The 72,089-nt window shown below is 43.9% G+C and overlaps 2 protein-coding genes and 1 pseudogene across 2 annotated transcripts; all 3 read left to right on the top strand.

Moving 5' to 3' along the window:
- Positions 1–14,565: 14,565 nt before the first annotated feature.
- Positions 14,566–48,293, top strand: LOC123348332 (cytosolic phospholipase A2 gamma-like). Its single transcript, XM_044985847.1, has 14 exons — positions 14,566–14,589; positions 14,908–15,024; positions 16,882–17,024; positions 18,652–18,850; positions 21,589–21,706; positions 22,734–22,871; positions 26,353–26,406; positions 28,021–28,071; positions 31,926–32,048; positions 32,444–32,569; positions 36,279–36,374; positions 38,025–38,179; positions 39,230–39,398; positions 48,012–48,293. The coding sequence occupies exons 1-14, from the start codon at positions 14,566–14,568 to the stop codon at positions 48,176–48,178; spliced, it is 1,680 nt and encodes a 559-aa protein (XP_044841782.1). The 3' UTR covers positions 48,179–48,293.
- An 8,858-nt stretch (positions 48,294–57,151) lies between these two features.
- Positions 57,152–58,216, top strand: LOC123348050 (annotated as a pseudogene).
- Positions 58,217–59,839: 1,623 nt separating this feature from the next.
- Positions 59,840–68,943, top strand: LOC123348331 (olfactory receptor 10A4-like). Its single transcript, XM_044985846.1, has 2 exons — positions 59,840–60,040; positions 68,002–68,943. Exons 1-2 carry the CDS (start codon positions 59,840–59,842, stop codon positions 68,941–68,943), a joined length of 1,143 nt encoding a protein of 380 aa, XP_044841781.1.
- Positions 68,944–72,089: the final 3,146 nt, after the last annotated feature.

The following is a 72,089-nucleotide window of genomic DNA, read 5'->3' as shown; positions in this document are numbered from 1 at the left end:
ACTTCCAGGCTTGGTAGAAACCCAGCCTGGCCCAGCCTGTTTCCAATAACTCACTGTGCGAGTATTAGAGTATTATTGATACTACAGCAGAGGTCAGGGCCCCACTCTGCCAGGTCCTTTACACAGACAGTAAGAAACAGCTCCTGCTCTAGAGTAGTTTATAATCTAAACAGGCAGGAGGTGGGGGACTAAACAGAGGCAAAGGAGCCATTAGAACCCAGGTCTCCTGACGTGCACTCCAGTGCTCTATTCACTCACTCTCACTGCCTCACAAATTATTAATGTGAATAATGGCTCTCTGGCTGGAATAAGGGCATGACAGCCTTGTGCTTAGCTTGTTTCTTCATGTGGCATGGTTCTCCTGACTGGTTTGTGCATTCCCCACATTAACTGACCAGGATGCCTGTTAGCAATCCCGAGGGAGGCATGCCACCTCATTCAAAAGGGGCTGTTTGAATGAGGTGGCATTGGAATGGTTTAATTCAGGGATCGGCAACATTTCAGATGTGGCTCACCAGGGTAAGCACCCTGACGGGACGGGCCAGTTTGTTTACCTGCCACGTCCGCAGGTTCCCACTGGCGGCGGTTCAGTGATACAGGCCAATGAGGGCAGCGGGAAGCGGCGGCCAGCACATCCCTCGTACCGCGCCACTTCCCAAGACCCCATTGGCCTGCAGCAGTGAACTGTGGCCAGTGGGAGCCATGATTGGCCGAAGCTGCCGATACAGCAGGTAAAGAAATCAGCCCGGCCCGCCAGGGTGCTTACCCTGGTGAGCTGTGTGCCAAAGGTTGCCCATTCCTTGGTTTAATTCCTTTAAATCCTTTGCCCTTTCCAGAAAGTTTGCCCTGCGGAAGGGGCTCAGGTTTTCTTACAGGTGAAAGCATTCTATTATCAGCATTTGGGACTGTGCTGAAAGATGCTGCCTCATTCTTGCATAATGGTGTGCATGTCAGTTGGCTTTCTGAACCACAGATCAGTGCAGCTGATATGGATAGCTGAGGAAATCAACTTCTGAAAAAAAATTAGAAAATTGAAAGCTGAGACTCACTTTTTCTCATTAATTTCAGCATAAAGATTTTTTTTTTGTCAGAATGTTCCCAGGATCTCAACACACTACCATCTTCAACAAACATTCTGTCCACAGTGGATAGACCTGAATCTTGCACTTATTGATAATCTAGATACAACTGTGAGTGTTGTCTCCATGACTGAATATAGGACTGGGGCAGGCAGACCAACTTGGAAAACTTCATTGATGGAAGACTATCTGGATTCCTAGGAATTATTGCTTAAAGTTCTTATTTAACTAAAGGGGGGATATTGTAAAGATCAGTGCATCTTTATCTTAGTGCTAAATTGCTTTCTGGCATGTTATTTTGGGGTTGTATCTGAGCTGGGGGGGTATAGCTGCCTTAGTGTGCTGAAGTTGGTCCTTGCACTGTTCCAATAACTCCCTGTGAGAGTATTAGAGTATTATTGATACTATAGCTGTGGTCAGGGCCACACTCTGCCAGGTCCTTTACATAGACAGTAAGAAACAGCTCCTGCACTAGAGTAGTTTATAATCTAAACAGGCAGGAGGTGGGGAACTAAACAGAGGCAAAGGAGCCATTAGAACCCAGGTATGCTGACCTGCTCTCCAGTGCTCTATTCACTCACTCTCACTGCCTCACAAATTATTAATGTGAATAATGGCTCTCTGGCTGGAATAAGGGCATGACAGTCTTGTGTTTAGCTTGTTTCTTCAAGTGGCATGGTTCTCCTGACTGGTTTGTGTGTTCCCCACATTAACTGACCAGGATGCCTGTTAGCAATTTCGAGGGAGGAATGCCACTTTATTCAAAAGGGGCTGTCTGATGTTTAAATTGAATGGTTTAATTCCTTTAAATCCTTTGCCCTTTTCTGAAGCTTCGCCCTGTGGAAGGGGCTCAGGTTTTCTTCCAGGTGAAAGTATTGTATTATCAGCACTTGGGCCTGCACTGAAAGATGCTGCCTCATTCTTGCATAATGGTGTGCATGTCAGTTGGCTTTCTGAACCACAGATCAGTGCAGCTGATATGGATAGCTGAGGAAATCAACTTCTGAAAAAAATTAGAAAATTGAAAGCTGAGACTCACTTTTTCCCCTTGTATTTCAGCATAAGGGTTGCTTTTGTTCTTGTTGGGATTTTTTAAATGAACATTTTCATAAAAAAAACTGGAAAATGTGGATGTTTCATTCTAAAACCAAATACCCCGAAATGATATTTTTTTAATTTGTAAAGATTAGCTCAGTACTACCTTGGGGCTGTAGGCAGTGGAATCTCATGCCCCTAATCTGCCCAATGAGCCATGTTCCCCAGCTGAACTACATCTCCCATGATGCACCATGGCCAAGGACACCCATTATGCACCCTAGTGGCTCGGTAAGAGGTGCATCTTGGGATCAGTCTGCCCAGGGAACGTGGTCCATAGAGGAGAATGACCCGCAAGCCAACTCCCATGAGGCATCATAGCCACATTTCAGATTTTTGTTTTGTTTTGGTTGCTGATGAAAGGTTTTGTTATTTGTTGTTTGTTGTGATTTTGTCAAAAAGTGAATTTTCCCTCAGAAAAACAAAACATGCCAGACTGGGGAGCTGCTACAACTCCCCAATTTAGCCTGTACAGAAACCGGAAGGCAGATGGTGTCCCACAATTGATTATAGAAGAATTAATGAAGCTACAGTACTTATGGCCCCAATTGTAGTCAGCCTTCCATCTATAAGGGCCGGTATAGTAGCCCTGGCTAAATGATTCACTGTCAGTGGACACTGCTAATTGTTTCTTTGCTATCCCATTAACCTCTTTAAATTAATAACAAGCTGAGTTATGAGAACTCCTGAGTTCCTCTTAACACCAAAGAGACAAATGCCTGAGCAGGTACAAAAGAAGGTCTGGCTGGCAAATTTGGTGCAAACAGTTACGAATTAGAGGGATTAGATATAGCAATTCACAGAAATAAATGCATAGTATGTATTAAGGTATCATAGAATCATAGAATCATAGAATCTCAGGGTTGGAAGGGACCTCAGGAGGTCATCTAGTCCAACCCCCTGCTCATAGCAGGACCAAACCCAACTAAATCATCCCAGCCAGGGCTTTGTCAAGCCTGACCTTAAAAACCTCTAAGGAAGGAGATTCCACTACCTCCCTAGGTAACCCATTCCAGTTCTTCACCACCCTACTAGTGAAAAAGTTTTTCCTAATATCCAACCTAAACCTCCCCCTCTGCAACTTGAGACCATTACTCCTTGTTCTGTCATCTTCTACCACTGAGAACAGTCTAGATCCATCCTCTTTGGAACCCCCTTTCAGGTAGTTGAAAGCAGCTATCAAATCCCCCCTCATTCTTCTCTTCTGCAGGCTAAACAATCCCAGTTCCCTCAGCCTCTCCTCATAAGTCATGTGCTCCAGCCCCCTAATCATTTTTGTTGCCCTCCGCTGGACTCCCTCCAATTTATCCACATCCTTCTTGTAGTGTGGGGCCCAAAACTGGACACAGTACTCCAAATGAGGCCTCACCAGTGCTGAGTAGAGGGGGATGATCACATCCCTTGATCTGCTGGAAATGCCCCTACTTATACAACCCAAAATGCCATTAGCCTTCTTGGCAACAAGGGCACACTGTTGACTCATATTCAGCTTTTCATCCACCGTAACCCCTAGGTCCTTTTCTGCAGAACTGCTACCCAGCCATTCGGTCCCTAGTCTGTAGCAGTGCATGGGATTCTTCCGTCCTAAGTGCAGGACTCTGCACTTTTCCTTGTTGAACCTCATCATATTTCTTTTGGCCCAATCCTCTAATTTGTCTAGGTCCCTCTGTATCCTATCCCTACCCTCCAGCGTATCAACCACTCCTCCCATATAGGGCCTTGCATTTTTGTTTTCTTATATTTTTGCAGGTTGAGTTACAAATTTATGGAAGGAAGAATTATACAGTGATGTTTGCTTCGTTTTGCTGCTTGTGGGCACAATTGCTATGTGAATACTGGATCTGTTTGTGTCATTGAACCGTATCTGAAGCATAAGCCATAAAATTGTTACATTACTCAAATTTTTACACAATGCACAAACATAAGAACATAAGAATGGCTATATCGGGCCAAACCAATAGTCTATCTAGCCCAGTATCCTGTCTTCTAACAGTGGTCAATGCCAGGTGCTTTAAAGGAAATGGACAGAACAGGCATTCATCAAGTGATCCAGCCCTTGTTGCCCATTCCCAGCTTCAGGCAAAGAGAGCTTAGGGCCACCATCTCTGCCCATCTTGGCTAATAGACATTAATGGACCTATCCTGCATGGCTTTATTTGGTTCTTAAAAAAAAAAGTTATAGTCTTGGCCTTCACAACAACCTCCAGCAAGAAGTTCCACAGGTGAACTCTGTGAAAAAATGTTTCCTTATATTTTAAACCTGCTGCTTATTAATTTTGGTTGGTAACCCCTAGTTCTTGTGTTATGAGAAGAAGTAAATAACACTTCCTTTCCTTTCTCGACACCAGTTATGATTTTATAGCCCTCTATCATATTCCCTCTTTTCATCTCTTTTCCAAGATAAAAAGTCCCAGCCTTGTTAATCTCTTCTCATATAAAGTTGTTCCAACCCCCTGTTCATTTTGATTCCTTTTTTTCCTGTGCCTTTTCTAATTCCAATATCTATCTTTTTTCAAGATGTGGATGAACCAAAGATTGATATAAAAACAATATAATATTTTCTGTCTGATTATCTATCACTTTCCTAATAAGTCCCAACATTCTGTTAGTATTTTTTGATAGCTGCTGCACATTAAGTGGATGTTTTCAGAGAACTATCCACTGTGATTCCAAGATTTCTTTCTTAAGAGGCATCAGCTAATTTAGACCTCATCTTTTTATATGTATAGTTGGGATTATGTTTTACAGTGTGAATTACTTTGCATTGATCGAGATTACATTTCATCTGCCATTTTCTTGCCCAGTCCACCCAGTTTTGTTAGATCCCTTTGAAACTCTTCACAGTCTGCTTTGGAATTAACTATCTTAAGTTGTTTTGTATCAGGTGCAAATTTTGCCACCTCACTACTTACCCCTCTTTCCAGATCATTCATAAATATGTTTAATAGTACTGGTTCCAGTACAGACCACTGGAAACAGATTTGTTATCAGGTTGGGAAATCTCCCTCACATCCTCAGCTGTAAAGACGGATGAAAAAACATTATTTATTTTTTCCGCAATGGCCTAATCATTCTTGACAGTTCTAAGGTGCTAAAGTGACCCCACTGATTGTTTAGCAGGCTTCTGATGTATTTAAAAAAAGATAATGGAATTATCTTGGGGGAAAGTGTATAAAAGCCCAGGAAATCTTGGAAAAACTTGGAAAAATGTGTTGTAACAAAGTCAGAGAGAGAGTTGGCAAAAAACACTTAACTGAGCAGTAAGTTATTATTCCTATATGAATCAATCATTCCAAGGTACCTGGAAAAGTTCAAGTGCATACATATTCCATACGCCAGTGAACCCTTGGCCTTTCCGGTATAGCGAACCGAGAGCTGCAAGAAGTGTATCAGGTAATATATTCAAATATATTGGGAAATAAAACAGGGTATTATGAAATAGTGCCAAAAGAAAATGGGTTGAGGTGGATACTCGGAAAATGATGAACATAAATAAGAGAAGCCCAATTGGATTGGGGAACCTTAATTAAAAAACATGCAATTTGAAATGGAAATTACTATGAATTTACAGTAAAAAAAAAAGGTTGATGGGAATTCCATAAAATAAGTCAAAATATATGTTATCAGCAAAAAAGGGTAATGTAACGATAATCAACCAAACCTGGCTCATGAACCAAGAAATGTGTACACATGGAAAATAATTAATTGCCAATGTAAACAATCCCAATAGCACCGCAAAGATGACTAAAACCTTTGTAACTTACTCTAGATTAATATCACCAAATGTACAGGAAATAGAATGGAATGATACTGTGACAAAGCAGGACTCACCCCGGTCTGCTCAATCTCAGATCCTGTTCCTGTTACCCTGGGCTCTTTCCTACCTCGCCTTTCCATCTCCTGGCCCACCTCTGAGTTCACCAGCCTGAGCTTCCTCTACTCCCCGTGTCTGTTTCAGCCATCTCTTTCTCACCAGACCCTAGACCTCCTCTTTGTCCTTAGCCGACTCCCTTTCTCTTGGGAGTGACTGCAGATCTTCTCCTAAAGACCCCTCTTGCTCTCGACTTCCTGTCTTAGTAGAAACCCAGCCTGGCTCTGCCCAGCTGGGCTTCCTCTTCAATTACACTTTATCAGGCTCCAGCTCTCCTCCAGGTGCAGTGGATGAGGTTAATTGACCCTTTTTAACCCGCTCAGGCCTGCTGGGGCTTGGAGAAGTGAAACATTCAACGAGGGATGTGGTAAATCCGGATTCCTCTCAGTTAGAACTGTTGAAGGGGATTTTTCTGTGAAAATTGTTGAAGGAAAACAACTGATTTTGTCTGAATATTTCCACTTGTTTCTCTATTTTTGTTGAAAAAAAATGTTTTCAGTTTTGGGGTATTCCCCCATCCACTTTCACATTTCAACTTTACCCGCCTTTTGACCCTGTCTTTAGGATGGGTCAGCTTGTTCCTTATTATCTGTGTGGAATGTTCCAGTATCAGAGTGTCCTGGTACCATGTTTATATTTCTAGTATCCAATGCACTATAGGTATATGTTTATGCAACATCAGCCCTATCCTTGCCAAATTCTGTGAGCAGGTCCTGCCTCTGGCTCGCAGCCTCGCTTTGCTTTATGCTAGCAAAGTCTTGACTATTACTTTAGTTCAGGCCCCAGGCCTTATATCAGGTCTCAGATACCAAGGTTTAGATCTCAGGGCCTCCTCTTACCACAAGTGCTTTGGCTTGCAGAGAGTGCTTCCTCCTTGCAGTCATGGCTTATGACCATTACCTAGCCATATGCAACCCACTCAGCTATGATTATGATGAGTTTCAGGATCTGCCTTCAGCTGGTATCTACCTCCTGGGTAACTGGTTTCTCAGCCGCTGCTTTAGTAGGGGGGATGTTTCCCCAGATAAGCTTCTGCGGCACCAATGAAATTAATAATTTCTTCTGGTGGAAATGATCATTCTGGTCTCCTGCTCCCTGGTATGCCTTGCCCCTTTCCTCTTCACTGTTGTGTCTTACATTCTTATCCACTCAGCCATCCTGCAAATTGCCTCCTCTGCCAGGAGTCAGAAGGCCTTTTCCCCCTGTGCCTCTCACCTGCTGGTGGTCTATAAAACCATGAGAAAGTGAATAAGGAAGTGTTATTTACCCATTCACATAACACAAGAACCAAGTCACCCAATTAAATTAATAGGCAGCAGGTTTAAAACAAACAAAAGGCAGTATTTCTTCACACAATGAACAGTCAACCTGTGGAACTCATTGCCTGCAGATGCTGTGAAGGCCAAACGTGTAACTGGGTTCAAAAAAGAATCAGATCAGTTGATGGAAGATGCTGATGGAAAACAAGAGTTACTGTATTTTCAAACTTTTATCTCTATTAACCAGTAGCATGCAGATCGTATGGATATCAAGTTGGGGCAGAAATAATTGTGCAAAAATAGCCAGTTGCGGTAAAGCAGCAGATTATGACACTGAGTAAAGCAGCAAGTGCTTAACCACAGTGTTGGCAAATGTCCAAAATCTTAACTATAAAAATAACAAGAGCAAGGAAACCACAGAGATAAAGAGAGTGAGAGAGAGAAAAGATACTGCCTGAGAATTGCTAGCAAAACATTCTCCCCAGACGACCCGCAGACGACTGGCCATCGGAAGCAGGACATTGCCAATTCAGCTTCACCTCTGATTGTATGTAATTGCGATTCATGGTGCTTCTAGCTAACTGCAATAGGGATTTTTTGTGTTAATAAAAGGTGTTGTGTGTTTGAACTGTGACCACTCTACTATAGTGAAACTCTTGGAAGGGTAACAAAGGATATGTCCATCAGTGGCTATCAGCCAAGATGATCAGGGATGCAACTCCAAGCTCTGAGTGTCCCTAAACTTCTGTTTTCCAGAAGCTGGGAATGTGCGACAGGGGATGGATCACTCGATGATTGCCTGTTCTGTTCATCCCCTCTGAAGCACCGGGCATTGGTCACTGTCGGCAGACAGGATACTGGGCTAGATGGACCATTGGTCTGACCCAAATAATGTGAATGGCTGTTCAAATGTTCTTATGTCTCATTACACCTGCAACAGGTGTTATTCTTGGAGGGAGGGGCTAACAGGGGAAAGCCCAGCTCAACTGGGAGCTCAAAGTGGGGTGCAGATCTCCGGCTCTCACTCTATAAGAGAGATCTAGCTGGGAGCAGGACCTGACTATAGATGGGTTCTGGCCAGACCCTCTCTGGGAGAGGTGGGAATGACATGGGCAGAGCTGGCCTAAGGGAAAATGGCACCCTGGGTGAACTTGTACATTGGTGTCCCTGGCCTCTGTGGGCACTGCCCCCTCGCCCTTGGCCCCCATGGACTCCCTGGGCTCCCTACCACCCATCAACTATGGGCCCCACTTCCTCCTCCCCACCAGTGGTTAATTTGTATTGAAAGGGGTACTAGGGCTCAGCCCCAGCACAAATTAGGCACTAGCTGGGCAGTTGGAGAGCGGCAGCTGATGGCCAGATGCCCAGCTCTGAGGCGACACCGCTGTCGGCAGCAGCAGAGAAGTAAGGGTGGCATGGTATATGGTGTATTGCCAACCTTACTTCTGCACTGCAGCTGCAGCACATGATGCCTGGTGCTTGGCCTGCGGCTCAAGGCGGGCTCTCCACTGTCACACAGGGGCTGCATCTTGCTGGCAGATGCCAGGGCCATCCCTCAGCCTTCTTGCCACTTCTGGCTCACCAGAGGCGCCATTTCAGATTTTGGGAGTGGGGGGAGGGCAATTTTAACTGTGTTTCCAGGGGATACTTAGGCACCTGAAAACTCTAGTGGTGTTTTTGGAGAAAATAACTTAGAAATTAGCTGAATGGTGCACTGTATCCAATTCCTCATATTTTAAACGTATATGTAAATTTAGAACAATCAGGAGATAATATAGCAAAATATTCCCAATCCCAAGCCATGAGGTATCCGTTCTGGAGCTTTATCACAGAGATCAGAAACACAAGTTTGATACTTTGTACACTATCTTTAGTAGAGATACATAAATTAAATGAAATCTGCTTAAAATCTGCTTACTTTTTCTAACTGACACACTCTGTGTTACTGTCATTATCTACTCTACATTAGTTAATTGTTTTTTACTCCACTAAAAAAAGTATTTACTTAATTTTAACACACAAAATTAAGGGTTTTTTTCTCTTTATTAAGAACAGACATTTATTTTTCTATTTATTTTGGCATTTATATTTACCAATCACAATCATGTACATGACTCACTGACATTTGACTCCATCATTACTATTACTATTAGACTTGGAACCACATTTATTTTTGTATGAATTTTAAGCTATTTTACAGATATAACTAAATATACAATTTGAAAATAAGCAACCTTAATCTGCACAGTGTTGAAAGTTATGTGTTTAGCTATTTTTTTCTTTTTTCAAACTGGCACTGCTAAGGTGAGTACAAGCAAAAGTTGCTTTCTAAAAGATAGTTATTTGATTGTATCACTTTAAATAATGAATGACAAAGCACAATAGGGTGATAAAAGTAAAAATGATAATTACTCCATCCAGGACAGGTCAGGCATTTAAGCATAAGAGAGAAACAAAACTATGATATGCCCAGACCAGTCAAAAAACTAAAATAAAAAGATTGTAACCCCTAATTAACTCTGAAAGAATAAAATTGCAGGGAATGCATTGCACATGTCACAGAATCACAGAATCATAGGGTTAGAAGGGACCGCTCTCTATACCTACATCCCGGTTATTAATAAAGCTGTTAAACAACACAGGACCCAGAACAGATCCCTGTGGAATCTCACTTGAGTCCTCCCTCTAGTCTGACATAATTCCATTAATAATTACTCTTTGTTTGTGGTGGTTTAACCAATTATGTGTCCACTTAATGGTAGGTCCACCAAGCCCACATGTCTCTAGCTTACTTATCTGTGTCAAAACCCTTGCTGAAGTCCAGGTATATTATATCCACTGCATTCCCCCATCCACCAAATCAGTTACCCTGTCAAAGAAGGAAATCAAGCTGATTTGGCATGACTGGTTCCTGGTAAATCCAGGCTGGTTGCTAGTGCTCACCCCTTCATCCTCCAGGTATCCACAAATTGAATGTTTTATATGTTGCTCTAGGAACATCCCAGGTACTGAGGTCAGTGTGACTGGTCTGTAGTTCCCAAGCTCCTCCTTCCCCCCCTTTTTAAAGATGGGCACTACATTAGCCCTTCTCCAGTCTTCTGGGAACTTTCCTTCCATCCATGAGTTTGTAAATATTTTTTGCCAGTGGCTCTGAGATTTCTTCAGCTAATTCCTTTAGTATAGCATCCAGCCCCTGTGATTTGAATTCATTGTTTTTGTTTTTTGCAATGTAGATGTACCCCTGGAGTCCTCTAAATGTATCAGCCTGTGATGAGTATAGGGATGATCTTTTAATGTGTATCTTAAAATGCGGCTTATGTATTGGATTTCTGTGAGGCTATCAGAGGGCAGCAGACAGTTACAGCACACTCATCCACAGGGAGACACAATAATGAATGACAAATCATTAAGGCCAAATGGGTCTAATTACCCAAAAAAGCAAAGCTTTAGCTATGGTCTCCCACAGTATTCTTGCCAGCAAGTTAAAGAAGTATGGGTTGGATGAATGGACTATAAGGTGGATAGATAGCTGGCTAAATTGTCAGGCTCAAAGGGTAGTGATCAACAACTCAATGTCTAGTTGGCAGCCGATATCAAGTGGAGTGCCCCAGGGGTCAGTCCTGGGGCCAGTTTTGTTCAACATCTTTATTAATGATCTGGATGATGGGATGGATTGCACCCTCAGCAAGTTCGCAGATGACACTAAGCTGTGGGGAGAGGTAGATATGCTGGAGGGTAGGGATGGAGTCCAGAGTGTCCTAGACAAATGAACAAGAAGAAATCATCTCAATTTGCAGTGGGGGAGGTCTATGTTGGGTATTAGGAAACACTATTTCCCTCAGAGGGTGGTGAAGCACTGGAATGGGTTACCTAGGGAGGTGGTGGAATATCCATCCTTAGAGGTTTTTAAGGCCCAGCTTGACAAAGCCCTGGCTGGAATGATTTAGTTGGTATTGGTCCTGCTTTGAGCAGGGGGTTGGACTAGATGACCTGCTGAGGTCTCCTCCAACCCTAATATTCTATGGTCCTATAAACAACTGTCAGAGAGGTTTCCTTATAAAATCTCCACAGTCAAAGAGAAAAGGAACAAAGAATATTATTAAACTAAAGGTCTTAGTATTTTATATTTTAAATGCACAGTGTTTTCTTTTTCTTCTTCTGTATCTTCGATAACCTGTTCTAACAATTTTAAATGGTGTGTTTGCCATGGAACTAACCAGGCTGAGATCTCTGTACTCAAAATTCATACCATGTTTAGCTATTTAGTGTCATGCAGCAACAGGATCATGTGAACACCTATTACTCTCTTGTCCCATTTATTCCAAACAACATTTGTTTCTGTACTGTCCTCTTAAGTGTCTCTAACTTAGCGTGTCCCATCACACCTGCAGGGTGGTCACTGATTCCTGTATACAGGGTAGTGTACCTATTCCTGCACCAAGCAGGAAAGAATTGCACAAGATTCCGCTGCAAAACAGGGAAGGGCAAGGGGCCCTACATAGGAGAAGTGTGCTTTTGTATGATGACAAATGTCATTGCCTTGTTGTGGCCTCTCTTCACCTTGGAAGAAGGCCCACATGAGCCATCTCCCACTATCCATGCTAGTTACTTGCTCTCCTGCTCTCCTTGTTTCAAACATGTCCCTTGCCATCCACCTTGTGTGTAACTTTCTGCAGTACCGCAAGCTGGGTAGAGGGAGGCAATTCTGTGTGGCAGAGGATTTAGATACTTCACAATGAGGAACAAACGTACAACGTTTCAAAATATTCCATGGGAGGGAATGGAGCGTAGCTCAGGAGCAGTCTGCTGGGAGGGCTGCTCCAGACCTGTGTACTCTCAGAATCCTGGAACCCCTGCTCCAGGGGGAATCTGCATGATAGGTGCAAAGAACCTGGGCCACTGAGGAGTGGTGAGCCAGGACTTCCAGGCTGTCACCTCCCTGTTTTCCAACCAGGCAGGATACCTGTGGAGCCAGGGCTCTGAAAGGCTGGCAGCACACGTGCTAAGTACTAGGTCACGACACCACTTTCTGAAATTAGGCCTGGCTGCCCCTTCGTCTGTACAGAAGGGTGACCGAATCACATTTAATGGCATTGCACCCATGCCACCAGAACAGCTGTACCAATTTACTACAGGACCATTGCTTAAAAGTAGTTCAGCCATGCCCCTTCTCCGACAGCCCTGTGGACTATGCAATATTGGGCAAGTGCAAAAACTTTTTTTGGGGAGGGTCACTCTCCCCATTCCCCCCAACTGGCACCACTGGCCCAAATTCCAGATTTAGACTCACTGAGATTCATAAATCTCCTGTTCAGCACCTACATTTTTTTGTAGCAAAAGTTCCCTTAGTGCATATATTTCTGCCTCTGGGCATGTGCACAGCTACCTCACTCTGGGTATCAGATGCCTGTGCCCCAGAGTGATGCAAAACCCAGCGGAAGACAGGTGTTCCTCTGCTTAACTCACCTGCAGGGCAAAATCCAGCAGGTGCACTCTGAGCTTGCCAAACACCACACAAAATATCCCCTAGGAGTAGGAACTCAACTGATTCCCTCCTCACTTTTAGTCCAGTGGTTCAGGGATTCTCCTGGGATGTGAGAGAGCCCTGTTTAAGTACCTGCTCTGCCTGAGGGAGAAGGGATTTGCACATGGCTCTGCTACCTCTTGCACGAGTGTCCTAACCACTATAGCATGGGCTGATCTAGGGAATCCTCAATCTCACCTGTTGAAGCTGTTTCACTTTGGATAAATAAAGCAGGTGAGGGGGAAGTAGAGTGAGAGAGAATAACTCTATAGCCCGATGGCTTGAACGCATACCCCTTGCTTCCCTGACAAAGTATTCATCCAGAGTGGAACCACTTTAGGCAGGGACCCCCTGCTTCATAATGTCCCATAGCTCAGTCGTTATGGCACTCACCTGAGAGATGCAGATCCCTTCTTCTCCTCTGGCAGACGGGGCACTCCTATATCTGAGGTGAATACCCTAGCTGTGGGGCCAACAAGTATGAGTGAGGCTCAACTCCTCCCCACCCCAACAGCTAGCATGAAATGCCTTAGGTGGTGGACTCCAGGCGAGGGCTCACAGCCGACAATCTTAATCTGAGGTGGGCACCGAACTCCTCGGTATGAGGGGGGCAGTGTTTCAGACATGCTCTCCCACTGGCTATCTTAATGGGCTGGCTTTTGTGATCCCATTCTGAGGCCTCTCGCTCTCCCCATTCAGGCTTTGTGAATCCCAGTGATTTGTCAGGTGCCTAAAATTGAGGTGTGGTGATGCTCAGCCTCACGATGACGATGTCCCTTTTTCAACCTAGCTCCAGGAGCCTCAAGGCCTAGCTCATTCAGCAGCATGTTGAGGAGGTGGGTTAGCAAGCTGGCAGGAAGCCAGGAAGTTCTGAAAGTTGCGGGCTTTCCCCATGTGTGTTTATTTTGACAACAGTGGCAAACTTCAGCAAAACACATCTCTCATCAGAATTTTAACAACCAGCTCTAGCAGTTCCCCATGCGCTGTGGATGCCATTGCTTGCTCATTATGACTTGCAATCCTGTATCGTTGGGTTAATAACAATACAAGAGCTACCCAGTAGATAATGGACTGGCCCAACAGCTATTCAGCATGATATATGCTGTGACTCAGCATCTACTCAGGGCTAGGGGGGAACAGTGCACAAGTGCATCCTGAATTCTGTTAACCACATCCCTGCAACCGCATTGTCTCCAGCTGGCAGACACTGATGAATCTGAGTCTGCTTTTCCAACGGCATCTTTTGACCACAACAACTGTTTCCATCTTTGGACATAACTAACTGTATCAGAAGGGCAGTTGGGGAACCTGAGCCATCATCACTTTTGGTTGTAGCAGGAGAGAAATGTTATTACTAGCGTTTGCCTTTTGTTTTGTTTTTTAAATCTGAACCTGATACACCACCAACCATACTCCCTCTCTTCTTATTTATATTTGGAGCGTGGAACCTCTGAACCACCAAGCTCCATGTTAGCTTATTTTCTTTTACATTTCCAGGCTGAGATTCTGTAGGATTTGGGCTCCTAACTCCCTTAGACTCCTTTGCAATTCCCACTCGATATCCCAATGGGGCTATACTAAATGTTCCTTTTCTCTGAAACAGACACAGGAAGAAGAAGAAAAAAACTATTAGAGGTGACTTGATCTTCCCATCTGTGCACTCCCTGAAGAGTTCATTTGCCACTGAAGGAAGAATTCACATCACCAGGAGCTCTACAGGGAAACCTGGGAGAAGCTATGGAGAGATCTCAACTGAAAAAGGTAATTTATTTGTTGTACAGAAACTTGTTTTGTTCGATCCAGAGTAGATTTCTTTCAGTTTAACAAAGTTCATCACAATTTTTGGATTTGTTTTGACCCAGTTTCTCAGAAATTCCAGTGAGACAAAAATAAGACATTCATCCAGCTCTACTTCTGACTTTGGCTGAGGTTTCTAGGTACACCAACCATACACATATAAAGAGTGAATGCTGGGTAACCTCTGAGGGACCAGTGATATCTGCACCCAGACCCTACATCTCCACTCCCTGGCAGCCTTTGGAGAGAGGAGATATTTTATTGGCATTTTATTTTTGGCAGGATGATGTACGTGTCCGGCTTTCCCATGAGCTCTCGGAGGGTGAGAAAGAAGCCACTGGGAACAGAAAGGCGAAAGTCCTGGATTGCCTCAAGAGCCTTGGCATTGCCTGTGCTGAGGTAGGGACCTATGCTGCCCATAGTGCTAAGGAGAACAATCTAGCATGTTAGCCATGTGGATGGTGACTGAGATGCCTGGTACAGGGGGAGGAAATGCCTCCAAAATCCTCCCCCATGGAGATAGTCTCCTTGAAATACAACATTCCCAAAGTACCATGGGGCAACCAATGGACACAGACATACAAACCTTATGACTTTTGGCAGGGCTCAGACTTGGGGGCTTTCAATTCTAGAAGCACAAGCTCCTACCTCTCCGGCTAAAGGAGTAACACCCTTAGAATGCAGTAAGGGGCTTGCTGGAGCTAACCTTTAGAGGGCTCCATGTGCACATGAATTCAGTCAGTGCTTACTATAGCCCCTTTGCAGTGTGTCTGTATATACTGCTGTGATTTTGAAGCCAGACAAAGCCTGCAGCAGAGAACAGAGGGGAAGAGGGCATTAGAGCCGTCACTGTAGTGCACAGATTGCATTCAAACAGTGTTTCTCAACCCCCAACCCAGATAACACATAGAGAGCTGCATATGTGGCCCACAATGGTACATAGGTTGAGAAACAATGCCTTAGAGGGATAGAGAATCGAGTGAGTTATTGATACTTGTCTGACTTAGTATTAATATCAGTAATGAATAGTGACTGTGTAACATACTTCCTACATGTACGACAGCCCCATCTGCTCGTTGAACTGCACAGAGGGTAAAAGCCAACTCCTGCTACCCGCCCCCTGTGATTACTCTGTTAACTGGCATGGTGGAGACATGTGAGGAATTTCCCAGGATTGTTACCCATCATTGAAAAGTGATGGTCCTTGGAGGGATGCAAACTCCTGTGGACTTGACATATTTGGGAACATCTCCCCTCTGAGGGCTTTGCAAATGTCAGCCTCAGAGTCTTCCACTGCTTCCTCCTCACAATATTCTTCCTTCAGCACTAAGGAAAGTGACCTGGGTTTTTTAGTGCTCAAGGTTCAGTCTCCACTGGTGACTCACTCGTCACTAATCTTGTTAGTGCATTAGTACTACAGCGGGCTGACTTTGCATTCAACACATTTTAATGAAAAAATGCTATTTTGTGAACACAGAAATGTCCATTTTTAACAAAAAAAAAAAACCAAAAGTTTTTGAAATATAGAGCACCTAAAATTTTACTGGAGAGTAGACAGGTGATGGGGTGATCGTTTTGTGGGTTTCATGTTTTGGACAGACCCCACCCCTTAAATTTTTGATGAACAATTTGGTCCCTCCAGAAAAAGAAAGTAAATTTGTATAGGAATAAAAATCATTTCTTGAGCAGCTGCATTTCATACATTACGTTTCGGACACAAAGACTAGTCCTCCTACATTACACGTATTTGTTCAGATAAACACGCTCACTCCCGTGAATCATGGAGAGTAAGGGGCATGAACATGGAGCACAGTACAGGGCACTAGTAAGTTTGAGCCCTATTTCAAGTCCAGTGGAAATCAAAGGGAGTTAGGCACCTAAATTGCTTAGGTGCTTTTGAAATGCCCTCTAGGCCCTTACCTGAATCCCTTTGAAAATTCCGGTCCTGGTCTGAATGTTGGTGCATAGGATTTTAAGCACAAAGGCCCAGAGGTTCAAAGAGCCCTAAGGGATTACAGTGCTGCCACGGTGTGATTATGGTTGAAAATGCAGATAAGATGCATTTGCTCTTGGCTCAGGATGGGACACAGGTCACTGGGCACCCAATAAGGAGGCTTCCTAACATCAGGCAAACAAGTCTTGGAACTTGAGGCTTTCTCTCTGAATTTCTTGAATGGATCTGTACCAAGAGCTACATAACAGAGAGATCACTCAGCATACCTAGTTCATTTGTCATTTCCTCTTTTCCTCCCCCAGGATAACAGGCCCAATATTGCCGTGCTAGGATCAGGCGGAGGTCTGCGGGCCATGATAGCCTTTCTGGGAACCTTGGTGGAGCTGGAGAATCAGGGCCTGTTGGACGCTGTCATGTACCTGTGTGGGGTATCGGGTTCCACCTGGTAGGTGCATGTCAGTAGAAGGGAGAATATACCAATTTTTCCCAGCTCATGGTCACTGGGGCATTATTATTATTAATTAGCTCTGTACATTTTCAAGGCATTATGAGTGAGATTTTCAGAAGCACCTAGGTGTATGCCTACCCTGCAATCAGGGGCTATGATGTAACAGGCATAGACATACCTGAGCTAGCTTTAACCTTGCTAGCTGGGGAACCAATAGCAGTGAAGCTCTGGTGCTACAACATGGGCTGTCCCAGCCTGCTTTAAACCCTGAGTCCGTACCCACGCAGCTCACCCACAGTGACATCCAGGCTGCTGCAGCTTCACTGCAATTGGCACTCAAGCTAGCTTGATCAAAGATAGCACAGGTCTGTCTACACATGCTGCTGTCACACCTCTGAGTGCAGCGCAGACACACCCTCAATGACTCACCCTTTGACTTGCAATGAGATTTGTGTTCGTAAGTCACTTTTGGAAATCCCACCTTTACGTAGGCAGGAAATGGGTGAGAAATGAAACAGAGGTGAAGTGACACATGCAAGGTCACACAGCAGGTCAGTGGCAGAGCTGGGTCTAGAACGTAAGTGTCTTGAGCCTTAACCCAGTGCCTGCTCACTGGGCATCTGACTCCTGGCCAGGCATGGAGATCTGTTGCTAGGGACTCAAGGTTCTGGGTGACATGGTTAGAAGATGCAGGGACATTCTGGGCAGACTCAAGAGCTGGAGAAGCGAGGCTCAGTGGAGACTAGAGAAGCGACGTTTACAGCAACCAAGGTGACAGAGGATAGGCTTCCAGCACTGGGAACAGTGAGAAAAGGGCAATCTGAGGGGCTTGTTAAGGGTTTGGGGTTCATTGGGGTTTACCAAGAGATGGAGAATACACAGAGGGAAGGACAGGGAAGAGTGAAACAGGTCTCCTGCATTGGCACTTTGGAGGAAGGAAGAAGAGTCAAGTTGTCCATGGAGGAAGAGATGGGTACGAAAAATCTTCTGACACATCTAGTGATCAGCCAGGGCCAGAATCAGTTTCTGTGCCTGCTGCATAGCACCTCACTCTGAGAGTCACCCCATCGGGGCGAGTGAAGGGGGCAGAAAATGAGACAGGTGAGTGAGGGTGGCCTAGTGAAATGGGCAGTGTGTGTGTGTGTTACCATTGTCCTCTGCTGGGTGAGATCTTAATTGCTTCTCCCCATGTCATACACCCTGTACTGCCATGTACTTTCCCCATTGGCTCAAGAAGGGCCCAGGGGTCTCGTCATACTTATAATGGCCAGATTAGTGCGCTCACCACCACCCTCTTCTGGGTAGAATCAGAATTGCTTAGCGTGGATCATAAGTCCTAGAGAAGCAGATAATGGAGTTTCTCCATAGCTCAGAGTGGCAGGGACCTTGGCTTTCAGCAGACGATCTTAGCTCTATCCCTGTTATTGCCAAAAATTTCCCAGTGGACATGGTGACAGACAGCCGTGGATGAAGTCCTTGTTGAGTCACAGATTTGTTACAATGCCAGGATGATAATTAGAATCCCCTTCATGAAAAATAAAAGGTATGAAGATTAAAAGGGGGAGGGGGAACTACCCATCCTATTCCCTCAGTCTCAGTCATATCTGTTCTGTTTCATTGAAAGGTGCATGTCTTTCCTCTACCAAGAGAAGGACTGGACAGAGAAAGTGCAGGTCTTGGAAGAACGCCTGCGTGATACACTTTCCAAACCTTCATGTGATATTCAAGAGCAATTTGCTATTGCGACACAGGCGGCTGAAGATGAACTCTTCTCTCTGACTGATGTCTGGGCATCTTTCTTTGTCTATCCTACATTGAAGCTGGTGGGTTGCTGTGTAAATCCAGAGTGGTTCCAGTGAAAAATCACTGGATTTACTTAATATATTCCTTTGTTTTTGTTTCCCTCTCACACGCTCTCTCCAAGTACTTGGGATTCAGGAGCAAAAGAGTGGAAGCATACTAACTCCTGCTAATATTTTAAAGAATGAGGAGTACCTGTGGCACTTTAGAGACTAACACATTTCTTTGGGCATAAGCTTTTGTGGGCTAAAACCCACTTCATTGGATGCATGCAGTGGAAAATACAGTAGGAAGATATATATACAAAGAGAACATGAAAAAATGGGGATTGCCATACAAACTAAAATGAGACTAATCAATTGAGGTGGGCTATTATCAGCAGGAGAAAAAAAACTTTTGTAGTGATAATCAGGATGGCCCATTTCCAACAGTTGACAAGAAGGTGTGAGTAACAGTAGGGGAAAAATTAGCATAGGGAAATAATTTTTACTTTGTGTAATGACCCATCTTCTCCCATCCTTTAATCAAGCCTAATTTAATGGTGTCTAGCTTGCAAATTAATTCAAATTCTTCAGTTATTCAGCTTATCAGAGTCTGAAAAATACCCAGAAGTCACCTACTCCAGGACAGACCCAGCAAAGAAAGTAACAGAAGGCCACAAGCCGTCACCTTCAGCCCCCAACTAAAACCTCTCTAGCACATCATCAAGGATCTACAACCTATCCTGAAGGATGTTCCCTCACTCTCACAGATCTTGGGAGACTGGCCAGTCCTCACTTACAGATAGCCCCCGAACCTGAAGAAAATACTTACCAGCAACGACACACCACACAACAAAAACACTAACCCAGGAACCTATCCTTGCAACAAAGCCCCTTGCCATCTCTGTCCACATATCTATTCAAGGGACACCATCATAGGACCTAATCACATCAGCCACACCATCTGGGGCTCGTTCACCTGCACATGTACCACTGTGATATATGCCATAATGTGCCAGCGATGCCCCTCTGCCATGTATGCTGGCCAAACCAGACAGTCTCTACGCAAAAGAATAAATTAACACAAATCAGGCATCAAGAATTATAACATACAAAAACCAGTCAGAGAACACTTCAAGCTCCCTGGTCACTCAATTACAGACTTAAAAGTTGCAATTCTCCAACAAACAAAAAACTTCAAAAAAAAAAAAAGACTCCAAACAGAAACTGCAGAATTGTAACATTTTCCATGTTCTCTTTGTATATATATCCTCCTACTATATTTTCCACTGAATGCATTCAATGAAGTGGGTTTTAGCCCACAAAAGCTTATGCCCAAATAAATTTATTAGTCTTTAAGCTGCCACAAGTACTCCTCATTCTTTTTGCTGATACAGACTAACACGGCTACCACTCTGAAATATTTTAAAGCTATCTAAATCCTTTGGCAACTTTATATATTTCAGTCTCTTACCATGAGCTCTCAAAGATGACTGTGGTATCTGAACATTTCTAAAGTGAGGACTTCAAGACTGTTGAAGGGTTTTGGATATCCCTTTTCTCTTAAAACTAGTGGGAATTTGGCCTCCAAAACCCTTAGGTTGTTTTGAAAATCTCAACCTAGCATCTGATTCCAAAATCCTCCTCTCTCTAGAATATGAATTGATAACAGGGAGCTAAAAGGTATGAAAATCTCAATCACGGTGTTGAATTTTTAATAATGGTCTCTTCAATCTAGCAGAGAAAAGCTTTAACATGATTCTATGGCTGGAAGTTGAAGTTAGAGATATTCAGACTGGAAAGAAGGTGTATTTTTGTCAGTGAGAGTAATTAACTATTGATACAACTTATCAAGGGTTGCGGTAGATTCTTCATTGCTGATAATTTTTAAATAAGTATTGGATGTTTCTCTAAAAGATTATTCAATCCAAAACTATTTTTGGTAGATTTCAGGTCATTTTTAAGGTTTTGTTTGTTTTGTTTTTTGTTTTTGTTTTGTTTTTTACTTTTTCAAATGAAATACCATTTCAAAACAAAAAAAAGTTGAAACGTTTCATTTCAAAGTAGCCGAAATAAACAATTTAAACTTTTTCATAATTTTTTTCTCAGATGAAAGAATTCACCAAATTTGACGTGAATTCACAAATAATGTCAATGCTCTGAAAATGAATTTTTCATTGAATTTACTATTCTCTAAAAGTTTTTTGCCTGGCTTTGCTGCTCCCTAATTGCTATTAATTTTGATGGAACTCAGTCTCTGTCTCCACTGGAGCTGGAAGTGTAATTCCCAGCTGGAGGAGACACACTCACATGAGTTCTGATGGAGACCCTAGGTACGACCCAGTGGGGTTACCCCTCCCTCTGCTCCTGCCGCTGCAGCTACATCAATATTCATACTGTGCTAATGTGGCTATGTCTCCTTGAGCTAGTAATCTGACCTTCCTTCTCCAGGATAGATATATCCTAAAGCTCTTACCTTGCTTAGGTGCTTTTGAAAAGCCCTTTATGTGCTGATCTGCATCTTTAGGTGCCTAAATATTTTTTAAATCCGTGCCTAATTCCTTTAGGCCCATTTGAAAGTCTCCACCATGGACTGTAAATACTCTGTGGTTTGTCCATACAGTGCACACTAGAATGAGGGAACAATGACAAAGATGATGATGGTCTCAACAAAAAGGGTCTTTGTAATTCCTAGCCTGAAATAATTAGTCAGGGACGAATTGCTGGGAACATCACCAAAACTTGTGTCTTTCTGCGCTAATCAATTCTTACCTTTTCAGTATGATGAGACCAAACTATCTGAACATGATGATTCCTCCAAAAATGGGAAAAATCCTTACCCCATCTATGCGGCAATAGAAGCAAACCAATTGGGTAAAGCAGGTGAAAACAGCCCAGGTAAAAAAAAATGTGTTTTTTGTTTGTTTTTGCATAAACCTGTCAACTCTCTCTCTCTCTCTCTCTCTTTTTTTTCAGTTGATTTTTTTTATCAATGACTTTACCAAAATGACAGGTTTCAGAGTAGCAGCCGTGTTAGTCTGTATCCGCAAAAAAACCAGGAGTACTTGTGGCACCTTAAAGACTAACAAATTTATTTTAGCATGAGCTTTCGTGAGCTAAAGCTCACTTCTTCGGATGCATAGAATGGAACACACAGACAGGAGATATTTATACATACAGAGAACATGAAAAGGTGACACCTTTTCATGTTCTCTGTATGTATAAATATCTCCTGTCTGTGTGTTCCATTCTATGCATCCGAAGAAGTGAGCTTTAGCTCACGAAAGCTCATGCTAAAATAAATTTGTTAGTCTTTAAGGTGCCACAAGTACTCCTGGTTTTTTTACCAAAATGGTTATTGATGTTCATTTTCCAAAATAAAAACCCAGGTTTGTCAATAAATGAAAAAATTCCCATAATTGTTTCAGTAGTGACCTTGAAAACGTTTTCAATACAAATGTCTATCATATAAATTTGTGATAGATTGCTCAATAAATTTTAAAAAGGATCAGTTTTGAAAATGAATAGAACTTGGAAAACTTCAGAAAATATTGTGAAATTGTTTGCCTTTTTGATTAGCTCTACAGTTAAATTTATTACTTTTAGATTTGACTCATTTTTTCTTTATACCTTTGGTCCGAGTTAGAGATGGGGAGTTGGAGGGTGGGTGGAGAGGGGCTATGGTTGCCACAAGAGGAATTCTGGGATATCCAAGGACAGCACATGCTGACTTAGGAGGGAAACACCAGATGGAGGAGGTCACTATAGAAAATGGCATGAAAATGACTGTGGGAGAAGGAACAGACTGAAAAATTAGGTGGGATTCACTGGTGGAGCAAACAAATTGAGGGTGTGGGGATTGAGAAATTATTTCTATCAGCCAAGAACGGGACAACAAGGAACTGGCTCTATCTGTATTTCACAGGGACCTGGTTTGAATTCACCCCCCATGAATCTGGCTTTACCAGCCTGGGGGCATTTGTGTGCACTGAAGACTTGGGAAAGAAAATCAAGGATGGGAATTCGCAAAAGAGGGATGAGAAAAATATCTGCTACCTGCAAGGTAAGCTTTGAAGCCGCTTATTCTTAGCCGATTGATAGCTATGTATGTAACCCTTCTGCCAGGTGGCGTTGGCAGTAGCAAGGGCTGGGTTCAATATCCAGGGGTCCCTCTTAACAATATAACACAGTAACTGGCTCAAGCCCCACCCAACAATCTGGGAAAATTACAAAGCACCCCTGGGTGCTTCTAAGAGGCAAAATTTCCCCTCCTGCTGGCACCAAGCCTGTATATAGCAGAGAACTTTTAGTAAAAGGGGAAAGGAGCCCCGCATTAATTTGGGAAAACACCACCACCGTGATTCGAACACATCTAACCATGAGCTAAACTCCCACTCCAGAGTAACTTGGGCATTGTCCTGAGCCTCTGTTTCAAACCTTGCCATGAACAACAACCACTGCCCTCTCCCTCCACCTCACCCTGCTCACAGCTGCTGCCCTTGGTCCCTGGAGACCCAGACTTCAGAGGTGTGTTCACATGAGCTCACCTCCCAGCCGGGGAGAGAGCAGGGTGGGGAATGTGGAGCAATACCTCAGCTGCTGCTGTCGCTGCAACCGGCTCACAGTTGCTGCCCTTCACTCTGTGCCCCTGCTGTCATTCCTCATGCCACAGTTCACTGCACCCCTGCCATTGTCTGCTCTGTCACCGATGGCCCTGCGCCCTCATCATCTGCCTCCCCACCGTGACCTCTGCGAGTCGGTCTCTTAGGGTTCCACCCGGCTCCCAGTGACTTCAGCAGCTAGTGGGGGAACCTCCCTGCTAGTGCAGACTGGGCCGTCTCTTCCCCCAAAAACTGTCCCTTAGCAGCCCTAAGGCTGAGCACTTGACCTGATTACCAGTGGTTTAGCTCTAGTGATCACTTACCAAAACAAAATGCTCTCAACTGAGCCTAATCGGCTCTACATTTAAACAGGGGAGAGGGGCAGGTCAAATGTTGCGTAGGACTCTTAGACAGAGCCCACCCCTCTAGGCAGAACCACCTGTCCCCCTCCCACAGCCTCTCCCCACTGGGATCTGGCATCAGAACCCCTGCTTAGCGAGTGCAGTTCAGTTCATTTGGGCTTAACCCCCGCAATAAGGGCAGGCTAAGCACAGTTCTGCTGCCCTTTACTCAGACAATCACGACAACAGCATTTCATGACACCTGCATTCAATACTGAAGTGATTTGTAACCCAATACTAGACACAATTGGTCACTTGGGCAGGAAACCTCGGCAGATTAGTGTGTTTATGTCCTCGAACCTTTTCCCTCCAGCTTATCACTAGCTGTTAGGGGAGAGCTCATTCAGACCTTGCTGATAGATAGATAGATAGATAGATAGATAGATAGATAGATAGATATTGCAGGTCCACCCTGTTATTCAAATGCAGCATATTATAGACCTGCTTGGAATGTTTCAACCCTGTAGCTCCCATCCCAGTCTCAGAGCTCTCTTCCCAGCTGCCTGTATCTACCCAGCTTTTCTTCCCCGGCATCTTCCTTCTATACCCTCACCCCTATTTCCACCTCACTCATGACATTCGCTCACATATAACCGCCTTTGCTCACCCTTAGCCACCATCTCATCTTTTCTTCAACCCAATTAGCTCCTCCTGAAACATGGTTAGCTTTTGTATAGATAACGCATCCTATCCACAGATCTAAACACACTTTTCAAAAGTTTGATGAGCATCAACATACCCCTTTTACAGAGAGAGAGACTGAGTCATCGAGAGGGGAAATGGCTTTTCTAAGATCATAAAGGTTGGGAATGGAAGGTAAAGGAATAGAAGTCAGGTCTCTTATGTCTAAGCTACTGCCTTGTCACTAGAGCTGGGATTTTCTAAGAAGCCTAGGGAAATTAGGAAGCCCAACTTGCATTGAATTCCAGTGGGATTTGGACACCTACTCCCACAGTCTCCTTTGAAAATCCCAGTGAGGAACATTCCCATTCCTATTAGTCAATATTCAGTGTTTGCATGTCTTGGACTTTTATATTTATTTATTTGGATTGGGAATTTCCAAAGGGTTTAAAAGGGTTAGGCAATTGTGTCGGCGGGGAGGGGGGATTTTCTAAGGGACAAAGGATAGTTATTTACCCAACTCCCAGATAAATTCCATGGGCTTTGAATTTGTTATTTGTTGAAAGGAGGTAAGTGCTTTAGGAGTATAAGGATCATTTGAAGTCAATGGGTGATGTGTGCTCCTAAGTCAGCTAGGAATTTTTTAAAATCCCCTCCCTTATTCACTTTGAAAATTCCAACTTCCTTCCTTCATTCATTCATACAAATTTGTACTATACCAATCAAACACAGACCATCCTAGACTCTGGGTACCTTTGACAGTACTTCAAAATGCATCTCCTAATGGAAGAGAAATCCAGCAATTAATTATCCCTAGAAAACAAACAAACAGACAAACAAACAAACAAACAACAAACATTCTAACTCTAAGGGTAGTGAAGCTCTGGAACAGGTTTCCAAGGGAGTTTGTGGAGCCCCCATCACTGGAAGTTTTAAAGAAGTTGGACAAACATCTGTTAGGGATAGTCCAGATTTACTCGGTCATGCCTCGGTGAGGGAGGATAGACTAGATGACAGTTCAAGGTTCCTTCCAGCCCTACATTTCTATGATCCTGAAATAACAGTAAGCCCAGCAGGATTTAACACACCCACTGTCAAGACCACCATTGCCTCCTGAGGCTGCCCTGTCTCACCTAGCTCTCAACTCACTACTGGGCAGGAATGTTCCAAAAATTATCAAACGCTCTGGGCAGGGACTGTCTTTCTGCCTTGTGTCTGTCCAGTGCCTAGCACAATGGGGTCCTGCTTCATGGCTGGGTCACCTAGGCACTGTGATACTGCACATACCAATACTCATTATTAGGATTGGTCAAAAGTTGGTATTACCATTACGCAGGAAATCTGAACATTAGTTTCTATTCCGAGTCAGGACTAAAACACAAGTGATTTCCATTTCAGGTCAATCAAAATGTTCCATTTCTGTAAAAAAAATCAAAATGTTGCCTTCCTATTTCTACTCTTTAAATGTTATCTGTTATAGTTTCATTTACATTGTATTATACAAGCCAATCAATTTGGAAATGAAAGGTTATTTCAAAATGAAACATTGAAATGTTCTGTTCTGATAAGGTCAACCTACTTCATTTCACATGTATTTTTAAAATGAAATGTTGTTAAAAATCAACAAATTCCCAGGGAAAGTTCAAATTTTGACAAAAGAGTATTTGCTGATGCAAAGAATATTACATTTGAAATTTTTGACCACCTCTACTCACAATAAACGTTTTCAGCTATGGATCAATGTGTGAACAAAGTTGCAAAAACACATAGCCTATGAGAGACTGGCCTGCGAGTGCCTCCTTGACTTTTCTGCTAATGAGGCTCCTATCCAGGCAACTCCTTACGTTATATTAAAAGGAAAGGCCTTGATGCTTTCTTAGCTGCACTATGGTAAATAAGATCTTTTCCTTCTTGTTTTCAGGCTTATGGGGAAGCGCCCTTGGAAGCATGGCTGCAAACAAGAAATATTTAATAGGTACTGACATTTCTGTGTGTTGAAGGCAGGGTCGGGTCATCAGTGGAATCGGGACAGGTCCCCAATGGAGGAGCTACCACACCATTCTTTAGCAATGATTCCAATGCCCGACTCTTTATCACAGTGATACTGTCATGTGTCAAACAGTCACTGTATTAGCAGTAGCCTAAAGTAGCCCATGGGTGTCTGCCAGTTGTGGATGGGTTGGATTTTCAACGATGCCAAAGGAAACTGAGCACCCAGCTCTCATTTTTGCCTTTCATAATCTCCAGCATTCCAGATAATTTCCAGATTATTATAGCTAGGGCTGAGATTTTCTTAACTGATAAGGGGATTTGGATCCTAATTTCCATTAATGTTAATAAGAGTTGGACATCATCTAATCTCATGCTTCAGAGCTTCAGCCAGTCACTGGCAGCAATCAGGAAGGAATTTCTTCCCTGATGCACAATTGTAATCAGTTTTATTATTTATTTATTTATTTTCCCCACCACTAAAGATGGGATACAGCTGAGATAGGTCAATGTTCTGATGTGGTACTGAGAATCCTCTTTCTAGATGCTTGGTTGGTGAGTCATGTTCAGAGTCCAATTGATCACCAGATTTGGGGTCAGGAAAGAATTTCCCCCCAGGTTACACTGGCAGGACCCATGGGGTTTTCTTAACATTTCTCAGCAACATGGGGTGTGGGTCGCCTGCTGAGGTTATATGAGCATGTCTCACCTAGTCATTCCCTACCATTGCCAGGACCTCTGCCTCAGGTGCGCCTCAGTCTTTCCTGTTCTCTACCTGTGGCACACAACAGCTCAGTCTCCTGAGCAGTGTCTTCCTTTAACTGAAATTTCTATGTGAAATTTCATGGCCTCTTGATCTCAAACTATACGAATCCATGAAATTATGAAATTCAACTCCTTTAGGCATCTTTGATTCTCTCAGTTTAGATCAAATCCTGATTTCAATCTTCCATCTGATTTTGCAAAGATTTAGCTTTGGGGCAAATTCTGCCAGTGAAGTCAGTGGAGTTACTTCTGAATAGAGCCACATCAAACATTTTGACTAAACAGTTTTTCACCAGAAAATCATAATAAAAGAAGCTTTGTGGGAATGTGTCAATTCTGATATAATTTTTGATGGAAAATATTCAAAATCCAAAATAGAGTATTTTGTTGTGACTTTATCATTTTATTCAACTTTATCTTTTCATTTGGTTTTAACTTTTATTTATTTTTTTAGCTAGGTAGCTAAAAATATCACATATTACCTTATATTTTGGATTATATATTTATATAATTTTCTATTACCTTATAATGCTTCACTGTTGTTGAAAGAAAACATTTTAGTGGGGTCATTTTGATAATTCTGAATTGAAATATTTCACAATTTCAGTTCTCCAAGATATTTTGATGTTTTGACTTTTCTGAACCAATTTGAGATGAAAACAAATCCCACAGGCTAGAAATTCTGTTTTCTTACCCATTCTCCTTCTGAGTTACACCAGTTCAAATCATATCAAAATCAGCTTTACATTTTGTAACCCAAATGTGATTTCCTATGGTTAGCATTCTTAGCTGTGAGAAAAGATTTATAACACATGTTCTGTTTTCCGTTGCTAAGACTGTCTTAAGGAAAAATTCCGAAAACTAAGAGAACATAGGAATGCAGAAGGTAAAGCAGGTGGGTCATTGTATTTCTGGAATCATGGGCTGTTTTTTTAAGAACTCACTGAGTTTATTTTGACATGACTCCAATGATATGAAGAGAGATAGTTCTGATCTGCACGATGCTGAGCGGCTACATCTACAGTACAGTCCTACCTACCACAGTGTGGACGCAGCATACACTAACAGAAGGAGTTTTTCTGCTAGTTTATGATTAATAGTTCCCCCAACAATATTAGCTACGTTAACAGAAGCACTCTTCCATCTTCATAGCTGCGTCTACACTGAGGGTTTTTTTTGGGGGGGGGGGGGGGAGTGGAGTTGGCATAGCGATGTGTGTGGTTTTTTTCACTCCCGTAACCAACACAGGGATACCTTATAAGCATAGATTGAGCCAGAGGGGAATCAAGCCATTTCCATTAATGACATATGTGATTTTTCATGGGTCTCATTCCCCCTTTGTAATGAATGTTAACACTCATAGTCTCTGTTTGACAAATGCTTGCCCAGAATGAAATCACCCTGCAAGCTCATATGTGACTTTCTCTACATGGGAAATTTTACCCGTTACCAAGCTATAGGTATACCAGAATAACCCTCATGTGGACACTCTTGTTCTGGTGTAAGTGTGTTTTTCTCACATTAGCTTAAAGCATTTCCAGTGGAGATATACGCTAAACCAAAAAGGCAGAAATAACTCTCCACAAGAAAGTCATAGACTACAAGGCCAGAAGGGACCATTAAGACACAGTAGTCCAACCTCCGGTATAACAAAGGCAAAAGAACTTCCCTAAAATAATTACTAGAGCAGTTCTTTTTAGAAAAAAAATCCAATCTTGATTTAAAAATTGCCAGAGATGGAGAATGCACCCTGACCCTTAGTAAGTTTTTCCCACGGTTACTTACTCTCACAGTTAAATTTAAATATATATATATATATATATATTTCCAATGTGAATTTGTCTAGCTTCTATGTCCAGCCATTGTATCTTGTTATACTGTTATAAATATCTATAAGTAACTACATGGGGAGCAAATCCCAGATGAATCTAGAAGTTCTCTTATGGCCTGTATTATATGGGAGATCAGAATAGATTATCACAATGATCCTTCTGGCCTGAGAAGCTATGAATAGTAATGAAAGAGAACTGCTCTCCTTCAGATACTACCTCACCCACCTAGTCTCTCTCATATCCTGGGGCCAACATGGATATAACAATACTGCCAACAACCAGGGCCGGCTCCAGGCACCAGCATTCCAAGCTGGTGCTTGGGGCGGCATTCTGCAAGGGGCGGCTGCCCCTGTTGTTTTGCCCCCAAGCAGCACACCGAATTGCCGCCGTGGACAGCGGGGGCAGTCCGTGTGCCTTTAGGGCAGCAGGCACGTTTCCGCGGTGGCAGCAATTCGGCGGCAGCTTCTACGTTTAGCTGTCCGCGGCCGCTACAGCTAAACATAGAAGCTGCTGCCAAATTGCTGCCGCTGCGGAAACGCACCTGCTGCCCAAAGGGCACACGGACTGCCCCCGCCGTCCGCGGTGGCAATTCAGCACACTGCTTGGGGCAGCGAAAACTGTAGAGCTGGCCCTGCCAACAACAATGAAGTTTAATGAACATTAATTAATTTATTTTTTCAATCACACTAGGCACCTATTTTCAAATGTAGGCATATCAATACCTTAAAAATCCTGGCCAAGTGTCCAGTTCCCATTGGTGCCTTTGAAAGTCTTCACCTTAAGTCATTTGGGTGTGATTTTCAAAGAAGATTAAGAGAGTTAGGTGCCCAAATACCACTGACCTCCAGGGGTACCTAACTCCCTTAGTATTTGTTCTATATCTCAGCTTATGGTCCAGATTTTTAACGATATTTAGGCATCAAATGGGATTTTCAAAAGCACCTAGGTGATAATCTTACATTGAAATCAATGATTTTGAGGCAACTAGGTACTTCTGAAAATATCACTAGGTACCTAAATACCTCTACAAATCTGGCCCTAACTGACTACCGCAAGGCCAGACACGGAATCAGTGGGGAGCCAGGAAAAGAGCCCAAATGTTTTTTTCTGATCTCTCTGTGGTGGGAGATTTGCAAGCAGAAGGCATTCCAAAGGTGTCCCTGTGAAGTCCAGCTGGTTAGATCTTTTGCAGAAGGAAAATTCTGACATTTCAAAATTTAATCAGAATGAAACCAAACAATTTCAAAATGTTTGGAAAAAATATTTCCAGGTAAATCAAAGTTTTCCCTGTTGATAAAGTGGACACAATTTGTTTTGGTTTAGACCTTTTAAAAATGTGACCTTATATTCTATATAAAATAAATATTGGGGGCTAAAATTGAAACACTCCATTCTGATACAGTACATTTTGACCTATCAAAACACTTTGTTTCAATTATCTTTTCACCAAAAAGAAATGTCATCAAAAGCAGTATGTTCCAAATTTCAACCAAAATTGATACGTTCCAGTTTGTCAAAATCAACATGTTCTCATGGAAGTTTAAATTTTGACTAAATGGCCATTTCTGATGCAGAATGTGCTGTTAGGAAATTTGTAACCAAGTCTACTGTGAAGTCATGAAGTTCAGGCTTCCTTCCCAGCCCTCATCACCAGCCCTAATCCCAAGATTGAATTTGTTAACTTCTACTCTGCACACAGCTTGCTGTATTCAATGGAAGACATTTCCTTAGATACACCAAGTGTCCAGAACAGGTGTCTATTGATCCACAGGGGGCTTTGGGTGTCTCCTTAGCATGCCCCAGTCCCAAGCAGTTTTACCCTAAAGCAGAGAGCACTGGAACATGAATAGGAATAACCATTCACTAGTGAGATCCAGCAACTGCAGGATTGGCAGTGTAATCTGAGCTGTGACTTCTTATGGGCTCATCCACCATTGCAACCCAACTCCACATGGAGTTTCTGAAACTGGGATCCTGAAACTTTTCTAGGAGTTGGCCAGAGTGGAGTTATGGGCAAGGAAGAGAAATTTAAACTTGATGCAAGGGAGAGCTAAGGGAGTTCAAACAGGGTGCTGAACTAATCAGGTGGATAGGGTGAGCATGCCTGAATTTTTGATGGCCTGGAGGGTGTGTGAAGTGGTAATCAGAGAGATGGGAATTCAACACTACTAATGGGCTGTTTGTTTGCTTCTTATAGGAGTTCTACAAGGAGTGTTAGCTTCTGTGCCCTTTGTTGGTAGGTGGACTTATCCCAGTAGACAAAGATTGCCTCCTCAGAGCTTACTCAGCATGAAACCCCAAACCAGCTAACACTTGAGCATGGGGGAAATTCCCCCTACCTTTCTCTGCTTGTACTTCTGGAGAATCCAATGACTGCAAGTTTGGCAGCATGGTTGTAGTTACTTCTCCACCTCCACTACCTGACAGATGGAGCTGAATTTTCCTGGAGACCTGTAGGTCCAGGACCAGACAGGATGATGCTTAGTAGTGGTGGGTGCATTTATCCCAGGAGGCCCAAATGACCTTCTCAGAGCGTAGTCAGCACCAAGCAGCTGAAACCCCAAACCAGTTGCCAATTTGGTTGAACAACCATTTTTCATTCAATATATTTAAAAAAAAAATGTGAGAAGCCCACATCAGCCCCAGGTAGCTCACACATAAGCCAGGTGTCATTGGGAGGTGAGTTCTAGCCATTGCCCTCCTCCTTCCACTGACGTGGGGCCTGACATTCTAGACACCAGGTACAGACAGATTCTGCAGCCAGGTGTCTGACCCTACACTGGCTGTTGCATCCATGCTCTCGAGAGACTTTGGGCACTGGGGACATGAGTCTCATCTCTCTTCACCCCCAAGGGCTCACAGGAAAAACAGCTGCCTGCTGGACACATTATGTTCTTTTTTCTCCAAGGTACTGATTACACTAATGTACTTCATCGGGGTGTCCTCCTCCTCCTCCAGGAGCTACACGTTCGTGCCTCAGCTGGGAAAGACTGTGTGGGAATCTTAAGGCAGCTGAAGGAAGTCCTGAAAGGCAAGTGGACCAACAGGACTAAATTTACCACCTCTCTCTGTGTCTAATAATTTAGAATGAGACTTTCAAAAGGGGTCCAAAGTCTATTTCCTTTGGTGCCTTCGGTAATGCCAGCTCCCATGAATTGATGTGAATGAATTGTGGCATGCTCATTTCCATGACAACATCCATGTATTTGCCAATATTTTCACAAATCCCCAGGGCTGTTCCAACACACACAGGCTGAGGTTTTCAAAAGAGCCTGAGGGAATTAGGACCCCAAATCCTATTGCTTTTCAATGGACCTGGGCACCAAAACTGCCTTAGCCCCCATTGAACGTCCCTGCAACCCTAAACATATCTAATGAGCCTTCCACTACTTGTCCCAAACCTCGTTTCATCCATTATTTATGCAGAGGAGAATAGCATGAATTCCTTCCTGAAGTGCTGTGAAGTGAGTGAGACCTTGGATTTGAAGAGCTGGGAAGAGAGAATGCTGGAGTTCGCTGAACTCATCTGTATTTTTGAAAAGGAACTTGGAGGCAAGTTTTATAGGAACTTTTCTCAGTTAGATGGGGCTTCTCAAAGCCATCCAGCCCATTGACTTTCCAAATTATTGCTCCAGATGTGGGAGCAAAGAACCAGATGTGCCCTAAAAGGAAGAAAATTATTCATTTAACTATTTCCTTCCATAATTCATTATTTCAAGTGTGTCAGCTCTTTTTTCTACTATTTCCCCCCTCACATTAAGAAAGAAAACCAAAAAAATTATGATAACCAGTATCTGGTTAAAGGTTAGGAAACAAAGACTAGGAATAAATAGTCATTTTTCACAATGGAGACAGGTAAATAGTGGTGTCCCCCAAGGATCTGTGCTGGGACCAGGGCTGTGGAACATATTCATAAATGATCTGGAGAAAGGAAAAAATAGTGTAATGGCAAAACTTGCAGATGATACAAAGTTACTCAAGATAGTTAAGTCCAAATCAGACTGAGAAGAGTTACAAAGGGACCTCAAAAAACCAAGTGACAGGGCAAGAAAATTACAGATGAAATTAAATGTTGATAAATGCAAAGTAATGCACATTGGAAAACATTATCTCAACTCTATATGATGGGGTCTAAATTAGCTGTTACCACTCAAGAAAGAGATCTTGGAGTCATTGTCAATAGTTCTCTGAAATCATCCACTCAATGTGCTCAAAAAAACAAAACAACCCCCCAAACAAACAAACAAACAAACACAAACAAAAACAGAGTGTTGGGAATCATTAGGAAAGGGATAGATAATAACACAGAAAATATCATAATGCCTATACATAAATCCATGGTACACCCACATCTTGAACACTGCGTGCTGCTCTGGTTACCCCGTCTCAGAAAAGATATATTAGAGTTGGAAAAGGTTCAGAAAAGGGCAACATAAATGATTAGGGGTATGGAACAGCTTCCGTATGAAGAGAGATTAAAAAGAGGGGGAATGTTCCGCTTGAAAAAGAGACGAATGAGGGGAGATATGACAGCTCTATAAAATCATAACTTGTGGGGGACAAAATGAATAGAGAAGTGTTATTTACCATTTCACATAGCACATGAACCAGGCATCACCCAATGAAATTAATAGGCAATTGGGTTCAAAAAATAATTAGAACAGTTTATGAAGGCCAGGTCCATCAATGGCTATTAGGCAAGATGGTCAGGAATACAACCCAAAGCTCTGACTACTAGAAGCTGGGACTGCATGACAGGGGATAGAGCAGTAAGTAAATTGCCCTGTTCTGTTCATTCCCTCTGGCCATTCATACGTTCTTATGTAAAGCCCTCAGGTCCTTTGCCAATGTCTCCTAACACTGACATTCAAAAAGTTCAAGCTTTATAGCCATTAACACAAATTGTCACACCACACGTCAAAATATATAAATTAAATATACTTAAATCAAACTGGGAATTCCCACAGTGTTCTTGCCAGCAAGTTAAAGAAGTATGGGCTGGATAAATGGACTATAAGGTGGATAGAAAACTGGCTAGATCGTTGGGCTCAATGGGTCCATGTCTAGTTGGCAGCCGGTATCAAGCGGAGTGCCCCAAGGATCGGTCCTGGGGCCAGTTTTGTTCAATATCTTCATTAATGATCTGGAGGATGGCGTGGACTGCCTCTCAGCAAGTTTTCAGATGACACTAAACTGGGAGGAGTGGTAGATATGCTGGAGGGTAGGGATAGGATACAGAGGGACCTAGACAAATTAGAGGATTGGGCCAAAAAAAACCTGATGAAGTTCAACAAGGACAATTGCAGAGTCCTGCACTTAGGACAGAAGAATCCCATACATTGCTACAGACTAGGGTCTTAGTGGCTAGGCAGCAGTTTTGCAGAAAACGACCTAGGGGTTACAGTGGATGAGAAGCTGGACTCAAAGGTGTGCCCTTGTTGCCAAGAAGGCTAACGGCTTTTTGGACAATATAAATAGGGGTATTGCCAGCAGATGGAGGGACGTGATCATTCCTCTCTATTCAACAATGGTGAGGCCTCATCTGGAGTGCAGTGTCCAGTTCTGGGACCTCCTCTACAAGAAGGATGTGGAAAAATTAGAAGAGTCCAGTGGAAGGCAACAAAAATGATTAGGGGGCTGGAGCACATGACTCATGAGGAGAGGCTGAGGGAACTGGGATTGTTTAGTCTGCAGAAGAGAAGATTGAGAGGGGATTTGATAGCTGCTTTCAATTACCTGAAAGGGGGTTCCAAAGAGCATGGATCTAGACAGTTCTCAGTGGTAGCAGATGACAGAATAAGGTGTAATTGTCTCAAGTTGCAGTGGGAGAGGTTTAGGCTGGATATTAGGAAAAACTTTTTTATTAGGAGGGTGGTGAAGCACTGGAATGGGTTACCTAGTGAGGTAGTGGAATCTCCTTCCTTAGAAGTTTTTAAGGTTAGGCTTGACAAAGGCCTGTCTGGTATGATTTAGTTGGGGATTGGTCCTGCTTTGAGCAGGGGGTTGGACTAGATGACCTCCTGAAGTCCCTTCCAACCGTCATACTCTATGATTCTATGAAGCTCAAATGAGTTCTCAAGCAGTATTTTTCATGTTTTTGCCTCTCTGTACATTTCTGTTATCGTGGATGGAATTTTTTTTATCCAAGTGAGTGTCCTATGAAATTGACATTTACTGATAAAAATCTAATCCTTCCAAGTCTAATAATAGTTAAGAAATAAGGAATCCCACAAAAGAAATAGAGACGCTTAATAAGAGTGCTTGACAGTTTCAGGGCCAAATTTTTAAAGGCATTTAAGCATGGAGTGGGATGTCTAAAAGCATCTAGGCACCTAACTCCCACTGATTTAAAAATCCCACTAGGTGCTTAAATATTTCTTTTAAAATCTGGCCTGGAGGGACTTTGCTGTAATTTTAGAGAACGCAAGGACATTTAGAACTTATCCTAAAATCATACAATATTGAAGGAGTGTGGCCATTAAGTAACTAGCAGCTTTAGAGGTCTTTGAGTAAACAAAGGCTAATCCTACTTTTGGAGAAAGTAAATTCAGTGATTAATTTTCTGTTAATGACCAACAGAATTGTTGACAGTACAATTTATTTATTTATTTTTTACAAGCATGGTAAGAAGCACAATGTCAGGTGTTCTAGGTCTGGTAATTCAACCAAGGTAAAGAGTTATTTCTAAAAGAGAATATTTTCCATCAGTTAATCCATTTTGTTCTTGATTCAGAACAAACCCCAACATTTCAAATTTCTCTGTGAAAAGACCCTGGAGTTGTGGGTTCCCCCTGATCCCAGGCAGTCTTCTGGCCAGCCCATTCACTCCCGACCCACTGCTCTCTCCTCAAACCCCAGCCCCATTCCAAGTCCTGTCATAGCAAAACTGGTCCTCAGTTATGCCTGTGAAAATGCAAAGAAACATCCATTGTCAGTGTGGGCTGCACCCACTCCTAACAGCCCAGCAAGTGGGAGTCCCTTCATCCTGGCAGCACAGTGTCTGTCAGTTGGTCTGGGAGCTAGAAAATCAGACAGACTGAGTCCAGCTGCCCCGAAGCAGAATAACCTCTGTGTGTATTGCCCTGCAAGGGGCACCATGCTACCTGAGTGCCTTTTTATCAACAAATACCTGTCTCTGTCCCTACTCACACCTACTAGCAACTGATAGGAAGAAAGGAATTCAGTCTGCAGACTTCCCCTAGCTATGTCTTTGTACTTATTTTCAGCTTTGATTTTTATTGTGATTTTTCTTGCCTAATAGAATATGTATGGAGTGTATGGCAATTGTTATGGAAAACCGTGACCTGTATCTGCTTCTGGACATGGGGGTACACCAACAACTTTCTGTACACAGATAGTAAGCAAAATCCATTTGAATTGCACTTTCCCCATTTGTTTCTACATCTGCAGTATGAATTTTCCTGTTTCTCAAGGTTCTGTTTTAACAGAGAATAGATTAAACAGAAAGTAATTAGAAAAAGGCAGCCGTGTTGTCTAATGGGCATAGAAGGCAGCAGAGGGTGAGAGACAGGAAAGGGGCAACTATACTGTGTAATGGATTGCAGGGGGCAGCAGAGGGTTGTGGAATGAAACAATTTTAAAATTTCAACTCTTTTTTTGTGGCAGGGAAGCAGATATTTTTCATTTTTTGACCAACTCCAATTGCCTTTTTGAGTGTTCATGGGAAGGAAATAAAAGGGACTTCATATGAAACCTGAAGGGAATGTGGGGCTTTTGTTTGACAGATAATTGTCCGTGCACTGTTGCTGTGTTTGCCCCACTCTGTTGTGAGCTAGTGTATTTTACTCTTGTAAAGTAAAAAAAATCGAACAGTGGAAGTGCTGGGTATTAATATGATTCAGAATTTGCCCTGAGTCAGAACTTCGTTATAAGGGAGCCGGGATTCTCCTAAAATGGAGACTTACCAAACGCTGGCTCAAATATGTGTTTGTTGATGATGCCCACATGTCACTGAGCTGGTTTAGATGCTAATTTCACAAAAGTAGAGCTGAGGTTTTTCAAGGAGGCTCAGGGCAAAGTTTTGGTGCCTAAAGATATTGATTGACACCTGAGGTTAATGGGATTCAGACACGGAGGCCCAGCGTGTTAAAGGTATTTAGGCATCAATGTGGTCAGCATTGCAACACCAAACTGCTTTAGGACTATAGACAGCCAATGGGATTTTGGTTCCTAAGTGCCTAAATCCCTTTGAAAATTTGATATTATGCTCCTAAATCTGTTAGGTGCTGAGGACAGAAGTGTCTAAACACCTTTATCAATGTGGGCACTGGGAACTTCTGAATACCCACTGGGCCTATCTTTGTATCTTTAGGCAACACCCTACCTTTGCAAGTCTGGCCCCTTGTGGTAATTACAGAAGCATGCAAGCAGGGTAGGCACCTAACTCCCACTAGTTTCAAATGGAATTCGGTGCCTGACAGTGACCATGATGAGGGACATCATGCCTAACGGCTAGAGCAGGAGTCATGCCCAGTGGTGACAGCAGGCATCAGTAGCCAGGAATCGGAGCCAACGGTCAGTGCCAGAGTCAAAGGCAGGGAGCCAGTGCCGAGGGTCAAATACAGAGTCAGAGGCCAGGTATCAGAGCCAATTACCTGGAGCAAGACCAGGTGGGTGCAAGGCTGGGCAAAGGGCAGGAGCAGGAGCTCTCCCAGCCAGGGGTGAATGCTTTGAGCTGCCAGCACCCTGCCACTGGTCATAAGAGCAAGTGTGCAGATCCCCACAGCCAGTCGGGGGGTTGGGCTAATCAGGCGACTCAGCGGGGGCCCAATTGTGCTCATTTGACTGTGGAGGGGAGTGGGGGGCAGGCTAGGTCTGGGTCCTTACTCTTGACAGAAGTGCCTTAGGAAATCCCACTAGGAGTTTATCTGCCAGCTTAGGCGCCTTTGAAAATGCACATGGAATTCAGGGGGATTTGGGCATCTCACTAATTGTGACCCCTTGGAAAAATCACAGCCTAAAACAATATGTGGATGCTCTTTCGCAGGTAAAGCCCAGTCTACTGGATTGACCAACAAAGAATTCATCCACTTGATCGATGCCGGCCTTGCCATAAATTCCGCCTATCCCCTCGTTCTGCGCCCAGACAGGAAAGTGAAACTGATCCTCTCCTTTGACTTCAGCGACGGGGATCCTTTCGAGGTAACTTTTGTTATTTATTGTGTTGTCTCCCAACACCACAATCAGGATCAATCACTGCACAAATACCCAGGACTTGGCCTGTAACCCAGTGAGGTTACACTGTTGTTAGCAGCAGTCATTTGGATTCCCAGAAGGTGCTGTGAGGATCAAAATTTGAGATGTGTGGGCGTATAGGATCCACTGGGAATATTTACCTTATTTCCTGCAAGGTCTCTTGGGTTTGGGGTAAGGCCGTGTGACCAGTCATGACCTCTCTTTCCCTTTGGATATCAAGGAAGAAAAGGAAATTCCTTGAACTTCAGTTTTACTCTGCGTAAAATTGGCAACTGCTTACTCCACAGATATGCCCCTGTGTGTATCACAGTCCTAGCTGATGTGCTAAATGACAGTCATTAGGTTTAACCAATTTTTATTTCTGTTAGCACTAAAGAGCCAAAAGCGCTCTAGCAGGAGGAGACGGGATCAGTAGAAATAAGTTCCAATAACTCAGTTAGAACTCTGCAAACTCGCTAACCTCAGCCTCACATATCACCAGTGCTCCATAGGTGATATTGTCTCCCTCTAGTGGCTGCAGCTAATATACCACTTTGCTACTTTGATTACATGGAACAAGAGTTTTCCTATAGGTGAATTAGTAAAAAACAAAACAAAACAAAACAAAAATCAAACTTGTGCTTTTGGAGCTGACGCTCAGGGTTTTGATTTCTGTTCATTACCATGGGTTGAGGTTTTCAAAGCCACCTAAGGGATTAATTTTAATGGGAACTGGGCATCCACATCCCTTAGGAGCTTTTGAAAACCTCAGCCACAATATATGCTTTGCTATACAAAGATTCTGGTTACAGAGATATGGCAACAGGGTCTTGTCTGGTTTCCATGGACGCCCTCGATTAGTCAGTTTCTTAGAGGCTCCTTCGAATGTTTGTACACTATAGGTTAGGGGTATTTTTAAAACTCTAATCTGGCCATATTAGTGGCATCATGTTTTATTAGTGGAAATGGCCATTTATTTATTTATTTATTTTAAAATCACGTTTCCCTCCTTCCCAGACCATCAAGAAAACTGCCAAGTATTGTGAGACAAATAACATCCCATTTCCCGAGATAAACCCAGAAGAGATTAAGGACATTGATAACCCCTTTGACTGCTACATCTTCAAAGGAAAAGATGTTCCTACCGTCATGCACTTCCCTCTCTTCAACAACAAAAATTGTCCAGGTAACTTAATTGTACATCTCTTCTAAAACTCTATGGGCTAGATTCACAAAGGGACTTTGGTGCCTCATTGCTGGTTTAGCTACCTAAATGTCAGGATCAGGCCTCACCAGGAATCACAAAACCCCTGCTCAGCTGCCACCAGACTCTATAGGAGTCTACACTTGCTCAGGGCCTAAGATTTGCAGAAAAGTTCTCTCAGTGTATGTGTTTCTGTCTCTGGGCATGTCCACTGCTGCCCCATCCCAGGCTTCCAGATGCACGAAGAGAGGCATTTCTCTGTCTCACTTGGCTGTGGCAGACGTGCTCAGGCATGGCCTGCAGGATCAGGCCCCTGTGTGCTATCTCTCAGGCAAATGCCAAAACCACTGAGCAGGGGGATATTGTGATGTGGGAATCCCTCAGTATCTCCTGTTGTAGCTGTTTCACTTTGGATAAATAATTGGAGAGTCAGCGGAGCAGGGGGACTGGATGCTGGGGCCCCCACAACCCGTGTAAGTGTTGTAACTACCAGGCTATAGAGTGTCTGTCGTCACAGCTGAGAACCCCAAGCAGAGACAAGCGCCTTCCTCCAGCCTGGACTTGGGTGCTGAGTTTGTGGATCACTTTCCCAGGAGCCTGTCGCTCTTCATTCATTGCACCAGGAGCCTGGGCACCTAACTCAGCCTGTGTGAATCCCAGTGATTTTATAGGGGTCTAAAATTTTATAGGCACCATGACTCTCAGTAACCCAACACCTGAGTTCTGCTGTGAACCTCACCCCATGTGTCTGGTCGGAGCTCACTGACTGAAATGGGGCTTCTCCTGGCTGACACTGATGGACATGAGCAGAGGAGCTCAGGTATTGCCACTGTCTACCAGACCAGGGTCCATCTAGCTCTCTGTCCTGACTCTGACAGTGTCCAACACGACATGAGTCACAAGGAAGGGCACAAAACCCCATAATAAAAAAATTACAAATAAACCTTTCCCAGGGAAATAGTTTTCGTATGGGCTAATGCAGGCAGGTTTATATCTTTTGCATTCTCTTTTAATCCATGGATGTTTACATAATATCCAACCCTTCCTACAATCCTATTGTGACCGGCCCATGGTAGTCCCTGCAACAATGAGTTCCACAGGTCACTTGTGTGTTCCGCAAAATAATCCCACCTGTTTTAAATGTGCTGCTTTTCAATTCATTGAGAGTCACCCTGCGGTCAGAAACTAGGCCCTTTGGTTCATGCTAATCAAGACAAAGGTGCAAGTTCTTACTGATCAATGTTTTAAATTTTTTTATATATATTTTACTCAAATAGAATGGATTTCTCTAGATTTCCACTCTCTGTAACTGAGAGGAGATGTGGCAGGACAGGCCACCTTCAGTGGGGAGTGGAAAGGGCACCTAACTGGTGTCACTTACACTTCCTCTTGTCCTGTCAACATGTGAATTACATGAGATACAGACTCCCTTGGACTCATTGGACATATTCAGCTTTGACCTGCTGCACTGGTCATGTAATTGCAGATCCTCAGAAGGACTTGGGCACCTAACTCCCATCAATCTTCCAGCTGCCCAGCAAACAAAGGTGTCTGGAAAATCTTTGTTTTTCCTAGTTTGCAAAGGGAAGGGAAATAAAATAGATAAACTGAGGAGGGTAGAATCATAGAATCATAGAATATCAGGGTTGGAAGAGATCTCACGAGGTCATCTAGTCCAACCCCCTGCTCAAAGCAGGACCAACCCCAACTAAATCATCCCAGCCAGGCCTTTGTCAAGCCGGGCCTTAAAAACCTCTAAGGAAGGAGATTCCACCACCTCCCTAGGTAACCCATTCTAGTGCTTCACCACTAGTTTTTCCTAATATCCAACCTAAACCTCCCCCACTACAACTTGAGACCATTACTCCTTGTTCTATCATCAGGTACCACTGAGAACAGTCTAGATCCATCTTCTTTGGAACTCCCTTTCAGGTAGTTGAAAGCAGCTATCAAATCCCCCCTCATTCTTCTCTTCTGCAGACTAAACAATCACAGTTCCTTCAGCCTCTCCTCATAAGTCATGTGCTCCAGCCCCCTAATCATTTTTGTTGCCCTCCGCTGGACTCTTTCCAATTTTTCCACCTCCTTCTTGTAGTGTGGGGCCAAAACTGGACACAGTACTCCAGATGAGGCCTCACCAATGTCGAATAGAAGGGAATGATCATGTCCCTCGATCTGCTGGCATTGCCCCTATTTATGCAGCCCAAAATGTAGGGAAGATGGGGATGGGGACCCATCTGTAGAGCATCTTCTTATGGCCAGGTGTGAGCATAATGTCTCTTTCCCCATCTGGAGTCCCCAGCTGATGGTCACCCTGGTGGACCACCTTTTCCCAGGGCTCAGCCTTTGGGTCAGGTCATAATTTAAATCCACCTATTCCAGTGTACCAGGGTCCCAGAACAAAGTCTAGTGTCCTTATATCAGGTCTCTGGCACCAACCCTAGTCCTAGGGAGCTTGAGCAACCTTACCACATGGCTTCCAGTCGTTCTTGTCCCCTTTTCAAGGACTTCATACCCTTCTCCTGTGGCTGGTAGGGGAACCCTGGCCCACACACTCCACCGGCTTGCAGCCCAGGGGCCCTATAACCAACAATCACGGTCTGCTCCTTTCACAGGCCTTCTTCCTCCAAACGTCTCTAGGTTCAGCCTTCTTTCAGGGCCAGGCTCTCCCCTGGAATCCCCTAACAAAAATCCCAAGATAAAAGGATGAACTCAAGCCAATTTCTGCCCTCCTCAGGCTTGGCCTCTCATCCTTCCCTGCTGCTTTGTTCCTCTGCTGAGCAGCTCCCAGGGCTCTTTCCCTGATTCTCCAAATCCTGCCCTTGGTTCAGGCCTTAGTACTGGAGCCTGCTTTGTTCCAGTAGTTGCTATCTCTCACTGCCTCTTGCCAGAAACTCAGGAGACCATGTCTGGGGCCAAATCTCTTCCATATCTCTCCAATCCCTAACTCAGAGAGAGTTACCCCTTGCAGCCCCCTTCGTCGCTGAAACTCCTGCCTTCATGGAGCTCACCTAGCACCTTCCTCAGCTGGCACTCACCTTCAGTTAAGTCTGGTTCTCCATCCAGGTGCAGCCAGGTAACATAATTGGCCCAAGTTAACCCTTTCAGGGCCTGTGTAGCCCTTTGTGGGCTCACAGTCAATCACACCAGTGTATATGGATAGATAGATAGATAGATAAACTATCTATCTGGCTAGCTAGCTAGATTAGCTCTCTTAAAAGCATGAGATGGGCTTAAAATCATGAAATTGTTAAGAAAACACTAAATGCCTGGTTATTTGTATTTGTTTGCTGGTTTCTGCACCTTTACAGTACATTAGTGTCACATTTTCAGGCTTTTCTCTGAAACCTAAGGACTGGAAACTTACTTTTGAAAATATAAACAACAGTTGTGATCCTCATCTAATCCTGATAACAGTCTTCAAACATGTTAAGGGCTTTATAAAGAGGATGGGATCAACTATTCTCAATGTCCATTGAAGATAGGACAAGAAGTCATGGGCTTAATATGGAACCTGGGAGATTTAGGTTCACTATTAGAATCATAGAACTATACTGTTAGAAGGGACCACAAGGGTCATCTAGTCTATCCCCCAGCCAAGATTCAGGATTTATTCTGTCTAAACCATCCTGGATAGATGGCTACCCAGCCTCCTTTTGAAAATCTCCAGTGAAGGAGATTCCATGACCTCCTTAAGCAGTTTATTCCATTGTCCTACCATTCTTACAGTTTGAATCTCTGGAAAAAATCCTATCTAAATCTGCTGTGCTGTAGTTTGAACCCCTTGCCTCTTATCCTGCCCTCTGTGGCAAGAGAGAACAACTTTGCTCCATCTTTTTTCATGGCAGCTGCTAGGGTTCCCTCCCCACTCTGAACTCTGGGGTACAGATGTGGGGACCCGCATGAAAGACCCCCTTAGTTTATATTCCAACAGCTTAGGTTAAAAACTTCCCCAAGGCAAAAATTCCTTTTCTTGTACTTGGACGGTATTGCTGCCACCACCAAGTGATTTAAACAAACATTCAGGGAGGGGTCAGTTGGAGCCCTACCTTCTCCAAATATCCCCCCAAACCCCTTCACCCCTTTCCTGGGGAGGCTTGAGAATAATATACTAACCAAATACATAAACAAAGTGAGCACAGACCAAATCCCTGGTTTTTAGGACACTGAAAATCAATCAGGTTCTTAAACAAATAATTTTATTAAAAAAAAATAAAATAAAATAATCACACCTGCAAAATCAGGATGGAAGATACCTTTACATGTTACATAAAAAGATTTAAACCACAGAGGATTCCCCTCTGACTCTGCTTCTGAGTTACAAAACAGGAATAAAATTACCTCTTAGCATAGGGAAAATTCACAAGCTAAAACAAAAGCTAAGCTAATGCATTTCCTTGCTATTACTTACAATTTCTGTAATTTTAGATGTATAATTTCAGGATCTTGTTAGGAGCTGGTTTACCTACTTGGTCTCTCTCTTTGTCCCAAGAGGGAACTAACAAAGAGAGCACAAACAAAACCTCCCCCTGACCATTTGAAAGTATCTTTTTTTCCACATTGGTCCTTCTGGTCAGGTGCCAACTAAGTTAAATGACCTAATTAACCCCTTACAGGTAAGGGGATTCTGTACCTCTGGCCAGGAGGGAGGTTATATTACTGCATACATAAGAGTTGTTACCCTTCCCTTTATATTTATGACAGCAGCCTTTTAAGTATTTGAAGACTGCTATCATGCCCTACTCAATCTTCTCTTTTCCAAACTAAACATACCCAGTTCCTTCAGCCTTTGCTCATAGGGATTGCATTCCATCCTGTAGCAGGGTGGATCCCTGCTCCTGCCCTGTAGGGGTTAAAAACAGCCCTGGGAAGGGGCTGTGGATGGAGAAAGCAGCCTTTAGGCTGGGCTGATTGGGGGAAGTGGCTGCAGCTGGGTCCATGCCCCAAACTGAGCAACAGGGCCTTATAAGAAGGCCAGGGAAGACAAGGGGAAGTCTCTGTCTGTTTGTAGAAGGAGAAGGGCCTGGCTGCAGAGAGCTAGACACAAGGTACCTGAGTGAAGCAGGGCTGGGGAAAGGCTGAGGAGCTGGTGAGCTCCAGCCTGGAAAGCCCCAGGCTGTAGCCTAGCATTGGGCTAATAGGTACTAGGGGTTGCAGGGGGCAGCCCAGGGGTAGGCCAAGGCAGCAGGTCCAAACCCTCCTTGCCAGTGATGAGTAGGCTGATACTGCAGTCTGCCCCAGGGCGTGGGGCTAGACAATGACTGGCAGTAGCCATATACTGACGCAAGGTTGGGATAGGGGGTGGGGGTTTCCTGGGGAGGGGAGACCCTGAGAGAAAGGGGTTACTGCCAGGGTCAGCACCGCATGTAAAAGGGCACCGGGTCCAGAGAGGGACATGAGGGCCAGAGGACAGACAGATCACTGGCCTGCAGAGGGCACTCTGGAGCTGGAACTGAGCTAATTCCCAAAGTCACCAGCAGGAGGTGCCGCTGGGGTGAGTCCGCCCATCTACATGTCCCTTTGATCATCTTTGTTGCTCACCTCTGGAGCCTTTCCAGTTTCTGTATATCCTTTCTATACATTAGTGACCAAAATTAGTACTCCAGATGAGGTCTATCCAGCGCTGAGTACAGTGGTACTATCACCTCCTGTGACTTGCATATTATGCCTCTGTTAATTCAGCCTAAAATTGCATTTGCTTTCTTTGCAACAACATCACATTGCTGACTCATATTGAGGTTGCGATCAACCACAACTCCCACATCCTTGTCAGAAGTGCTGCTGCCAAGCCAGTTACCCCCCATTCTGTATTTGTGCATTTGGTTTTTCTTCCCTAAGTGCAGAACTTTACATTTGTCTTTGTTGAATTTCATTTTGTTGTGTATAGCCCAGTGCTCCAATTTATGAAGATTCCTTTGAATTTTAGCTCTATCTTCCAAAGTGTTGGCAACCACTCTAGCTTTGTGTCATCTGCAAACTAGATAAGTATATTCTCTAGTTCTACATCCAGGTCATTAATTAAGATGTTAAACAACATTTAACACAGAACAGATCCCTGTGGAACCCCACTTGAGAACTCCCTCCAATCTATATCATTCCATTAATAACAGGTTTCAGAGTAGCAGCCGTGTTAGTCTGTATCCGCAAAAAAAACAGGAGTACTTGTGGCACCTTAAAGACTAACAAATTTATTGTAGCATGAGCTTTCGTGAGCTAAAGCTCACTTCTTCGGATGCATAGAATGGAACACACAGACAGGAGATATTTATACATACAGAGAACATGAAAAGGTGGAAGTATGCATACCAACAGGCAGAGTCTAATCAATTGAGATGAGCTATCGTTAGCAGGAGGAAAAAAAACTTTTTGAAGTGATAATTAAGATGGCCCATAGAAGGTGTGAGGAGAACTTAACATAGGGAAATAGATTCAATTGGTGTAATGACCCAACCATTCCCAGTCTTACTTACTTACATGCCTCCAGCTTCCATCCCGGACACACCACACGATCCATTGTCTACAGCCAAGCTCTAAGATACAACCGTATTTGCTCCAATCCCTCGGACAGAGATAAACACCTACAAGATCTCTATCAAGCATTCTTAAACCTACAATACCCACCTGCTGAAGTGAAAAAACAGATTGACAGAGCCAGAAGAGTACCCAGAAGCCACCTACTACAGGACAGGCCTAAAAAAGAAAATAACAGAACACCACTAGCCATCACCTACAGCCCCCAACTAAAACCTCTCCAGCGCATCATCAAAGATTTACAACCTATCCTTAAAGATGATCCCTCACTCTCACAGATCTTGGGAGACAGGCCAGTCCTTGCTTATAGACAGCCTCCCAACCTGAAGCAAATACTCACCAGCAACCGCACACCATACAACATAAACACTAACCCAGGAACCTATCCTTGCAATAAAGCCCGATGCCAGCTTTGTCCACATATCCATTCAAGTGACACCATCACAGGACCTAATCACATCAGACACACCATCAGGGGCTCGTACACCTGCACATCTACCAACGTGATATATGCCATCATGTGCCAGCAATGCCCCTCTGCCATGTACATTGGCCAAACCGGACAGTCTCTACGCAAAAGAATAAATGGACACAAATCTGACATCAGGAATCATAACATTCAAAAACCAGTGGGAGAACACTTCAACCTTCCTAACCACTCAGTGACAGACTTGAAGGTGGCAATTTTGCAACAAAAAAACTTCAAAAACAGACTCCAAAGAGAGACTGCTGAACTTGAATTAATATGCAAACTAGATACCATTAACTGTGGTCTAAATAAAGACTGGGAATGGTTGGGTCATTACACCAATTGAATCTATTTCCCTATGTTAAGTTCTCCTCACACCTTCTATGGGCCATCTTAATTATCACTTCAAAAAGTTTTTTTTCCTCCTGCTAACGATAGCTCATCTCAATTGATTAGACTCTGCCTGTTGGTATGCATACTTCCACCTTTTCATGTTCTCTGTATGTATAAATATCTCCTGTCTGTGTGTTCCATTCTATGCATCCGAAGAAGTGAGCTTTAGCTCACGAAAGCTCATGCTACAATAAATTTGTTAGTCTTTAAGGTGCCACAAGTATTCCATTAATAGTTACTCTTTCTTTGAGGTTGTTTAACCAATTATGTATCTGCTTAATGATAGTTCTACCAAATCTGCATTTCTCCTGCTTACTTATCTGAATGTCATGTAGGACTGTGTCAAAACCCTTGCTGATGACCAGCTATATTATGTCCACTGCATTCCCCCTATCCACCAAATCAGTTTACTCTCTCAAAGAAGGAAATCAAGCTGGTTTGTCATGATTTCTTCTTGGTAAATCTATGCAGGCTGTTAGTGATCACCTCTTTGTCCTCCAGGTATTTGTAAATTTAATGTTTTAGACATTGTTCTAGTAGGTTCCCAAGTTCCCTGGCTCTCCCTTTCCCCCCCTTTTAAAGATGAGCTTGTCTCCAGCCTTCCAGGACCTCTCCTGTCATCCATGAGTTCATAAATATTGTTGCCAGTGACTCCGAGATTTCTTCAGCTAATTCTTCAGTATCATCGGGTAAATAGCATCAGGGCCTTGATGATTTGAATTCATTCAAATTGGTCAGAAAATCTTTGTGTTTTTTACTTATGCAGATTTGCATCCCTTCCCCTTTATTGTCTATGTTGCTAGTCATCTGGTCATGGTTTTTTTTTTCATGTGTGTGTATATGGGGGTGGAGAACTAGGAAAAACTTTCTAATTCTCAGGGTAGTTACACTCTGGAATAGGCTTCCATGGGACATAGTAGAATCCTCAACTGAAGATTTTAGGAGCAGCTTGGACAAACAAATGTCAGGGATGGTCTAGGTTCACTTGGTCCTGCCTCAGCACAGGAAATTGGACTTAGTGACATCTCGAGTTCCCTTTCAGCCCCACATTTCTGTGATTCTAAGTAAACCTCAGGAGTTGACCATGTTGTTCCCCTGCCTCTTTAGGTACCTGGATTCTATGGTTCTGGGAGCAGTCAAAGTGTAAAAGCAGTACCATTGTTTCCCTCTATTTGGCACTTACCCACCTGTTTTATTCCTAGATAAAATAAAGGACTTCAGAGACACGTTTACCACCTTTACTTTATCCTACTCAGAGGACAATGTCAAAGTACTCCTCAAAAAAGCCAAGATGAATGTATCCAACAACAAGGAGAGGATTCTGAAGGAGATCCAGCAGATTGTGTCCTCCTCCACCAAGGAGTTTTAAAACCACATCTCTGTTTGGTTCCTGATCATGAAGGACAGAAATTCTGTGCCTGGCTCTGACTCACATTTCCCGAGAGGCTGTTCACTGTGACCATTTAGAACCTAAGTGCAGCAGGGAGGAGTTAGTTTCACTGTGTTGGGGTTTGTCTACATTACCTGCTGGATCCACGGGTAGCAATTGATCCAGCGGGGGGTCGATTTATCGTGTCTAGTCTCAATGCGATACATTGACTGCCGAGTGCTCTCTTGTCGACTCCGGTACTCTACCAGGGTAAGAGGCGCAGCCGGAGTCAACGACAGAGCATCAACCATCAACTTACCACAGTGAAGACACCATGACAAGTAGATCCAAGTATGTCAACTTCAGCTACGTGAATAATGTCGCTGAAGTTGCATAACTTAGATTGACCCCCCTCCCTAGTGTAGACCAGGCCTTCGATTCACAAAGGGATTTAGGCACCTAACTGCCCCTGAAGGTGCCTGAGTCCCAGATTTCGGCATCCCTGAGATTCACAAAACTCTTGCTCAGCTGCCATAGAACCCTGTAGTGTCTAAACTCCCTCAGCACCTAGTTGTTTCAGTGAAATTTTCCTGTGTGTCCATGTTTCAGCTTTGGGGCATGTGCACTACAGCTGCCATCTTGTTGTCCAGGTTCCTAAGCCCCAGAGTGATTCCCAACTCGGGAAAGACAGCCATTCCTCTGCCTACCTCACCTGTGGAGCCTGAGCCGTGGTGTGAGAAGGAGGAAGATGACCTCCCTCAGAACTGTTATGCCAGTACTTAGCATCCTCAGATTGGATGGAGGAGACTCCAGTTCAAGTCCCCTCTCTGCCTCAGGGGGAGAAGGGATTTGCAGAGGCATCTGCTACCTCTGAGGCGAGGGCCCTCCTCACTGGGCAGTGGGATAGTGTCATGGTGCAGGGAAACGGCGGGGGGGGATTGTGGCTTCGTGCAAGAGAGCAAGGGCAAGAAGCCTGATGACTGCTTCACTCCTCTCTGAGTTCACAGACCTGGGCTCTAGTCCCCAGCTCTATAGCCCGCAATGGTGGGTCCCACAGGCAAGCTATGCAGAGGAACACCTCTTCTTCTCTTAGTTTGTGCATTGCTGTGGGGCTTAGACATCTGTTAGCCTAGAACAGGGCAGCCATGCGCACACCCTCAGGCACCTAGGGAACTGTTACTGCCAAAACATGGGTGTTGACTGAGATAAGGCATCTACAGGATTCAGTGACATCTGAGTGGGGGTCTGGTGACCACTAGTGGGGCCTGATGCTGGACTTCTGGTGTGTAATATGGCAGCTAGGAGCCAAGTCCTTTTGTGAATGTAGCCCTGGCTACAGGATGATGAATTTGGTTAAATGTTCCTAGACAGACAGATAGATAGTGATGCTTATTAGACACATAAGTAGATATACAGTAGATGATGATGACATAGCTAGATAGATTTATATACAATAGCTTGTGATGATAGATTCATATACAATAGGTTATGATAGATAGAATTTGTAAGACACATATATACATGTTGGTTTGTCAGTGCTCACATGGCACCACTCTAGGTTGACCAGACATTCCGATATTATTCGGACCATTCCGATATTAGGGACTTTGTCTTATATACACAATTATATACCCCCACCCCACCAAAAAAAAGTTCCAATTTTTCACACTTGCTATCTGGTCACTCTACACCAGTATCACACAGAAATTTACACTCTGCAGAATGATATTACAGCTGCCTGGCACACAAATGTGTATGCAAGTTTTCTTTGTCAGTTCTCCTAGTTTAGAAAAGGAATGGAAGTAAGAAAGGAATTTTCTCCTGAACTGTGATCCATGATACAATGTCATTTACACCTTTGGTAAGAGTGGAGTATATTTACTGAAGCTGATGATGTTACTCCACATTTACAAGGAGGCTAGAATCTGGCCTGTTATTTATAATGGTGAATTTCTTATTGCTTCTTAATTTCCAAATAATTGTTTCTTGTGCTGTGTGTGACATTACAATTTACAACCCTCTTTCCTTCTGTGTGATGAATATTACATAAATAAACAATAATGTCCCATCATTTTTCACCTCGTGTGCCTCAGTGCTAGAAATAGCCTGGCTTTGTTTCACCACCGTCTGATTGTTCCACAGTAAGTGAGAGTGCAAAGGACTAAATTCACAAAGGGACGTAGGATATGTCAGCACTTACAATGCTATGGCAGCACAGCTGTAGCGCTTCACTATGGACACTCACTGCAGTGATGGGAGGGGTTCTGTAGGTAATTCCCCCTCCCTCCCCACCCCGAGGCAGTAGCTAGGTCACTGGAGGAATTCTTCTGTTGACCTATAGCTGTTTGCACCAGGGGTTAGCTTGGCATGGCTACACCTGAGAGTCGTAGCGCTGCCGATGTAAGTTTTCAGTGTAGACCACCCATTAGGCGCTGAGCATCCCCACTCCTAACTCTTAGGTGCCTAGAAAATCACTGGGATCCACAAAGCCTGAGTGAGGTGCCCAGGCCTCTATGCAATGAATGAGGAGGGATGGATGCCTAAGAATGGGATCCATAAAAGCCAGCCCTTGCCGGGAGGTGACCAAGCTAGCCCATGGGAGATGGCACGGAGGGGGCTGTGTGCTAAGCCCTGCCCCTCTTGCCTCTTTGTAAGAAAAAATTATTTGCCTGAGTAAGGGCCGGCTTTGGATTCTCTTGCTTACACTGAGTTGTACTTTACACCGTGAGTCATTTCAATGGCACTCTGTGTGGAGCAGCATGCTGCTCAATGACAGCAAGGGGATCAGATGTCTGTTGGAACTGTAACAAACAAACAAGTGTCCAGCATTCAGGCAGCTGTTGAAGGAGGTGGACACTTCTCCTCTTTTATTACTCCCCCCCACCCCCCGCCCCAGATATGCTATGTCTATGTAGCATTGTCTGCCTTTTTATTGTCTCACCTGGCTGCTTCGAAACATTGCAAAATTGTGTAATCCCATAGTTCTACTGGAGTAGAGCCCTGTGCCTGACCCAAACCTGACGGGACACGACTACAGGTGTTGGGTTCGGGATGCTTTGGGTACAGTAACCAACGACAAGTGTCAGGTTTGGGTTGGGGATGAAAAGTCACACCCGTGAGATCTGCACCTCCTTCAGTCCTGCTCAGTGATGGGGAGAGGGGTGCCTGGAGGTAGGGTCTGGAGCTGGGTTGGGTGGAGAAAGGGTGGCTGGGCAGGGCAATGTCATTTTGGACAGGGTTAAGAGGGCTGTTTCTCCTCCGGGGAACGAGGTGCTACTGGTTGTGTAAAAGCAGCTGCAGACACAGGCACCAGGGAGCCAGGCAGGCAGCTGGTTTTGTTGGGCAGGGTGCGGGAGTGGCTTCCCTGACCATGCTGCTCACTCAGTCTATCATGTGTCTCTGAGGCTAAGGTGGGGGGGTCTTCCCCCTCACTTCCTCCACATCCACTGCCTGAGCTCCCTCTGCACCCCAGAGTCCTCAGCACACACCCACAGTCCCAAGCCTCAGTGAACCATTCAAGGCAACCTGAACCCATTATAAGGACAGTGCCTTTTAAGTTTTACCACCACCAGGCTGGTGACTGCAGACAGGAGGGCTGACAGGTGGGAAACTGCTTTGGGAGTGTTTAAAAATCCAAGCCGCTGGAGCTCAGAGGATGCAGGGATAGAGACTGTTCCTCCCAGAGTGAGATCTCTGGATAAGTTAATCCTACCACAACTTCAGGTAAGGCAGTTGAATATTGGCTGTTTGCTTTGGGAACATAACCCCATCGTTGTGGTGTGCTTTGATTCCTACTGTTGAGATTAAATGATACTTGCTTTCAAAAAGGCTGGTTTGGGACAATATGTTCACCCCTGGTCACAGCTCCCCATGAGAAATTTTGCAAAAACAGTTGGAACCTGGCTGAGCCTGCTGGTAAATAGTGATGCAAACTGGGACTGGGTCTAAGGACTGGGAGAATTTACCCAAATAATGGGAGTTGCAGTGCCTCCTGGGAGTTGTAGTTTTTTCCAAGTGTCCCCATTCTCCCCTACAGGCTGGGCTTCCTCATCCATCCCTCACAATGCATCCTGGTCTCCCATCTCGCCAGGAAATTTTTGGATAGTGTTGGGGACAACTTCCTGGTACAAGTGCTGGAGCAACCAACTAGGGGCCATGCTCCTCTTGACCTGCTGCTTACAAACAGGGAAGAATTGGTAGGGGAAATAGAAGTGGGTGGCAACCTAGGCATCAATGACCATGAAATGGTTGAGTTCAGGATCCTCACAAAAGGAAGAAAGGAGAGTAGCAAAATACGGACCTTGGATTTAGACTCCCTTAGGGAACTAATGGGCAAGATCCCCTAGGAAGCTAATATGAGGGGGCAAGGAGTCCAGGAGAGTTGGCTGTATTTTAAAGAAGCCTTATTAAGGGTGCAGGAACAAACCATCCCGAAGTGCTGAAAGAATAGCATATATGGCAGGCGACCAGCTTGGCTTAACAGTGAAATCTTTGGTGAGCTTAAACATAAAAAGGAAGTGGAAAATTGGACAGATGACTAGGGAGGAATATAAAAATATTGTTAGAGCATGAAGGGGTGTAATCAGGAAGGCCAAAGCACAATTGGAGTTGCAGCTAGCAAGAGATTTGAAGGGTAACAAGAAGGGTTTCTACAGGTATGTTAGCAACAAGAAGGAGGTCAGGGAAAGTGGGGGACCCTTACTAAATGGGGGAGGCAACCTAGTGACACATGATGTGGAAAAAGCTGAAGTACTCAATGCTTCACAGACTGCTGCACTGGGCAACACAGTATGGGGAGGAGGGAGCAACCCTCAGTGGTGAAAGAACAGATTAAGGACTATTTAGAAAAGCTGGACATGCACAAGTCCATGGATCCAGATCTAATGCATCCAAGGGTGCTTTTGTGATTGCACAGCCATTGGCCATTATCTTTGAAAATTAGTGGCTATCAGGGAGGTCCCAGATGATTTGAAAAAGGCAAATATAGTGCCCATATTTTAAAAAGGGAAGAAAGAGAACCTGGGGAACTACAGAGCAGTCAGCCTTACTTCAGTCCCAAGCAAAATCATGGAGCAGGTACTCAAGGAATCAATTTTGAAGCACTTGGAGGAGACGAAGGTGATCAGAAACAGTCAACATTGATTCACCAAGGGCAACTCATGCCTGACCAAGCTGATTGCCTTCTATGATGATATCAGGGTTCCCTCCCCACTCTGAGGTACTGTAGACGTGCAGACTCACCCCTGTGGCACCTCCTGCCGGTTGTCCTTGGGAATTAGCTCACTGCCAGCCAGGAGCACCCTCTGCAGGCCAGTGATCCACCTGTCCTCTTGGCCCCCGTGTCCCTCCCTGGACCCTGGTGCCCTTTTAACTGGGGTGCTGCCCCCTGGGGAACCCCACAACCCACTATCCCCACTTTGTCTCAGTTTTGGCTACTGCCCAGTCTCCATCTAGCCCCCGTTCACTGGGGCAGACTGCAGTATCAGCCCCTCATCATAGGCAAAGGGGTTTGGTTTTGGACCTGCTGCCTTTGCCTACCCCTGGGCTGCCCTCTGCAACCCCCAGTATCTGTTGCCTTATGCTAAGCTGCAGCCTGGGGCTTTCCAGGCTCGAGCTCCCCAGCCCTGCTTCACTCAGGTAGCCTGTCTCTAACTCCCTGCAACCAGGCCCTTCTCTCTCTACAGGTAAAGAGAGATTGCGCTTGGCTTCCCTGGCCTTTTTATACAGGCCAGTGGTGGCCTGACTGGGCTGCGGCCCAGCTGCGGCGACTTCCCCAATCAGCCCAGATTTTAGAGCTGCAGCTTTCAAGCCCTCCCAGGCTGCTTTTTAAACACTTCAGGGCAGGAGCAGGTAACCACCCCACTACAGGTACAGATGTGGGGACCCTCATGAAAGACCCCCTAAGCTTATATTCCACCAGCTTAGGTTAAAAACTTCCCAAGGCATAAATTCCTTTCCTTGTCCTTGGATGGTATTGCTGCCACCACCAAGTGATTTAAACAAATATTCAGGGAGGGGCTACTTGGAGCCCTATCCCCCTCCCAAATATCCCCCCAAATCTCTTCACCCCTTTTTCCTGAGGAGGCTTGAAAATAATCTACCAATCAAATAGATTAACAAAATGAGCACAAACGAGACCCTTGGGTTTTTAGGACACTAAAAACCAATGAGATTCTTAAAAGAAAAACTTTATTATAAAGAAAAAAGTTAAAAAAGCACCTCTAAAAGCACCTGTAAAATCAGGATGGAAGGTAATTTTACAGGGTAATAAAAAGACTTAAAACAGAGAGGATTCCCCTCTGACTCTGCTTCCCAGTTACAAAGCAGGAATAATATTACTTCCAGCATAGATGTATCATTTTAATAGGAGCTGGATTACCTGCTTGGTCTCCCTCTTTGTCTCAAGAGGGAACAAAACAAAGAACACTAACAAAAACTCCCCCACCCCGAGATTTGAAAGTATCTTTTTTTCCCCATTGGTTGTTCTGGTCAGATGCAAGTTAGGCAAATTAAACTGATTAACCCCATACAGGTAAGTGATTCTGTACCTCTGGCCAGGAGGGATTTGATGTTACTGCATACATAAAGGTTATTACCCTTCCGTTTATATTTATGACAGATGAGTTAACTGGCTCTATGGATAAGTGAAAAGTGGTGGATGTGATATATCTTGACTTTAGCAAAGCTTTTGATACAGTCTCCCACAGTATTCTTGCCAGCAAGTTAAAGAAGTATGAGCTGGATGAATGGACTATAATGTGGATAGAAAGCTGGCTAGATTGTTGGGCTCAACGGGTAGTGATCAATGGCTCGATGTCTAGTTGACAGCCAGTAGCAAGTGGAGTGCCCCAGGGGTCAGTCCTGGGGCCGGTTTTGTTCAACATCTTTATCAATGATCTGGATGACGGGATGAATTGCACCCTCAGCAAGTTCACAGATGACACTAAACTGAGGAGAGAGGTAGATATGCTGGAAGGTAGGGATAGGGTCCAGAGTGAGTTAGTCAAATTGGAGGATTGGGCCAAAAGAAACCTGATGAGGTTCAGTAAGGACAAGTGCAGAGTCCTGCACTTAGGACAGAAGAATCCCAGGCACCATTACAGGCTGGGGCCGACTAGCTAAGCAGCAGTTCTGCAGAAAAGGATCTGGGGATTACAGTGGGTGAGAAGCTAGACATGAATCAGCAATGTGACCTTGTTGCCAAGAAGGCTAACCGCATATTGGGCTGTATTAGTAGGAGCATTGCCAGCAGATCGAGGGACGGGTTCATTCCCCTCTATTCGGCATTGGTGAGGCCTCATCTGAAGTATTTTGGGCCCCGCACTACAAGAAGGATGTGGACAAATTGGAGAGAGTCCAGTGGAGGGTGACAGAATTATTAGGGGGTTGGGGCACATGACTTACAAGGAGAGGCTGAGGGAACTAGGGTTCTTTAGTCTGCAGAAGAGAACAGTGAGGGGGGATTTGATAGCAGCCTTCAACTATCTGAAGGCGGGTTCCACAGAGGATGGAGCTAGGCTGTTCTCAGTGGTGGCAGATGACAGAACAAGAAGCAATGTTCTCAAGTTGCAGTGGGGGAGGTCTAGGTTGGATATTAGGAAACACTGTTTCACTAGGAGGGTGGTGAAGCACTGGAATGAGTTACCTAGGGAAGTGGTGGAATCTAAATCCTTAGAGATTTTTAAGGTGTGGCTTGACAAAGTCTTGGCTGGAATGATTTAGTTGGTGTTGGTCCTGCTTTGAGCAGGGGATTGGACTAGATGACCTCCTGAGGTCTCTTCCTATCCTAGTCTTATATGATTCTATGATCTTAGTGAGGGATAGCTTTGCAATATGGAGTCCCCGTTCCTGCTGCATTATGGAAGAGGTAGTCCAGATGGGGGATCCCAGCTTCTTGAGAATGGAGACATGAGGTGCAAACTACATATCCCAGGAGGCACTGCAACTCCAATTTTTGGCCAAAATCTCTCTTTTCAAGTTTTTTGGCTAAAAACTTTAAAATTTCCATTGAAAAAAACATGTTTTGGATCAATTCCACTAAGACCCCATTATGCCAATACAATGGGAGTGGAGTGAGAATCTCATCCATATGTACTATGTATGTTGCTGAAGAAATTATAGGTAAGTCACTCTGGGTTTTGCTGACATATGCCTCTGTTATTTTTTTCTCTTTACAGAGGTAACAAAAAGTGCCCTTCTGTGAAGTTCTGTTGTCATGTTGGCAGATATATTGTAGTGCTGTAACAACTCGTATGTTATCAGGTCAAATGAAAAAGTATTATACACTAAGGGCCAGATTTCCAAAGGTATTTAGGTGCCTAAAGATGTAGAAATGTTTCTAGATGGATTTGCTAATGCTTTTAAAAAGGATATGGGCCAGATTTTTGAAGGTATTTAGAGCCTACTAGGATTTTCAAAAGCATCTTGTCACATAATATCTGTTGAAATCAATTATTTTAGGTACTGAGGTGTTGTAAAATCCCACTAGGTGCCTAATTGAGGCTATGTCTATGCTGCATATCTTTAAACGGTGCAGCAGTGCCGCTGCAACTGCACCATTGTAAGGTAAGCAGTGTAGCTGCCTCTGTCACCGGGAGAGCTCTCTCTCGGTGACAAAATAAGCCCTCCTTCCCATGAGGAACTGTTGCTTCGTTGAGGAGAGAACAGATTCCAAGAAAGCACTGTCCGCACCGGCACTTTTCATCCTTAAAACTTATGTTATTCAGGAGGATGTTTTGTTCACACACCTGTGCAACAAAAGTTTTAACGACAAATGTGCAGTGTAGAGAAACCCTCAATCTTTTGAAAATCATTTCTTAAATAAATATTGAATAAAGTTAAAAGGGATGGTAGAACAAAGACATATCTGGAGATCCGGGGAGAGACAATTTTTCTTTCTTTCTTTCTTTCTTTCTTTCTTTCTTTCTTTCTTTCTTTCTTTCTTTCTTTCTTTCCAGAGAACACATGGGACACATGCAATGGAAAAATGAAACATCCATCACCAAGTTCATTCTGCTGGGAATCAGGAACCTGGATGAAGTTCAGATTCTACATTTGTGCCGTTTCTAGCAATCTACATTGTGACTATGGCTGGGAACCTTCTGATTGTTGTGCTAGTTGTGGCTGATCAGCAGCATCACACCCCCATGTAAGTTTTTCTGGGGAACTTGTCCTTCCTGGACACCTGCTAGACCTCAGTCATTGCCCCCAGGTTGCTGTCTGGATTCTTGGCAGAGGACAGGACAATGTCCTTCAGGGACTGCATCACGCAGCTGTTCTTTTTCAGTGCTTTGGCTTGCATTGAGTGTTTCCTACTTGCAGTCATGGCTTATGACCATTATCTAGCCATACGCAACCCACTCAGTGATAACGTTATGATGAACCTCAGGGTCTGCCTTCAGCTGATATCTGCCTCCTGGACAACTGGTTTCTCAGTCAGTGCATTAGCAGTGGGGATGGTTCCCCAGCTAAGCTTCTGTGGCCCTAATGAAATGAATAATTTGTTCTGTGACATGGAGGAGCTGCTAAAATTGTCCTGCACAAAAAGCCCCATGGCGGAAATGATTATTCTGGTCTCCTGCTCCCTGGTATCCCTGGTCTCTTTCCTCTTCATTGTTGTGTCTTACATTTTTATCCTCTCACCCATCCTGAAAATTGCCTTCTCTGCCAGGAGGCAAAAGGACTTTTCCACTTGCTCCTCTCACCTGCTGGTGGTGAGTCTGTAATACGGGACCATCCTTATCATGTATGTCAAGTAACCGAGGGGTAGCCATGTTAGTCTGGATCTGTAAAAAGCAACAAAGAGTCCTGTGGCACCTTTCAGACTAACAGATGTATTAGACATAAGCTTTCCTGGGTGAATACTATATCATATATGTGTCGCCATTGGCTGAGCGGTTCCTAGCCTTTCATAAAGCTCTGTCTCTCATGTACGCAGTCATCACCCCAATGTTCAACCCCATCATCTACAGTCTGAGGAACAAAGAGGTGAAAGGGGCCTTCAGGAAAGCTGTGCTGCAGAACTTAGGCATGATTTAGCCTGTCATTTTCAGAACAGCCTATGGAGGTTTAGCACCCAACTCCCATTGGCAGATTAGTGCCTAATTCCTTTAGGCCACTGTGAATAACCTAGCACAGAACTCAGTAGAATTTGGTTATGTAAGTCATTTACATACTGTGATGCAAACCCACACTGGCCAGGAAGAGGATCATGAGCTGCTGTGGGTTCAGTCACCTCTGTCCCACTCCATTGTGACTATTTAAATCCACGGCACGTCCACACCTTGAATACTGTGTGCAGTTCTGGTCATTTCAGTCTATAAAATCATGACTGGTGTGGAGAAAGTGAAAAAGGAAGTGTTACTTACCCCTTCACATAACACAAGAAAGGAGGTTTCAAACAAACAAACAAACAAAAAGCATATCTTCACACAATACATAGTCAACCTGTGGACCTCATTGCCAGGGATGTTGTGAAGGCCAAAAGTATAACTGGGCAAAAAAAAACTAGATCAGTTGGGGGATGATAATGGAAAACAAGCATTACTGCTTTTTGAAACCTTTACCACCATTAACTGAAAGTGTGCAAGTCACTTAGACAGCCAGTTGGGGCAAAACAATTAACAAATTTGTGGAAAAATAACAAAAAGTGGTAAAGCAGCAGGTCATGACATGGGGCGCAGCAGCAAGTGGTTAACCACAAAGTCAGCACATGTCCAAAGTCTTAACTATAAAGATAAACAAGAGCCAGGGAACCAAAGCAGGAGAGAGGGGGAGCAAGAGAGAAGACACTAATTGAGAACTGCTAGCAAGAGCCGTGGTCACAAATCATTCTCCCCCGATGACCTGCAGACAACTGGCCATCGGAAGCGGGAAGCTGCCTATTCAGGATCACCTCTGATTGTATGTCACTGCGGTTCGAGGTGCTTCTAGCTAACTGCAATAGGGATTTTTGTGTTAAAAGGCTTTGTGTGTTTGAACTGCTTGTGTCAGTCACTTATTGGACAAAGGTGTCGTGTCCTCAGGGAATTCCTGAGATCACCCCAGTACAGTGAAACTCTTGGAAGGGTAACAGAGCATGGGGTCCATCAATGGCTATTAGCCAGGATGGTCAGAGATGCAAGCCCATGCTTTGGGTGTCCCTAAACCTCTGACTGCCAGAAGACTGGACAACAAGGGATGGTTCACTCAATGATTATCTGTTCAGTTCATTCCCTCTGAAGCACCTGGCATTGGCCACTGTTGGAAGACAGGATACTGGGCTAGATGGACCATTGGTCTGACCCAGTATGGCTGTTCTTATGTTCCTATGCCCCATTACTGGAGGGAGGGGCTAGCAGGGGAAAGCCCAGCTCATTTCGGGGTTGGCAGAGAGTGGGGATCGATGTCCAGCTCTGACTCTATGAGATAGGCCTGGCTCAGAGCAGGAACTGACTACAGATGGGTGCGGGCCAGTCCCTCCCTGAGGGAAGGTGGGTGTGGTATGGGACTATTGTTTTAATTTGCTCCTGCAGTAGAAAGAGAAAACCTGAGACATAAGGCCTGGTATGAGGGGCCTGGTATGAAGACTAAGGCCTGAAGTAAAGTAATCAGGCCCTGCTGATATAAAGCAAAGTTAGCAAGAGTCAGGCTATAGGCAGAAGTCAGGCCCCGTTACAAAACATGGCTGCCTACACGTTCACAGAACTTGGCAAGAACAGGGCTGGTATTGCAAAAGGAGACACATTGCTGAGAAGTGCTAAGTACAGGGCACTCAAGCAAACACATTCCAGAAGTATGGTACCAGAACACCCCAATACTTTTGATGGTAGGAACACACTCCTGGAAGATAACAGGTACACACTGACCCCGCCTAAAGATAAGGTCAGTATGACAGTGTGATGGTTAGAGATGTTTTGATGGAACCAACAAGGACAAGGTAGAGGGTGGTAACTCACCACATCGGAGGGGCAATATGTAACCTGTTTGTATCAGTGCATCAAAAGGGGTCACGGAAGGGGTGTCTTGGTTCAGACGAGCGGAAAGTGGAAAATCACACTTCTCACTGAGCCGAGTCCATTGTAACGAGCATACATGTGCTCCTGTACTTGTCACACGTATAGGGCACTACAGCCATGCTTCGTTGATAAACCTGGCTGAGTGCCTTCACCACTGAACTGAGTGTGACAGACTACCCCGAGGTGCAACTTGGAACTGGAGTACCACTGAGCCTTCTGTCTCACCAGCCTGGACTCCCTTACTCACTGTGATGCTGTGACAAGCTGCAGACCTCTCCTGGTCATGCGCTCACACAAGCATTTACACAGGCAGGGACACACCCGGCTGCAGCTACATGAATGCCTTTGCTAATCACTCAACGACAGAGAAACTTCAGCCCCCACCCTAGGACCCCAGAGCTGTTCAGTCTTGCTCTGGTCAAAACCCTGACCAGTGTAAGTTTATTACCCACTCCGCCCATCCCTCAGTGTAGAGAGGACAATGCACCAGCCCCTGTTCCTGAGCAGATTTCCCTTTGCACTTAAAATTAAACACTGTTTTAGGAAAAAAAATATAAAACAGTTTTATTAACTTGGTGAACTTGGTGATAGATGTTTAATTTTTTCTTGTGTGTTCTCTGAAAGAAAGAAAGAAAAAAAGTATCTTTCCCCAGATCTCCAAATACGGCCTTGTTATTTCACCCCTTTTAACTTTATTGAATATTTACTTAAGACCAGATTTTCAAATAAATTTAAGTCCCTAAAGATTCAGTTAGGCACTTATTGGGATTTTATAACACCTCAGTACCTAAAATTAATTGATTTCAACAGATATTAGGAGCCAATATATTCTTGAAAAGCCCACTAGGCACCTATCTGCATCTTTAGGCACCTAAATATCTTTAAAAATCTGTCCTTTAGTGTATAATACTTTTTTCGCCTGACTTCATGAAATATGACAGTTGTTACAACACTACAATATATCTGCTAACATGACCGCCAAACTTCACAGAAGGGAACTTTCTGGTTACCTCTGTAAAGAGAAGAAAAAAAAATAACAGAGGCATGTGTCAGCAAAGCCCAGAGTGATCTACCTATAATTTCTTCAGCAACATACATAGCACATATGTCCTAAGATTCTCACTCCACACTCATTGTACTGTCATAATAGGGTCTTAATGGAACCAGTACAAAACATTTTTTCCCCATGGAAATGTTTAAGTTTTCAGCCAAAAAAATCCAAAAGAGAGATTTTGGCCAAAAATTGGAGTTGCAGAGCCTCCTCCCACTTCCTGCCATGTTCACCCTAAACAGCTGCCCACCTGGATCCCTGTTGCCTGTGTCTGAAGCTGCTTTTACACAACTGGGAGCGTCTCTTACACTGGAGGGGAAACAGCCCTCCTCCCACTACCCAAAATGACATGGCTCTGCCTGGCCATCCTTCACCACCCAACCCAGCTCCAGCCCCCACTTCCAGGCATCCCTTTTCCCCATCACTGAATGGGTCTGGAGGAGGTGCAGGGTCTGGACTGCTCCATCTCCCGGGTGTGAATTTTCATCATCAACCCAAACCTGACATTTGTTGTTGGGTTCTGTACCCAATGCATCCCGAACCCGATGCCTGTAGTCAAGTCCCATGAGGTTTGGGTCAGGCACAGGGCTCCACTCCAGTAGGACTATGGGATTACACAATTTTACAACTTCTCAAAGCAACCAGGTGAGACAATACAAAGACAGACAATGCTACATAGACATAGCATATTTGGGGGGTGGGGCAGTAATAAAAGAGGACAAGACACACATGAATAGAGAAAGGTGGGAAGGAGGGAAGGAGATGACCGGGGACAGGGAAGGGGAAAAGAGGAGGGAGCAGGCAGAAGGGAGGTCAGGCATTCTTTGAACCATTTCAGTGTTTTTAACCAAATGTATCTAGTGGGTCCAAATACATCTAATTGCTCTCTATGACAATAGGTTATTCTTTCTGCAGCTGTTAACTCAGACAGATGTGAATATCACTGGCCTAGTCCTGCATTTTTGCAAAATCCTCTGTGTGGTGATCACTGCAGCCCACAAGAACCAAAGTCTGTGTGGTGGGGTTAAACCCAGCGTAGCAGGTGAATAACCAAGGCTACATTCCATTTACCCACATTTACCCTCAAATACACAGCAGGTAAGGGGCAAAATCTGGCCTAGGAATAATCTTATTTGTTACTCATGTCTCATTTTGACTACTGTTCTGATTATATTATATTAATTATAAAATGTTTTGGCTGTGATATAATATAATATATAAACTTTGGGCCCTAAATGACTTGCCCCAGGTCCCACAGGAAGTATCTGGCAGAACCAGGAACTGAACCAAGCTGTCTTAAGTCCCAACCACTGGGCTGTCCTACCACATCAGACTATTCCCTGAGCTCAGTATGAGGCAGAGCACTTGCTTCTATTGCTACCCGTGTGTTGCCTCATGCTCTCAATGCAATCCATGAAAAAAAAAACATAGAAATGTCAGGCTAGAAGGGACCTCAGAACACCATTGAATTCACACACACACACCCGCACCGAGTACCCCTAGACCATCCCTGACAAATGTTTGTCTAACCTGCTCTTAAAAATCCTCCATGGGTAGGGATTTCTCAACTTCCTTGGTAACCTTCTGGTAAAATGTCTTATGGTAAAACTACAACAAATCTAAGCCCGGTAAGGCAGACTCTTGAACCCCCGTCGCTACCTGTGGATGGAACTCCCATTAAAGCAAAGACCTGTACATCAGACAGAAAACAGCTCCTCGGCTTGGGATTTCCAAAGGCAGTTCTAGGCATTAGGCAGCTGCCTCTCCTTGGGAGCCAACCCAAAGGGACATGCTGGTCTAACACCCTATTCCTCAGAGGAAGTGTCTGTGAGCTTCAGCTGATGAGTCCTCCTGGGTAGGGGAAGAGAGCTGAAATACTCTGGTTCTATCCACAAGCAAGTCCTTAGCCAGCCAGGAGAATGGTGCCTTTCTCAGAGGTAAGCCCCGGAATCCTAGCTGGTTTGACTTCTAAACAAGCGTGACAAGGGAAGAGGTAGGAGTAGAATGGGACGGTGCTAACCCCACTTAATGTGAAACTTCTTTGGTGCGTCATGGGGTGAAAAGCAGGGCAGAATTTGTGGCAATACGTTTGACTAGCAGGGACAGTTACTGGGATACTGTGTACGTTGGTGGTCTCCACACCTCAAAAAGGGCATTGAAAACTTGAAGATGGTTCAGAGAAGAGCCACCAAAAATATGTGAAGTTTGGAAAACCTTCCTTGCAGTGAGACATGAAGGAAACTTCACCTGTTTAGCTAATGCTCAAGGAGGATAAGAGGTGACTTGCTCATGGGCTGAAAGGATTTCTGATAGTAAACGGCTCCCTAGCAGCCAAAGATCCAATGGCTGTAAATTGAGGCTAGACACATCCAGGGTAGAAATATACCACAAGTTTTAAACAGGGAGGGTAATTAAACATTAGAAACATTCAACAAGGGATGTGGTAAATCCTCCTTCTCTTGGAGTCTTTACATCAAGATCTGATATCTTTCTAAAAGATATTTTCCAGCACTCGCACAGGGTTCCTGTTCCATGACTAGGGCTCCTACACACTACGATAAATAACAGTAGCTCATTCTCATTGTACTGAGGATGCAACTGTCTGGTCTGTGTTTTCAGACTGGGTGGTCACAGCGGTTTCTTCTGGTCTTAATATCCATGAAATATGAATTTAGTAGTGAAGTGTTGAAAACAGCCCTGCTGACACTTAGGGCATGCTGCAGAGAGGATCTATGTGACAGGAAGTTTGGAAAACGATGAGGGAAGGGGCCCGGGGATGGAATATATTGTATTTGTAGACTGAGTTAATTTATTTTACCACATGGATTCTCTCTCGACTGCTGGGCAGTTCCTCCTATGTGGATTGTGAGTTCAGTGTCAGGGCACCTAAATCCAGATTTTTAAAGGTATTTATGCACCAAGCGGGATTTTCAAAAATATCTTGGTTCCTCAATCAAATTGATTTCAGTGGGTTTTAGGTATCCAACTACTTTAAAAATCTGGGCCTTTGATCTTATTTATGAGTAACCCCCCCATTTGAATTTCGAAAAAAATAATAATAAACATTAGACCTCAGTGGAAATGCTGTTTCATCTGGACTGAAAAAGTTCATTCATTGAATCCATTTCAATGAAATTTCTGTTGTTTGTTTGTTTTTTCTTCACCAGAATGGAGTATTCTGATAAGGTCACTATGGAATGTTTCAGTTCTCCATTTTGCAATGACTTTTCATTTCAGTTTTTGTATCTGATATGACGTGAGATGATACAGTTGAAATCAGAATGAAATGATTCATTTTCATCCAAATGAAGAATTTCAATTGACCCACAATGAATAATTTTTTTTTCAAAATTTTGTTTCGTGGAAAATTTCAATTTTTTTTCCTGGTCCATTTTGGAATGGAAACATTTGCAAAATTTAGAATTTCCCATGACACAAAACCTTGGATTCCTGCACAGCTCTCAGAAATGTAACTAACACCTACCTACTAAATTTCTTCCATTTGGTGATGACACTAGGACTGGAGTTAATCCAGAGGTAGAAGTAAAAGATTTGGAGGTGACACAGAGCCAATCAACCTACCACTGCCTAGAGCTCTTGGTCCAGAGTATCTAGGTTTAATCAACTCCAGGGCACACCACAAGATTTATTTATTATCCCAGACTTCTTCATAATGCCACTGTTGCTACAGAAGAGAATGTGAACTAGTAAGTAGAGCACTAGACTAGCATTCAGGAGACCTGAGTCCTGTTCCCAACTCTGCCTCTGGCCTGCTGGGTGACGATGGGCAAGCCACTAACTCACTCTGTGCCTCAGTTTCCCCACCTATGAAATGGGGGTGATGACAGAGATCTCCTTTATAAAGCACTTTGAGATCAACTGATTCCAAGTGCTATAGAAGAGCTCTGTGGTGTTATTATTAATACAATATCTGGAGCACTGGACTGGAGGAGAGGAGACCATGGGGGGCTGGAGCAGGGGTTTCTCACTAGCTGCTCTGTGTCCCAAGCCTGCACAGATCACTGTGAGGCCTGAGTGTCTATGTTTCCTTACTTGCTGGCCTGTAAAGCACAGAGCAGAAAGGTTTTTGATTCCATCCACTGAGAATCTGAAGGCCTCAAGCTGTAGTCAGGTGAACAGAGGCCAGTGTGATGGGACAATGACTACGACTACTAATAATAATAATGTCAAAGTTCTATTCTATATAGATTTGTATACTGTGCTAAACACCATAGTACCAAGTGTCTATATAATGCTTACTCATTTGCTATTAGCGTCACTTGTTCATGATGAATTCTTACTTTGGTGTACAGTGGCAATATCTTGGGCAATGGGTTCTTTGTAATATCATTTGGGACTCACCAAGACACAGACAGCTGTGTAAATGCCTTTGAATAATCCTAGGTGTTACACAGAACTCCTCTGTAACCAATGCCAAGATTCATTGGCCAGATCAACAACTCCTTTATCTTCCAAGTTAGCCAGAAAAGCAGAGGGAAATCTCTGTAATAAAGCCAGAGTGTCCGCCAGAGTCAGTGTCTCAGTGGGTAGCAGGAGGGACATGCACCAGCGTCTGGCACCAAGAATCCAGCTGTCAGGCATGACTCAGAGAGGGGAAACTTTATGGGCCTTAACATCAATGGGGACAGGGAAACAGCTGTCGGGTAGGTACAGACAGCCAAGCGCTGCGCCTGCTCGAAGCAATGATGCAGTTTCACACTTCTCAAATGTGAAAATTGCATATTTGGGATGTTAGACGATAACAGATCTCTGCTGATGGACACAATGCATAAACAGAAGGAAAGCAAGAAAGCTCTTCAGTGTAACTGCATCTTCTCTGTCCTTTGTGCTTCTCTCTGCTGCCCATTCCCTTATTCTCAATTAAAATTACAGCAGTCTGAAGAACTAAATGTTGGTAAAGATTTTCTCCATCTGATCTGTTTGCTGCTTCGCTAAACAGTGGCTAGTAGCTGAGAATGTGCCATGGATCTTTGAACGCTTGCTCATTTCCACCCAAACAGGGAGCAAATGTCCAGCCACTGAATGGTGCAACAATTTCCCCAGCATTCATTCCCACCGAGTTCAGTCCAAAGGCACAGAACAAGGGCAGAGAAGATGCATTTCTTCTGGCTCCACGTGCTGGTTCATCTGGTCCCACATCTTGAGGGATTGTAAAGCTTTTCATCCTCTAAACTGATTGTTGCTGGCAGAAATCTATCTGTAGTGACCAGCAAATGAAAATAATTAGCATCAGTTGTCTGATTGTTCGCAGGTATAAAATGATTTGGTTGGTCTTAGTAAAATGTTCCAAATACCTTGTCGGTAAAAACTATTAAGCACTGAATTGGTCAAAAATAAAGCATCATGATCTGATTCACACAACTGGTTATGACAGTTAGAACTGCAGTGCAAATAATAGATTTTTGAAGTTCTGGCTGTTCCAAAACAAGAAAACAAATTTTGGATAACTTGAAAACAAAGTTATTTGGAATTTTTTTGCAAACCGAAAAGACAAATGTGTTGTGTTGACCAAAATGTTTAGTTTGACCTGAACTAAAATGTTTTGTTTTGATTTCAAGCATTTTTGTACATTTCTGATTTTTTTTCTTAATTGAAGAAAATTCCAAAACAAAAATTCATGTTGACCCAAAAAATCAAAATCTTTCATTTTGGAAATCTCAGAATGAAACATTTTGATTTTTTTCTTCTTTTCTTTTTTTTCTTTTCTTTTCAAGATGAACAGTTCAGCAAAACAGACATGAATTTGCTAAATGTTTCTGCATTTCTGTATCTTATCTGCATTTTTAAACCTCCCCTCTACCCAAAGAAAAAAAGTTTGGCTGAAAAATGTCACCCATCTCTGTTAGGAATGAGCAAATTTAGAGGGTAGTGTAGAAAACTTTACACTGTCTTTGACCATTCAAACCAAAATACAGGACTTCAGCCTCTCATGAACCTATCTTTAAACTATGTATTTCTATACTTTAGTTTAAATCTGGCTACCCTCTGAGACAGGTTGTACCCTCAGCTACACAGGTTGTAATAAGATCCAATGAGATAGAAAGGTCTGATTTTTCAGACCATAAGGGTCCATTATGGCCTTTGTTATGCAGGACAGATGAAATGATCCAATCTAGCCTTCTGGCCTTTGAAGCTAGGAATAAAATCTATGAATTAAAATCACTGAGTCAAGACTCCTGCATAATGCAAGGCAGAGAATTTTTCCAAGTGATTCTTGAATTTATCCAAGTAACTAGCACTAGTAAGAACATTTTCCATCAAAACATATTTTCTGTAGAAAATGGCTTTATCATAGCTTGTGAGTTTTCTCAGTAGAATTACTGTTTTTATAGAAAATATTCAGGATTGTGTAGAAAATGTAAAAAATTAAAATCATTTTTCTCTTTTTGGCCACTGAAAAGTGAAAAAAAAATCTGGATTTTGGACTTCCAATTATTATTTTTTTCTGGAAAAAAGCTTATTTCCCAGCCAGCTCTACTAATAATTTGTGATTGAATTAGGTCATAATGTTGGAGGCCTTAGTAGATGAATCCATGGTATGGCTTCCATTTTCTGGATATCCAAATCCTATTAATTTTAATGGGAATTGAGCATTCAGCCTCCTTGGCTGGTTTGCAAGCACTTTGCCTAAATTTTCAGTCTCAGTTGGACGTATTTTTGCATTTATCAAAAAAGGTAAATAAATGACTTTCATGCTTTCTCCTCCCTGATGCATGTGACTTTGCTCACGCCCTCTGCCACTGAAATACGCCAAGCCATTGGACAAGGGAAATCAGACCGCAGTGACAGAGTTCATCTTCGTGGGATTCTCCTGGCTGGTGGAGCTGCAGGCGCTGCTCTTTGCAATGGTTCTGTCCATGTACGCGGTGTCCCTGACGGGGAACGTTCTCATCACGGCCATCATAAAAGCCAACCCGTCCCTCCACACACCTATGTATTTTTTCCTCACCAACCTGTCCCTGCTGGAGATCTGCTACACAACATCCATTGTGCCCAAGATGCTGGTGAGCCTGGTGTCAGAAAACAGAAGGATCTCACTATGGGGTTGTGCCACGCAGATGTATTTTTTCACCCTCTTTGGCATCACTGAGTGCTGCCTCCTGGCTGCCATGGCCTACGACCGCTATGTGGCCATCTGCAACCCGCTGCGCTACACCCTCGTCATGAGAAAGGGAGCCTGCGCCCAACTGGCCATAGCCTCCTGGATGGTGGGGATGCTGGTGGGCTTGAGCCAGACCAGCTATGTCTTCAGTCTGACGTACTGTGGGCCCAACAGGATCAACCATTTCTTCTGTGACATCCCGCCGCTTCTGAAGCTGGCTTGCGGGGACACCTCCATGAACGTGTTGGCCGTGTACCTGGTGGCTCTTCTTTTCATAACCTCCCCATTCATGCTCATCCTGGCCTCCTACCTCTTCATCATTGCCTCCGTCCTGAGGATGCCATCAGCTGAGGGGAAGCGCAAGGCCTTCTCCACCTGCTCATCCCACCTCATCGTTGTCTTGCTCTTCTATGGCTCTGGCATCATTACCTACCTCAGGCCCAAGTCCAGCTACTCAATGGAGAGCGACAAGCTCCTGGCCCTCTTCTACACGGTGGTGACGTCCATGCTGAACCCCATTGTCTACAGCCTGAGGAACAAGGAGGTCAAGGAGGCCCTGAGGAGGGTGCTCCATGGGATGACATGCCCTCGGTGAACGTAGGGTGTGGTTTCCCAAGAGCACAAATGAATTCCAGTGCGGCCTGGGGGCATGTCAGTGTGTCCAGGGGTGGGTTTATTTAAAAAAAAACAGTGCAACCCACATTGCAAGTCAAGACAGACTGGTCCTGCCTGGCTCGTCCTGCAGCCCTTGCACACACAGCAGGTCTCTTCAGCCAGGCCTCCCAGCTGGCGGGTGTGGAGAGACCTCTAGCTCCTTTCTCCTGGGTCTCTCTCCCTAAATGAGCTGGCCTCTTACCTATGGAGCAAGCAACCTTCAGGCTGTCGCCTGATCCCTGGCCTGAGATCCATCCTCTGGGAGGCTGAGCATTAGTCACAAGTAGCACTTAGTCACCTCCCTTCAACAGCCAGACCCCCTTGTTACAGGCACCCAACCACCCTCTGTACTTTTGGAAATCTGCCCCATAAATGTTTGAATGTCAACAAAATTCCAAACATCCTGCAGAGCCTCTTCCATCAGGCAGTCATGACAGTCATGGGCAACCATGAGTTGTCATCCAATCTTGATTTTAAAATTGTCAGTGATGGAGAATCCACCACAACCCTTGGTAAATTGTTCCAATGGTTAATTACTCTCAATGTTAAAAAACTTGTGCCATATTTCCTGTCTGAATTGGTCTAGCTTCAACTTCCAGCCTTTGGATCATGTTAGACCTTTCTCTGCTAGATTGAAAAGCCCAATATCCCTTTTTAGTCCCCCATGTAGGTACTTATAAATGTCTAGTCATATGATCTAGTCATACCTTAATGCTATCTTTGCTAAGCTAACCAGATTGTGCTCCTGGAGTCTATCACTAGAAGTCATGTTTTCCAATCCTTTAATCATTCTCTGGCTCTTCTCTGAGCCCTCTCCAATCTACTAACAACCTTCTTGAATTCTGGGCACCAGAAGTGGACACCGTATTACAGCAGCAGTCACACCAGTGCCAAATACAGACGGACAATAACTTCTCTGCTCCTATTTAAGCTTCCCCTATTTATGCATCCCAGGATCACATTTGCTTTTTTGGCCACAGCATCACACTGGGAGCACATGTTCCGCTGAGCTGAATTATATGTTATCATAGAGAAGTACAAAAGGTAATAAATTAATTAATTAAATAAAAAATCCCAAATCCCACCATGCTCAGCAGTGGGTCAGGCCATAATTCTCCAGCCTTGAATGTGATCTTGAACTCTGTTATGACTATCTTGACATCTACTATCTTTCCCATAGACAAATAACAAGCATATAGTCTCCAGGTGAGCTTTTCCAAGCTTGCTAGGAGATTTAGACAAACAATTCCCATTCGTTTTAATGGGAACAAGGTGATAAAAACCCTTAAGTAGCTTTGGAAACCTCAGCCTCTGTCTAAATGAGATTGTATTTTATATTAAAGGTTAACCATGAGAGAGGAACAAACAAAAGGAAGAGCACAGTGTGTGCATCTCCTCATTACCTGTTTGCATCGGAAGTGAGTGCAACATGGTAGCTGTGCCAAGCAGACTCCAAGCACTTTAGTCCCCAATTCAGTACAATGATTGAACATGTGTTTAATTTTAAATGTGAGAATTCCTATTGAGTTCCATGGCACTAAGAATATGCTGAAAAAATAGACATGTACTAACGGTACCTTGCTGAATTGGGGCCTTAAAGAACAACACACAGTGAAGGTCAGTAGTGGGGTGAGGTGGATTAGGACCTGGATTCCATCCAGCCATGAGACCATCAACAAAGCAAAGAGTTTATGATATTTCTGTCTCAACAATCTGCCAGTGATGTCCCCTTAGCAGATTCCAATTCTCTCTGGCAGTAGGCAACCTCTGTTAAAGCCTTGGGCATTTGCCCAGTGTAGGCACTGGATTCATGGATCTTGTCTTAATCCAGGCCTGATTACAGAGCCATATACATCAGAGCTACTATGGACTTTTTCCAGTCAAGGAGCAATGGCCTTATCCTCAGCATGACAAGTGATGTGCCACTTTCTCCATCTCTTTGAGTTTTAGATCCCACGTTAGTGAGGCGACCAAATTCCATTGAAATACAGTCCGAATCAGGCAATAATTCCCTCCAGGTCTCTTGAAAATACCAGCTTGAACCAAGATCAGATGCCTTTATGAACAAAGCATTAAAGTTCAACCATAATTTGCTGGGCTGGAGGCAGGAATCACTGGATGAAGTTCACTGCCCTGTGTTATGCCAAAGGTCAGATGAAATAAACCTTAAAATATATTATGGATTTTGCAGACTTTTATTCATTGTCTTTAATGGGTCCTGCTCACCTGGGAAAGCACTACTCGGGAAAAGATGAAAGGGCTTGCAGAAAAGGAATCCTAAGTAACGGCATCAGAACTGGATGTTAATGGTATGATTCAACCAAGTGTTGGAGGCTTATAGACCACTGTTGCTCAGCTCCTTGCTTCATGGTAGCTGCCCCGGGCAGACTCTGAGGCCAAATGTTGCAAGGAGACCATGAAATCGGGGTACCTCAGTTTAATTTCAGCCAATCTGGACCTTTTTCTCCAAAAGTGATGGGCACTGACAACCCCAGCCATGACCACTGAGGGTATTCAGCAAAAGCAAACCAAACCAAACCAGGTCAAACGCTCACAAACGAGGCATAAAAAAGAAGAGGGACTCAAATTTAGTGGACACTTTGGTAAAAATTGGCCTTGGGGCTTCATTTGTTTCTCAGATGTTCTAAACATCTGCCGGTCCCATTGGCTTTTTGTGGAGTTGGGTGCGATCAGCAATCTAGAAATCAGGCCCAAGGTATCTCAAAGCCAGAGGACACTTTTGAAGATGATGGCCTAAGATATTCATTGTTCTTACTTTTCATGGATTCATAAGGTTTATGGCCAGAAGGGATCATTAGATGAGCTAGTGTGACTTCCTGTATAGTCCAGGCCAGAGAACCTTGCCCAGTTACTACTGGATTAATCCCAATAACTTGGTTTGAGTAAAGCATCTTTAAGACAAGTATGCATGTGATGAAATTGGAATGGCTCTGTAATAATTTCTGCACACTGTGTTTTGACCTGGTCCTTGGGCCGTTTACAAATATTCAGATTTAACTTAATTAAGGGGCAGTAAGAGTAATCAATCAGGAAAGGAAAAAGAATGGCTCATGATAAGCCACTTCT

Source organism: Mauremys mutica, chromosome 13, assembly GCF_020497125.1.
Source record: "Mauremys mutica isolate MM-2020 ecotype Southern chromosome 13, ASM2049712v1, whole genome shotgun sequence".
Lineage (NCBI taxonomy): Eukaryota > Metazoa > Chordata > Testudines > Geoemydidae > Mauremys > Mauremys mutica.
The sequence above is the reverse complement of the archived record's forward strand: the minus strand, read 5'-3'. Positions and strand labels throughout refer to the sequence as shown.

Coding starts and splice junctions, on each gene's coding strand:
- LOC123348332 (XM_044985847.1), top strand. CDS start 14,566: ATGGAGAGATCTCAACTGAAAAAG. Junction 14,590..14,907: donor AGAGATCTCAACTGAAAAAG/GTAATTTATTTG, acceptor TATTTTTGGCAG/GATGATGTACGTGTCCGGCT. Junction 26,407..28,020: donor AAACAAGAAATATTTAATAG/GTACTGACATTT, acceptor TCCGTTGCTAAG/ACTGTCTTAAGGAAAAATTC.
- LOC123348331 (XM_044985846.1), top strand. CDS start 59,840: ATGGCTGCCTACACGTTCACAGAACTTGGCAAGAACAGGGCTGGTATT. Junction 60,041..68,001: donor TGACCCCGCCTAAAGATAAG/GTCAGTATGACA, acceptor AAATACGCCAAG/CCATTGGACAAGGGAAATCA.